General features: G+C 47.6%; 1 protein-coding gene and 1 pseudogene across 3 annotated transcripts; both read right to left on the bottom strand.

The window, feature by feature from the left end:
* Window positions 1–2,736: 2,736 nt before the first annotated feature.
* Window positions 2,737–7,170, bottom strand: LOC136309421 (proliferating cell nuclear antigen-like; annotated as a pseudogene).
* A 20,682-nt stretch (window positions 7,171–27,852) lies between these two features.
* Window positions 27,853–65,833, bottom strand: OVOL2 (ovo like zinc finger 2). Of its 3 annotated transcripts, XM_066237027.1 has the most exons (4): window positions 64,238–64,654; window positions 63,379–63,602; window positions 49,010–49,199; window positions 27,853–28,512 (listed from the first exon to the last, which is right to left on the bottom strand). In XM_066237027.1, exons 1-4 carry the CDS (start codon window positions 64,335–64,337, stop codon window positions 28,196–28,198), a joined length of 831 nt encoding a protein of 276 aa, XP_066093124.1. In that variant the 5' UTR covers window positions 64,338–64,654; the 3' UTR covers window positions 27,853–28,195. The 3 variants fall into 3 exon arrangements, with proteins under 3 accessions (XP_066093124.1, XP_066093127.1, XP_066093126.1); XM_066237030.1 differs by lacking the exons at window positions 63,379–63,602; window positions 64,238–64,654 and adding an exon at window positions 65,760–65,833; XM_066237029.1 differs by lacking the exon at window positions 63,379–63,602 and having other exon boundaries at window positions 64,238–64,656.
* Window positions 65,834–70,543: the final 4,710 nt, after the last annotated feature.

Genomic DNA, 70,543 nt, shown 5'->3' with positions numbered 1-70,543 from the left:
TAAATAAAATTAAAAAAAAAAAGAGATACAGGCATCAAAATTATTTAAAAAAAAAAAAAAAAAAAGGAAAGGAAGCAGCCTGAATAAGCGTAGGTCAGCTCTGATTAGACCCATCCACTCAGACTGATCCCAGCTGCCTCCCAACACAGGTTTATACCCATTTCTAAGCTCCTGTTTGTGATGATGCTTTCGTCTAAAATAATTTCCCTTCATCCCTTTGTTCAACTAAGTCTTCATTCTCTAAGTGCTTGGACCTGAACCCCAATCCTATCTGATGTCCAGTGCAGTCTCCCCACCCCTGCAGGAAAGAAGATGGTCTAAGACGTGCAGCAAGTAGGAGCCTCAGAATCAGGCAGACAAGGGTTCAAATCCCAGCCCTGCAGTGTAGATGGGTCACTTCGCTTCCCAGAGCCTACTTCCTCATCAGTAGCTTGGGGATAGTACTGACCTCAGTGCTGGCAGAGTAGGCACTGGGCAAATATTGGTTCCTTCCCCCCTTGGAACTGACTCCAGTCAGCACATGATGATTACATCCTTTGCTGAACTCCTAGGAGGCCATTATTTTTACCACTCATATAGATTCTTGAATTCTACCATTTTCTATCACTTAATGATTTCAGATGTTTGTACACCTCCCCAGTCACTGGGACACAATAACAGCACTAGACTGATGTGAGGCATTCTACACGGCTTGCTAAACAAACTGTCCTCCAGGTCAATGCTTCCTTTCCCATTACCATAATCAGCAGGTCCACATAAGGAGTGGGGTTTTTAAACCGAGACTTGGGCAATAACTACAGAACATGATACAGGGCAGGTAGTCCCCTGATGAGAGAACTGGGTGCATCTTTTTTGTTTTGAATGTCAGATTCATTAAGGTATAATTTACATACAATAAAGTACACTTGGATGAGGTTTAACAAATGCAGTCCTGGAACCATCACCAGTCTAGATAAAATATTTCCATCACCCCAGAAAGTTCCATTAGGGCCCTTTGCTGTCAATCTCTTTCCTCCCAGGCACACAGAAGGTAATGACTAGTTATCCACTGGATACGGTGAGTTCTGAAGTCTAATAACTAGAACTCAGTCCTGGTACAACAAGAAACCAGTCACTTAATCCACCAAACACAAACTGCAACAGGGAAAAGGGCTGTGACGGTGAGTTCTGAAGTCTAATAACTAGAACTCAGTCCTGGTACAACAAGAAACCAGTCACTTAATCCACCAAACACAAACTGCAACAGGGAAAAGGGCTGTGATAAAGCAATTCTCAGCATGTAGGATGCCAGTTTGCGACCTTTTAGCACAATCACTGGGTATGTTTAAACAGCCCTTGTTTCACAACTGCTGGGCCTTTTCCCTCTTGGTTTAATCCAGCATCCACAGGATTTAAGCCATCTTCATCTTTTAAGGGAGTTAAGTCCCAAATAAGGCTATTTATAGTGGCGAAATTTTTTGCACAAATATACTCCTTAGGCCCTATCATAGATTCGGTAAGACTTTTAAGATTCTTGTAAGTTTCCATAGGCTGAGGAAACACTGCCCTGTAACAATGCTAGTCTTGTGATGCCCACACATCTTGGAGCTGTTTGTTTCTGCTAACAAAAATGACAAAATAATGAAATATATAAAATCTCTTCTATTCTCCCCCTTCATTTCTTGAGCTCAAGTTAAAATAATACAAAAATAACTCTAGCCAGGTTGCTCCGTGGACATAGCCTCAGCCCAGTGCCCCGTCTTGGGTTTGATCCCTGGTTAGGGCATGCAGGAGAAGCAGTGAGTACACAACTAAATGGAATGGCGAGTTGATGCTTCTTCTACTCACCCCTCACCTTCCTTTCTCTCAAATCAATGGAAAAAAATGTAAAAATAACACAAAAATAAGTTTAGCAAATGAATCCCCCAAAATAACTTGTCACCTACTGCATTTGGAGTGCCTTTTCTGGCTGTTTCTAATGTATTTATATCTATATCTGGCTGCTCTAGACTGAAAAAAATAAAACACATTTACACAAAAAGGCACGTTAGCTATGAATTCCCTGGGACACTTGCAACAGTCATAATTTAAATGAAGGCACAGTCCTGTGATGTTTGAAATTCAAATAACTGATTTAAATTGAAAACATAGTTCTTAAAACTGCATTAACAGTCAAAAACCCTTTGTTATAAATATCCTAGAGTATTTCTAGATAAGGCAGAAATAGTTCTAGGTTAATAAGACCAAATTTGACTTGAGCCTTTAACCTTTATTTGTTTTTGTTTGTTTTTTAAGTGAGAGGAGAGGAGATAGACTTCTGCATTCTCCCCGACAAGGATCCACCCGGCACCCCCATCTGGAGCAGATATCAGAACTAGCTGAGCTATCCTCATCGCCTGGGGCTGATGCTCAAACCAATTGAGCCACTGGCTGTGAGAGGGGATAAGGAAGACATGGGGAAGAGGGTGAGGAAGAGAAGCAGATGGTCGCTTTTCATGTGTGCCTTGAGCAGGGGTCGAACCCAGGAGGTCCATATGCCTGGCCAACAATCAATCCACTGAGCAAACCGGCCAGGGTGAGATTTTATCCTGTAAATTGTAGAGAATGGGAAAACAAAATAGATTATTTATAGAAGACATTATCTACATATGTATTCAGGTGCAAATTTAGTGATAGAAGAGACTTTTAAGGGCATGCTGGGATCTCAGAAGCAGTTCTCAAAGAGCTTGGCTTACTTCTCTTGGATTTTAAAAATGCCTAAAATCCTTCTTCATTCTGCATCTTGGAAGCCAGATAGTACTTTAAGTGTCCCATATCAGCAATGCTATACTCCACAGCGAGGGCACATCTACAGACATACTGTTACCGTAGGAGAGAGTGGAGTAGCTTTTGTAAAGAAGTTCAGGAACCTCAGTGCAGAAGTTAGCTGAAATGGCTCATTCATCTCTATGGTAACAGCTTCCTCTTCTTTACCGACATGACTTGTTTGTGACAGCTTATTATTTCCATTTGCAAGTTCTTGCAGAAAATTTCATTCCGTCTTTTGCACAGGAAATTACAACAGCATCTCCAATATGACTGAGATCTCGGCATATACGTGCAAATTCACCAGAAGGCATCATTACTACACAGCTATACTCTTGTTCTGGAATTCCAAATTGGTTAACATCTAAATCCATTAATTTCATTTCATAGTCTGAAACCTTTCCTGATTTGGAGCTTCAAATACTGGTGCCACGGTGTCTGCATTATCTCCAGCCCTTCGGGTAATGATGCCTTCATTGTCAGCACAGTTTAGAATTTTGGGCATGCTGATGAGGCTCACACCCAAGGCCAGGTTGTGGCCGCAGCCGTACGTGGGGGAGCCCTCTGCACGCAGGTTAAGCTGTGCCTGAGAGACATGGGACAAGACCATGCTCTGCAGGTTCACTATGTCCCCGCAGGCCTCGCTGATGAGGTCTGTAAGCACCGCCAGCACCGCTGGGTCCAGGGATGCTGAGAACTGGGTGCATCTTGAATTAAAAATCAAGAAAGTGGCCCTGGCCGGTTGGCTCAGCGGTAGAGCGTCGGCCTAGCGTGCGGAGGACCCGAGTTCGATTCCCGGCCAGGGCACACAGGAGAAGCGCCCATTTGCTTCTCCACCCCTCCGCCACGCTTTCCTCTCTGTCTCTCTCTTCCCCTCCCGCAGCCAAGGCTCCATTGGAGCAAAGATGGCCCGGGCGCTGGGGATGGCTCTGTGGCCTCCGCCTCAGGCGCTGGAGTGGCTCTGGTCGCAACATGGCGACGCCCAGGGTGGGCAGAGCATCGCCCCCTGGTGGGCAGAGCGTCGCCCCTGGTGGGCGTGCCGGGTGGATCCCGGTCGGGCGCATGCGGGAGTCTGTCTGACTGTCTCTCCCTGTTTCCAGCTTCAGAAAAATGAAAAAAAAAAAAAAATCAAGAAAGTGAAATAAGCAGACAAAAGACACAACAATTTTAAGAGAGATAAATGAGAGGACAAACAACAAAGAGAATATGCCCTGCCCCAGAACAACAGAAAGAGTTGGGGTAACACTGACCCACAGAGGCCCAGTGGTTAGTTCTGGGCAGCCCTTTGCTAAGAGGCTGAGGGTTCCCTGAGCTCAGTGACTTGAAAGTAGGTGTGATGTGAGGAGGTTACAGTGGGGATAGATGATAGATAGATAGATAGATAGATAGATAGATAGATATTGATGGAGGGAGACTTGACTTGGGGTGCTAAACACACCCTCCAAATATACAGATGATGTATTATTGTAGAGCTGTGCACCTGAAACCTTATAATTTTTTTTTTTCATTTACGCCTGACCTGTGGTAGCACAGTAGATAAAGTGCTGACCTGGAACGCTGAGGTTGCCGGTTCGAAATGCTGGGCTTGCCCGGTCAAGGCACATACTAGAAGCAACTACTGCGAGTTGATGCTTCCTGCTCCTCCCTCCACCTTTCTTTCTCTCCTCTCTCTTTAAAATCAATTAATAAAATGATTTTATTGATTGATTTTAAAGAGAGAGGAGAGGGACGGGAGTGGAACAGAAGTATCAACTCATAGTTACTTCACTTTAGAAGCAACTTTCATTGACTCGCTTATTATCTGTGCCTTGACTGGGCAAGCCCAGGGTTTTAGTTTGTTTTTTTTTTTGTTTTTTTTTGTGTGTATGTTTTTTTTTTACAGGGACAGAGAGTCAGAGAGAGGGATAGATAGGGATAGATAGACAGGACCGGAGAGATATGAGAAGCATCAATCATCAGTTTTTTGTTGCGACACTTTAGTTGTTCATTCATTGCTTTCTCATATGTGCCTTGACCACGGGCCTTCAGCAGACCGAGTAACTCCTTGCTTGAGCCAGCGGCCTTGGGATCAAGCTGGTGAACTTTTTGCTCAAGCCAGATGAGCCCACACTCAAGCTGGCGACCTCGGGATCTCGAACCTGGGTCCTCCGCATCCCAGTTCGACGGTCTATCCACTGCACCACCTCCTGGTCAGGCAAGCCCAGGGTTTTAAACCAGCGACCTCATTATTCTAAGTTGATGCTTTATTCACTGTGTCACCACAGGTCAGGCAAAAACCTGTATAATTTTATTAACAAATGTCATCCCAATAAATTCAATAGAAATATTTTTTAAAAAGAAAAAAGAAAGTAAGTGCAGAACTAGAGGAGTCAGCTGGTGACCGAGAGCTGTAATGTGGACTTGTGCAGCGGCAGAGACAGACAGGGCGCCGAGAGCTGTACCGTGGACTTGTGCAGCGGCAGAGACAGACGGGGCGCCGAGAGCTGTACCGTGGACTTGTGCAGCGGCAGAGACAGACGGGGCGCCGAGAGCTGTACCGTGGACTTGTGCAGCGGCAGAGACAGACGGGGCGCCACAGAAAGCACAGGGCCGGAGTCAGAGGCTGATTCATCCCTTCATCCCACATAAACTGAGTTTCTGTTTTACGCCAGCTTGTGCAAGACACTGAGGATCAGCACAGACATGGAGTTTACTGTCTAGAGGGGCAGGCAATGGACCAGGAAAAAAGGAGTTAGAATTTTACAGATGGAGAGCCGTCACAGAGAAGCAGACTCACCGAGCCGGTGAGCGGAGGGCAGTTTTGGATCAGGTGGTCAGAGAGGCACCTCTGAAGAGTGACATGTAAGCTGAAACCTGAAAGATGAGAAACTGCCAATGTAAAGAGCCAGGTGATGTCAAACTCAACAGGCCATGAAAGGACGTTGGATCTATTCTGAGGAAGTTGGAAAGGCTGGATAAACAGGGGAATAGAGTCATCCCATCCCCCTTCAAAAAGATCGGTGTTGTTTGGAGAGCAGAAAACAGGGCCAAGAGTTGAGGCGAAGACCAGCTGGACAGCTATTGCAGTAGTCTTGCTCATGAGCCCATAGGCCAAGTCCGGCCTGCTGCCTATTTTTGTACAGTCTGTGTGCTAAGAATGGTTTTCACATGTCACATGGGATGACTAAGAGGCTCAAGCCCTCTTCTGGTATAGCTTTCTTTCTGAATGTCTGGGGATCACTCTCGTAGTTAGGGATTCTAGCTGTCCAATATCACAGATGGCAGTTACTACATGAATGCAGAGACTCTGACCTGTTAATGGCACATGTGTGACCCTCAACTTGTATCTGGCTTTCAAGAGTCAACTCGGGTACCCTGTTCTGTGAGCTTCCTGGTCTCTTCGGTGGTGATCTCCCTCCCAAAGCATCTGACATGAACCTCTGTGTTCATGTTTACACCTGCTTGCACATCCATCCCCCCACCAGACAGCGAGCAAGGAAACAGTTTTATTTTCCTCTGCACGCAGCGCTAGCGCGGAGCCTGACTTGTGGCAGACACCAGGCCGTGCTGGCTCATGCAGCAACAGTCTCACCCTGCCCATATCCCCTCGGCACTCGCTACTCCAAATGATGATGCGGTGAAGTTTGTTTCCCTCAAAACTCATAGGTTGAAGCCCCAATCCCAATGTGATGGCATTGGGAGGTGATTAGGTGAAGAGGTTGGAGCCCTTGGGAATGGGATTAGTGCCCTTATACAAAGAAGCCACAGGGCTACCTTGCTCTCTTTTCGCTGTATGAGGACACAACCAGAAGTCAGTGGCAGTCTGCACCCAGAAGAGGCCCTCACTAGAACCAGCCATGCTGGCTTTCTGACCTCAGACTTCCAGCCTGTGAGAATTTTCTAGTTTACAAGCTATCTAGTCGATGGTACTTGGTGACAGCATCCCAAGCTAAGACAGGTGGCTTCTTATAAAACCCTGAGAACTGCCTGAAGGTGTTGTCTGGCTGCAGGGCAGGCCAAAGTTCCACAGAGTTAATTCCCTTGGGGACAACCCTTGGCCAGTGAAACATAGGAGTTGGCGACTGAACAGCCCAGCTTTCTCCCCCCCACCCCCAGGTGGGACAACTCTGAGGCATGTTCTGTATGGCTGCTCGGAGCTCCTCGATGGCTGAGGCCCAGCAGTAACCACTCGTTAACATATCCTGTATTTTTAAAAACCTACGCTATATTGGCTTTCTTCTCTTCCGTTTCACTTCCCCACAACAGTCTCAGTAATAAACCACTGTCTCTGGCACACTTGGTGAGATGGTTAATTGGATGTATGAATGAGGATGCTTAGCAGGAAAGAATGAAATAGAAACCAGCTTGTCCAAATCCTGGCCGGATACCTGGGTTGGTAAAGAGCATTGTCCCGATATGTAGAGGTTGCTGGTTCAATCCCTAGGCAGGGCCCATACGGAACAGATTGATGTTTCTGTCTCTCTCTCAAATCAATAAATAAAAATGGAAAGAAACCAGTTTGTCTACTGTGCCCTAGCACATGCAACTGCTTCCCCAGTGTGTCTAGATGATGTTGGAGCATGTGCATTGCCAACAGCTCCAACACAGGAAAAAGCACTTCTCAGCTGTCCTCGCCACCCTGCTATTTGTCATCCCACCCATCTGCTGTCCCCACGAAACACTCGCCCACGTCAACTAAAATGGTGCACTGGGCTTGGAACTGGTTGAGAAAACGTCAGGCCATTAGGACAAGAGAGAACCCAAATAGCAACTGTGTGGACCGTGGTGGTGGTCACACAAATCTGCCCCTGGACATAGAAAGCAGGACTCCCGGAGCCCAGGAGGCCTGGCCAAGGGAATTACTAGGAAGCAGGGGTGCAGGGCAAGCCTGGGGGTCATGAGCAGCTGGGTCAGTATCCTCCAATTCCCTTGGGGACATCCCTTGGCCAGTGAAACAGGAGCTGGTGGCTGAACTCCTGGTACTCGATGCTCTCCACTCCGTCCCCAGCTGGCCAGGCACCACCTACGGCTGCTTGCCCTCTCTTTGGGAACACAGGCAGTTCTCCAAACACAGAACTGGATTTGTTTAAAGTTGCTGGTTGTTTTTAAATGTTTATCTGTTAGTTCTCCAATCAGTCTTCCATGTAGCAGGAGTTCAATAAAAATGTGTGGATTTTTTAAATTTTATTTTTATTAATTTTAATGCAGTGACATTGATAAATCAGGGTATATATGTTCCGAGAAAAAATCTCCAGATTATTTTGACCTTTGATTATGCTGCATACCCCTCACTCAAAGTCAAATCGTCTTCTGTCACCTTCTATCTGGTTTTCTTTGTGCCCCTCCCCTCCCCCATCCCTCTCCTTCCTCGCCCCCTCCCCACCCTTCCACCCCACTCCCTGTTACCATCACATTCTTGTCCATGTCTCTGAGTCTCAAAAACTGTGCGGATTTTGATGCCGAAGGTCGGTTGCAGGATGTTTCTTAGAGAACAATGTGGGTCCCTGAGAGCTTGGGGTTAGATGTTTATTCTCAAAGGGAAAAGTTCATTCTAAAACCAAGGCTATTTTGATCTTAGAAGAGTTGATACTTATGTATTCATTCACTGGACAAGTACTTATTTTTTTTTAATTTCTGGGGTTTTTTTAAAGATTTTATTTATTCATTTTAGAGAGAAGAATGACAGAGAGAGAAGGAGGGAGGAGGAGGAAGCATCAACTCTCATATGTGCCTCAACCAGGCAAGCCCAAGGTTTTGAACCGGCAACCTCAGTGTTCCAGGTTGATGCTTTACCCACTGCGCCACCACAGGTCAGACTGGACAAGTGCTTACTGAGTGTCTGTTAGGATCCAGGCACAGTCCTAAAGCTCAGGAATAAAGCAGTGAGCAGAATAAATAAAACTCCTCACCTCGTGGAGACTACAGTCCAGTGGGAGAGACGGACGGTAAACAAATGTATGGTGTCAGGAAAGTTTAAAGAGCTGTGAAGAAAAATAAAACAACGGAAAGGCAAGATATCCAGAGGCTGCAACCTGAGTTGGGGTGGTCAGGAAAAGTGTTCCGATCACCTACTGCTGCAGGACAAAACACTTCAAAACTGTCATTAGCACTGGCTGATAGTTCAGTGGGTTTGATGCCTGGTCAGGGCATTTACAAGAATCCACCTGTGAATGCATGGATGGGTGGGCCAGCAAATGGATATTTCTCTTTTTCTCTCCTCTCCTCCTTGCTCTTTCTCTAAAATCAATGACCAGGTGGTGGCGCAGTGGATGGGATGCGGAGGACCCAGGTTCAAGACCCTGAGGTCGCCAACTTGAGCACGGGCTCATCTGGTTTGAGCAAAGCTCACCAGCTTGGACCCAAGGTCGCTGGCTCGAGCAAGGGGTTACTCGGTCTGCTGAAGGCCTGTGGTCAAGGCACGTATGAGAAAGCAATCAATGAACAACTAAGGTGTTGCAAGGAAAAACTGATGATTGATGCTTCTCATCTCTCTCCATTCCTGTCTGTCTGTCCCTATCTATCCCTCTCTCTGACTCACTCTGTCTCTGTAAAATGAAATAAAAAAAAAAAACTAATTAACCCCCCCCGGGGTGATTAAAAACAATAATGATTTTATTATCTCTCAAATTCCGTGCACTGACTGGGCTCATCTAGGTGGTTCTACTGCTCTTCCTGGATTTTCGCTGGGCTGCAGGTCTGCAGCTGGATGGCGCTGGAAAGGCCAGGTGATGCGCCCGCATGTCTGCTGTCTCGGCAGGGAGGCGAGAAGGCTGGCCTCCTCTGGAACGTCAGGACAGCAGGGCTCCTCGCTCTATAGTCTCAGGGCCTTTCCCTCTCAGGAGACCGGTCCATGTGGCCTCTCACCGGGCCTGTCCAGCAGAGCACACAAGGCAGCTAGCTCAGCACACCCGACATTCAGAAGCAGAAGCAGCAGGCCATCTCAGGGCTCAGGCTTGGAGTTGGCTCAGCATCGCTTTTGACACGTTCTGTTCGTTAAGTTGAGTCACAAGACCAACACAGACATAGCACAGGAGGTGAGCACTGGGAGGCAGGTTTCACTGGGGGACAGCTCCCATAAAAGCCTAAATGGTTGTGATATTTGAGCAGAGACCAGAATAAAGTGAAGGAGTAAGGCATGCAAAAATAAGAGAGTGTGCAAAGGCCCTGAGACAGAAATGTTCCTCAGATGTGTGAGGTCAGCAGTATCCACTGTGGCTGGACCTGAGAAGTGGGTGATGAGGTTCGGAGGCAGCCAGGGCCAGACCTGCTCAGTACTGCTGGCCGTGGAAGGGGTTCGGGAGTTATTCATAAGTGTGAAGGGAAGCCCAGGAAGTGCCGGGATTCACAATAGCCCCTGCCCTGGACGCTGCTGGATCCGGAGCTCGCAGGTGGAGGCTCCCCCTCATCTTCTCATGAAGGCCCCCACGATCACCCTGCAGCAGCTGCAGTTTCCTCTCCCCCGAGCTCCCTATGCACCTCCTCTGCTGGATGACTTCCCACAGCTTTTGGTGTCACCTCCATTCTCAAATTCTACTCCCTTTCCTTATTGTCTACCTTCTCCCTCTACCAGGCAAACTCAAAAATCGCAGGGATCGGCCCTGGCCGGTTGGCTCAGCGGTGGAGCGTTGGCCTGGCGTGCAGAAGTCCCGGGTTTGATTCCCGGCCAGGGCACACAGGAGAAGCACCCATCTGCTTCTCCACCCCTCCCCCTCTTCTTCCTCTCTGTCTCTCTCTTCCCCTCCCACAGCTGAGGCTCCATTGGAGCAAAGATGGCCCGGGCGCTGGGGATGGCTCCTTTGCCTCTGCCCCGGGCGCTAGAGTGGCTCTGGTCACAACAGAGCGACACCCCGGAGGGGCAGAACAGCGGCCCCTGGTGGGCAGAGCGTCGCCCCTGGTGGGCGTGCCGGGTGGATCCCGGTCGGGTGCATGCAGGAGTCTGTCTGACTGTCTCTTCCCGTTTCCAGCTTCTAAAAAACAAACAAACAAAAAAATCGCAGGGATCTTTTTTTATTAATTTTTTTAAATGTATTGATTGCAAGAGAGAGAAAATCATCGATTTGTTGTTCCACTTATTTATGCACTCATTGGTTGATTCCTGTATGTGCCTTGATTGGGGATCGAACCTGCAACCATGGTACATCAGGACGATGCTCCAAACAGTTGAACTACCCAGCCAGAACTGTGGCAGGGATCTTTGTCTGTTTTGTCTGTAGGCCCACAACTAATATTTGTTGTATAAATGAATTCATCAGTCAGTTTCTAGAATTCCTGCTGGGTCTAACATAATGTTTGGGACACATGGGGAAGGTGTGCCTAGTAAATACTGAATGACTGATTAATTTGGCAACAAAATAACCATTGTAGTTCTATTCCTCTTATCCAAAATTATATTCCAGTAAGCAATTATGCAAGGGACAATGAAGAAGAAAGGAGGCCTTCGAAGCACCTTAAATAGTGAGTATGGCCTGACCAGGCGGTGGCGCAGTGGACACAGTGTTGGACTGGGATGCAGAGGACCCAGGTTCGACACCCAGAAGTTGCCAGCTTGAGCGCGGGCTCATCTGGTTTGAGCAAAGCTCACCAGTTTGGACCCAAGGTCGCTGGCTCGAGCAAGGGGTTACTCAGTCTGCTGTAGCCCCACGGTCAAGGCACGTATGAGAAAGCAGTCAATGAACAACTAAGGTGTCACAACGAAAAACTAATGATTGATGCTTCTCATCTCTCTCCGTTCCTGTCTGTCTGTCCCTGTCTATCCCTCTCTCTGACTATCTGTCTCTGTAAAAAAAAAAAAAAAAAAAGTGAGTATGGTCACAGGACAGCCCTCACTCACCTGTAGTTCTAGTATGCTCAACAAGCTGGTTACCAAACGGCCGCAGCCTGGAACACCCTGCATTAGAGGAGTGGCTGTGCTGAACTAGGAAGGAAAGTGACGGACACTCAAAGTGCAGACTGAGGGTACAGAACAGCCTGGGCTGCAGGGCACAGGGACAAGCAGGCCTAGGGCTGCAGCAGCTTAGAGAAGCCCTGCCTACAAAGCACTGTGACCACAGGCCGTATTTACAATGATAACTAAGTCACTTTTTAAAAATTTTTTATTGATTGATTTTAGAAGAGAAAGGAAGGGAAGGAGAGAGACAGACAGACAGAAACATCAATCTGTTCCTGTATGTGCCCTGATTGGTGATCGAACCCACAACCTTTGTGTATGGGGACAGTGCTCTAACTAACTGAGCTACCTGGCCAGGGCAATGGCTAAGCCACTTTTAATAGAAGGTGGGGTTTATTGTCCTCTTTAAGATGAGGAAGTACCCTTATCTAAGATTTTCTTCTTTTTTTTTTTGCTTTTACTTTTTTTTTGTTTTTTTTATTTTTTTTATTTTTATTATTATTTTTTTTTTGTATTTTTCCGAAGCTGGAAACGGGGAGAGACAGACAGACTCCCGCATGCGCCTGACCGGGATCCACCCGGCACGCCCACCAGGGGCGACGCTCTGCCCACCAGGGGGGGATGCTCTGCCCCTCTGGGGGGGTCGCTCTGCCGCGACCAGAGCCACTCTAGCGCCTGGGGCAGAGGCCAAGGAGCCATCCCCAGCGCCCAGGCCATCTTTGCTCCAATGGAGCCTTGGCTGCGGGAGGGGAAGAGAGAGACAGAGAGGAAGGAGGGGGGGGGGTGGAGAAGCAAATGGGCGCTTCTCCTATGTGCCCTGGCCAGGAATCAAACCCAGGTCCCCCGCACGCCAGGCCGACGCTCTACCGCTGAGCCAACCGGCCAGGGCCAAATAGTTTTTTTTTAGATAGAGGAAGGGAGAGAGACACACACTGAATCCCTTGGTTCATCTAATTACATGGATAGACCCGCAAACTTATCCCATCTAGGCCACACTGCAAGTTATCCTTGGCTTTTAGTTTTATTACTATTTATGTTAAATTTACTCCCGGGCCATAAGTTTTTGTTTCTTCAGTTTCTTCTGGGCTTTTTCTTCTGTGCAACTTTCTCTTCTGGTTTAGGAACAATCTGCTCCTTTTCAGTAAGGATCATCTCAATGTGGCCAGGAGAGCTCATGTAAGGGTTAATCCGCCCATGAGCTCTGTAAATTCCCCTTCGCATTTTGGGGGCCTTGTTCACCTGGATGTGCTCAATGACCAGAGAATCTACGTCTAACCCCTTAAGTTCAGCATTACTCTCTGCATTTTTAAGCATGTGGAGCATAAATTCAGCACTCTTTTTAGGCCAGCGACCCTGTGTCCAGCCCCACTGTTAGGCCTGGGCACACCTACCAACTCCACCATTGTAACAACGGAATGGCACACACTGCTTCTGTAAAGTGACATCCTTCAGGTACTTGGTGGCTTTTTGAATATGCATACCCTTGATGGCCTGGGCAGTTTCACGCGTGTTCTTAAAGTGAACTCGAAGGTTTGAGCCTTTTGACTTGCATGATTTTGTGGGGTTTTCTGGGTCAAGTGAGTAGCGAACCATTTTGAGAGGTCGCCTAGGCCTGTTTTCGGGAAGAGGAAGAGCGGAGGTTCCTGGGAGAATTCATGAGAATCTAAGATTTTCATTTAAAGCAAAGAGCAGGCACCAAGTGGGTGAGAGGAAACACCTCTCAAAAGAGACTAGCCCCCAGGGCTCCCCCCCCCCCCGCCTCCTTTCCTATGGCGGCTCTTCCTGTTCTTCAGGGTCGTTCTGTTCCGCTCCAGTCCAGCGCTACCCCGCTGTGCCAGGCTCTTCTCATCTGTGCCAGGCTCTTCTCCTCGCAGCAGTGATCGCCTCCAGCCTCAGGGCATCCTGCTTCCTGCGGTCCAGCAAGTGCTGGGCTGCACAGCTCCACCTCACACCCTGTCCCAGAGTGCCCACCTCCTCCTCAGCTGTCCTAGTGCTCTCCAGACACTTGGAAGTCTGTTCAACAACTGTGAAAAGACCCCACCCTTCCCCCGACCCAGCCCCTCAAACCCTGCCATTCTGCCAATAGCTCTGGCCAAAAGCTTTGGAGCCATTCTCAACTCCCCCCACTCATAACCAGGGTGACCACGTCATTCATTCCATAAACTGGAACTGCCCCAGACAAACAAGGATGTATGCTCTGTCCACAAACCCACAGCCAGTTCATCAACAAAGCCGGGTAGCGGTTTTTAAAAACATATCCAGCATCTGGCGGTTCTCACCACCTCTTTCACCGTCCCCTCGCCCAAGCACTCATGGTGTCCTGCCTTTATTTTCACAGTGACCTCCTAACTCGTCTTTCCACTTCCACCTGGGCCTCTCAGCTCCAAATCTGTTCTCAGAACAGCTGCAATAAACCCATTAAAACATAAGTGAGATCATGTTACTGCCCTGCTTAAAACTCTCAATGGTTTCCAAATGCATTCAGAAGAAACCCCACGTCTGTACAATAGCCTGCACTAGTGACCAAGCGACCAGCTGCCATGACCTCTGACCTCATTTACACCCTCTCCTTCTCTTCCACTCTACTAAAGCTATGCTGGTCCTCCTGCTCTTCCAACCAGTCGAATACTCCCTTGCTTCCTGGCCTTTGCCTTTGCTATTCCTTCTGCCTGAGACTTCCTCAGATAACCAGAAGGCTTATTCCCTCACTTCCCCCAGGCCAAACATCCCTGACCCCTATATAAATGCTAACAGTCTCCACTGACTTCACATAGCTATCCTTCCCAGCCCCCTCTTGCCTTATGTGAAAGATTCTATTTCCTAAAAATGGCCATAGCGGGTTGTCCATTCCCGCTATGCTTCTCATCAAAAGAGAGTCTGTGTCCCCTCCCCTCCAGGATGGATCAGCCTCAGGAATTCACCTTGAACAGATACAATGTGGCAGGAATGATGCTGCAGGAGCAGGCTTTTCACAGGTGACATAGTCTCCGTTGGTCTTGGAGCCCATCACAGCAGAGGAAGTCCAAACAGCCTGCACAGAGACACCATAAGGGGAGCCACACGGGGGGGAAGAATCTAGATTCAGCCAACAGCCAGCATCAACCACCAAATGCATGAGTGAATGAACCTTCAGATAGAAGGCTACAGCCTTCGATTCTTCTAGCTGAGGCCTGGACATCATAGAGCAGAGGAAAGTCATCCCCTATGCCTCTGTGCTGTGCAAATGCCTGACTCACAAAACCCGTAAGTGTTGGTACAACTTGTTACAGTCATAAGAACTAGAGCACCAATGTGATTTTTCTGTCACAGCTAATATTGACTTGCTTATTTCTTGTCTGTCTCTCTCCCAAGAGAGCAAGAGGGACTGGTGTCTACTTTTTCCTAGTCTTGTTATCTGGAAAAGTACCTGGCACACAGTAAGCACTCAGCGAATTTTCATTGGACAAATAAACCTTTGCTAATTAAAGAAAACTGCTCCTTACTATAATTCGCAACACCTGCTGAGGCACACGACCTTTTTTCCTGAAGAAAGCATTCTCTGGTGTGTTTTGGACCAGCTCCCTGTTAAAATATCTCTCTTGGTAGCCATCTAGAAAATGACAAAGTTGGACCCATACCTCCCACTATAAACCAGGAAGCAGTCCAAATGGATCAAAGATTTATACATGGTAAAACGAAACGGTAAAAGCCCTAGAAAGAAGGCATGACAGAATTCTGATATAACGTTGGAGTGGGTGGCCTTTCTGACCGCAGCCTAATCTCCTACAGCCATAAAGGAGAACGATGAATCAACCCAAACTTCAAAAAATTTACAAGACTTCTGTTTGGCCAAGGAAAACCAACATGAGCAAAATTGAAAGATAAATGATATTCTGGGAGAAAAACTGGTAACTTTCATCAAAAAGAGCTAAACTTCCTAATACATTTAATCAAATAAATAAAAAATCTCCTAGACGTTGGGCAGAAAAAAATAAAAGACCAACAACCCAGTAGACACGTGTTCATTCAGGCAGATCTCAGAACAGGGAACTACAAATGATCCTTGATCATAGTGGAAGACAGCCAGCCTCTCTCACACACACAAAATAAAAGTATAATAAAACTACCTCAGAAACAATTCCCCTATCAGATTGGTCCAAATCCCAAACCATGAAAGTACAACGCTGGCAGAGTTGAGCGCAGAGGGGCACTCTCACATGCGGCCAGTGGGTCTGCAAAGTGGGGCCAGGAAACTGAGCCAAATCTATCAACACTGTTGTGGGCACACCCATAGCCCTCCCAATGGCACTTCTGGGAATTGACCCCACAGATATGCTGGCATATATGTGAAAAGACATGTATATAGTTACTCACTGTAGCATTCTTCATAGGAGCAAAACATTGGAAATAACTTAAACACCCATCAGTAGAAGACAGATAACCTCAATTATAGCATATCCATTCAACACAATACCAGACAGCTGTAAAGAAGAATGAGAACACTTTTATATTATTATGGAAAGAATTACTAGATATATTATTAAAAGAAAAATGCAAGGCTCCAAACAATATGCATGATGCCATGTGCTAATTAAAAAGAAACAGTAGAGAACAAGAACACATATGTTCATATTTGCCCACATATGATAAAGAAAACAAAGAAGTGTCACAAGAAGCTGACAGTAGCTGACTACTACATGGAGGAGGGACTTGGTAGATGAACAAATTTGAAGGGAAGACATTTTAATATATATATATTTTTTAATATAATATATATAATTTGGAGGGAAGACATTTTAATATATATATATATTTTTTTTTACAGAGACAGGGAGAGAGAGTCAGACAGGGACAGACAGACAGAAACGGAGATCATTAGTTTTTCGTTGCACATTGCGACACCTTAGTTGTTCATTGATTGCTTTCTCATATGTGCCTTGACCGCGGGCCTTCAGCAGACTGAGTAACCCCTTGCTCGAGCCAGCAACCTTGGGTCCAAGCTGGTGAGCTTTTGCTCAAACCAGATGAGCCTGCACTTAAGCTGGTGATCTCGGGGTCTCGAACCTGGGTCCTTGGCATCCAGTCCGACGCTCTATCCACTGCGCCACTGCCTGGTCAGGCATAATATATTTTTTTATTTCTCCCCCAAATACTGCATAATTTGCAATAAATGATTCACACCTTTAGCTTCAAAAGAGGTCCTCTATCAAAATGTGAATATTCCATGGAGAAGTTGTCAGAGCCTACGGACTTCAATCTTTTTTACCCTTAAGAATCTGCTCATGAGGCCCTGGCCGGTTGGCTCGGCGGTGGAGTGTCGGCCTGGCGTGCGGGGGACCCGGGTTCGATTCCCAGCCAGGGCACATGGGAGAGGCGCCCATTTGCTTCTCCGTCCTCCCCTTCTTCTCTGTCTCTCTCTTCCCCTCCCGCAGCCGGGGCTCCATTGGAGCAAAGATGGCCTGGGCGCTGGGGATGGCTCCTTGGCCTCTGCCCCAGGCGCTAGAGTGGCTCTGGTCACGGCAGAGTGACGCCCCGGATGGGCAGAGCATCGTCTCCTGGTGGGCAGAGCGTCGCCCCTGGTGGGCATGCCAGGTGGATCCTGGTCGGGCGCATGCGGGAGTCTGTCTGACTGTCTCTCCCCGTTTCCAGCTTCGGGGAAATATTAAAAAAAAGGAAAAAAAAAAAAAAAGAATCTGCTCATGAGGCCTGACCTGTGGTGGCACAGTGGATAAAGCATCGACCTGGAATGCTGAGGTCGCCGGTTTGAAACCCCAGGCTTGCCTGGTCAAGGCACATATGGGAGTTGATGCCTCCTGTTCCTCCCCCCTCCTTTCTCTCTCTACTCTCTCTAAAATGAATAAATAAAACCTAAAAAAAAAAAAAAAAAATCTGCTCATGAGCCTGTGTGGTGGCGCAGTGGATAAAACATTGACCTGGAATGCTGAGGTCACCAGTTCAAAACCCTGGGCTTGCCCGGGTCAAGGCATATATGGGAGTTGATGCTTCCTGCTCCTCCCCCTTTCTCTCTATCTCTGTCTCTCTTCTCTAAAATACATAAAAAATTAAAAAAAAAAAAAAAGAATCTGCTCATGTGATTTCTCTTCCTCACCTTGAAAATCTCCAAGTGAACTAGCCCCCAGTTGCTTAAAGCATTGGTTGGTAAACAGCTTGGTGGTCATGCCTTTTCCCCTCCTTCCCAGGAGTGCCCACAGCTGATGACTAGCTCCTGGGTCAAGGTAAGACAGTACCAGTGGTACCATTCACACCACAGAGCTTTCCCTAAGGTCCGGCTGGGCTAGATCCCAACTGAACCCACATCTTTGCCTAGTTTCTTCCTCTGTTGTACCTTGATCCTCTTACCTCCTTATTGGTTTATCCCTAGAGCCTCTCCCCAATAGATCACTTACCTCAGAATCTGTCTAAGGCTCTGCTTGTAAGAACTCAACCTAAGACATCAACCAAGACTTACGGTCAAGATGGCAGTATAGGTAAACATACTTGCCTCCTCCCACAACCACATCAAAATCACAACTAAACTACAGGACAACCATCATTCAGAACTGTCTGAAATGTAGTTGAAGTCCTGCAACTAGGGAATTAAAGAAGAAGCCACATCAAGGTGGGGTTGGAGATGTAGAACTGGCTGGTCCCACACCCACATGAGGCAGATAACAATTGGGAAGGATATCTCAGCTGCAGAAGTCTTCCCTGAGGAGCAAGGGGTCCCAGTGCCACACCAGGACCCCCAGCCCAGGGTGCCAGAGCCAAGAAGTGAAGTCCCTGTAACTTCTGGCTGTAGGAACCAGCGGGTATTGAGGCTGAGGGAGATGGAGGGCTGCTGGAGTCCCAGGCAGCTCCTCTTAAAGGGTCCCCCCCACACCCTCTCAGACTCACTCCCTCTGAGCCCCAGCACTGGGACAACAGCACAAAATGCCCCAGGGTCATACAGGGAGGACCTGAAATGTCTGGCATTAGAGCAAGAGCTGGGGGCAGCTTTCTCCTAGACACAAATGCTGCAGAGGTCATTGTTCTATTACTGGCAGAAATGGGGTTCTTTCATGGAGTCACAAGGAAATCATTCCGGGGACCCACATATGGGAAGATGAGATGCAGTAATAAGATTTACTGTAAAGCAAAATCAGAGGACTGTCCTGGGTTCAGGTCCATCCTGTTCTGAGAGAAGTTCAGTCTAGTCTTCATCAGGCCCAGAAGTAGCACTAGTATGCAGACGTTTGTGGCACTGGTTCAGTCCGTGTCTTGGTCGCCAGAGAGCTAGCTTAGCTTCTGTTCCCAGCTGTGCTCTGGTTGGCACTGTATCCAGGCTAGTGCTTGGAGACTGCATTGGAAGTCCATGCAGCTGTCCACTGTGCAGCTACTGGGCCTGCATGGCTGTTATGGAAAGAGAATGTGTGACTGAATGGAGCAAGCACATGTTACCATTGAGAAAGAGAGACAGAGAGAGCAAGAGAACTTTGTCTTTGTTAGGCTGATTAGAATATCTCAGGCTTGGGAAGAACTAGCTGCCTCTTCAAACTAACCAATCAGTTTCCCAATCTTTTGTGAACTGGTGTTGGATCTTTCGCCTAACCAATCCATTTCCTAGACCTTCGGGGGCTCTGTGTTCCTTATCCAACCTGATCCTTTTCCCAGACTAGGCTTTTCCACTTATGGTCAACATCTTAGCTCCTACTGTACATGTGCTTACTCCCCCCACCACTACCACCATGCCCATCTTGACTTCTACTGGTGGTATGTGCCCAGCCAAGGACTTTCTCCTGCTGCTTTTTTTTTCTTCTTCTATTCCAAGTGTCTCCTGCTGTTTTTATTCCTCCCTGTTATGACTAGTAAAGATTCTGCTATTTAAGGTATAAAGTCCCAAGGGTGGAGGATGAAGGGATCCCCTGGGGATCCTATGAATGCTGCCACTTCCTAGCAAAGCAGGCTGAGTATCTGGAAATGCTTCTTCTTCTTTTTTTTTTTTCTTTCTGAAGTTGGAAACGGGGAGGCAGTCAGACAAACTCCCGCATGCGCCCGACCGGGATCCACCCGGCATGCCCAGCAGGGGGCGATGCTCTGCCCATCTGGGGCGTTGCTCTGTTGCAACCAGAGCCATTCTAGTGCCTGAGGCAGAGGCCATAGAGCCATCCTCAGCGCCTGGGCCAACTTTTGCTCCAATGGAGCCTTGGCTGCTGGAGGGGAAGAGAGAGACAGAGAGGAAGGAGAGGGGGAGGGGTGGAGAAGCAGATGGGCGCTTCTCCTGTATGCCCTGGCCAGGAATCGAACCCAGGACGCCTGCACGCCAGGCCAATGCTCTACCACTGAGCCAACCGGCCAGGGCTAGAAATGCTTCTCTTTTGATTAGGCTTCTTAATGTCTGATTCCCTTTACTCCCTTTCTTTATTAATATGGCTACCCATGCTAACAGTTCCTTTGGCATACCCTCCCGCTACAGAGCCAGCAGGCAGGCACCACGTCTGAGACTCCATGGGCGTGGGTCACACTGTTTTCCCTTCCCTGGTGATTGCCTGAGACCCTACCCTACTCAATGTGTAGTCACATCCAAGCCATTTCCAGTAGCTTTTCCATACAAATGGCCTCTTTTGCCTCATGCTTCAGACTTTCCTAAAATCTCTCAAACAAGCATCCTCTGGCCTCAGCATGCCCCATACCTCTTACTAGATGGCCCTTGTCCTGGCACTAGTGGCAGCCAGCCTTGGTTCACAGCTTGGCCTTGCCTGGGTACCTGCAAGCCCAGCATAAGTAGCAACCATCTGCAGATCACTTTGTAGCTCATGCCAGGTGGCCCTGGGCAGAACACAGGTGGTGGTTGACCTTGGCCTGCATCTCCTGGGAGACCCCAGAGCTAAAGCAACCAGTGAATAGCTTCAGACCAGGTTGAAGTACCAGCACCCAACCACCTCCACAGCCAACATACTCAAGGAGCAGACTGGTGGGCACCAGAGCCCTGGTGAAGTAAGTCCTGCTCTGTGGGGCGGGCCCTGCACAGCTGATCCTCCACGGTGGTCGGTAGTTACAGCTAGTCCTTGCAGTTGATCAGCCGAGAGGACAGACAATCCTTCCCACTGACATGCCAACAGCAATCAAGGCACAACTACAAGAGGAGGGTGTACATAACCCACACGGGGGACGCACCTTAAGTGCACAGCTGCTGGATCAGGGAGGTTAAGCCACTGGACCCTACAGAATACTTACTAGACTAGGTCACTCTACCAAGCCTGGGAGATGTAGCAGTTCTACCTAATACATAGAGACAAACACAGGGAGGCTGCCAAAATGAGACAAAGAAGCATGTCCCAAATGAAACTCCAGAAAAAGAACTAAACAAAATGGAGACAAGTAATTTACCAAATACAGAGTTCAAAACACTGGTTATTCAATGAACTTAGAACTTCATCAGCATAAAAAAAGATCAGTCAGAAATGAAGAATACATTTTTTTTGTGTGTGTGGCAGAGACAGAGAGAGTCAGAGAGAGAGAGAGAGAGATAGGGACAGACAGACAGGAAGGGAGCGAGATGAGAAAAATCAATTCTTCGTTGCAGCTCCTTAGTTGTTCATTGATTGATTTCTCATATGTACCTTGACCGGGGGGCTACAGCAGACCAAGTGACCCCTTGCTTGAGCCAGAGACCTTGGACTCAAGCTGGAGAGCCTTGCTCAAACCAAATGAGCCCACGCTCAAGCTGGCGACCTTGGGGTCTCAAACCTGGGTCCTCCACATCCTAGTCCAACGCTGTATCCACTGCGCCACTGCCTGGTCGGCAAGAATACACTAACTTAAATGAAGAATAATTTACAGGGACTCAACAGTAAAGAAGATGATGCTGAGAACCAAATTAGCAATTTGGAATATAAGGAAGTAAAAAACCGCCAATCAGAACAGCAAAAATAAATAAATAAATAAACAAACAAATAAATGAGGCTAGAGTAAGGAGCCTCTAAGTCAACTTCAAGTGTACTAACATTTGCATCATGGGGGGGGGGGTGGCAAAGGGAGAAGAGAGCGAGCAAGAAATTGAAAACTTATTTGAAAAATAAAATGACAGAAAACTTCCCTAACTTGATGAAGGAAATAGACATACAAGTACAGGAAGTGCCGAGAGTCCCAAACAAGATGAACTCAGGGGGGCTCACACCAGGATACATCATAATTAAAATGCAACAGATTAAAGACAAAGAGAGAGTCTTAAAAGCTGGAAGAGAAAAGCAGTTAGTTACCTACAAGGGAGCTCCCATAAGACTGTCAGCTTATTTCTCAACAGAAACTTTGCAGTCCAGAAGGGAGTGGCAAGTGATGAAAATTAAGGACCTACAGTCAAGATTACTGTACCCAGCAAAGCTATCATTTAGAATTGAAGGACAGATAAAGAGCTTCCCAGACAAGAAAAAGCTAAAGGAGTTCATCACCACCAAACTATTATAGTATTTTTATAGTATTATATGAAACATTAAAGAGTTTTCTTTAAGAAGAAAAAAAAATGATAAAAAAAAATGTGAACAATAAAATGGCAATAGCTTGGCCTGTGGTGGCAGAGTGGATAAGGTGTCGACCTGGAATGCTGAGGTCATCAGTTTGAACCCCTGGGCTTGCCCAGTCAAGGCATGTAGGACAAGCAATCAATGAACAACTAAAGTGAAGAAGCTATGAGTTGATACTTCTCACTGCCCTGCCCCTCTCTCTCCACTCTCTATAAAATCAAATAAAATCTTCAGCCTGACCAGGCAGTGGCACAGTAGATAGAGCGTTAGACTGAGACACAGAGGACCCAGGTTCACAACCACGAGGTCACTAGCTTGAGTGAGGGTTCACCAGCTTAAGCACGGGGTCGCTGGCTTGAGCCCAAGGACACTGGCTTGAGCAAGAGGTCAATCGCTCTGCTGTAGCCCCCTGGTCAAGGCACATACGAGAAAGCAATCAGTGAATAACTAAGGTGTTGAAACAAAGACTTGATGCTTCTCATCTCTCTCCCTTCCCGTCTGTCCCTATTTGTCCCTCTCTCTGTCTCTGTCACACACAAAAAAAGTCTTTTAAAAAATGGCAATGAGTACAAATCTGTCAACAATTGAATCTAAAAAACAAAATAAACGAACAAGCAGAACAGAAACAGACTCATAGATACAGAGAACATTTTAATCATTGCCAGATGGGAGAGAGGTTGGGGGATGAGTAAAAATAAGAAATACAAATTGATTACTAAAGAATAGTCATTGGGATGTAAAATACAGCATAGGGAATGTAGTGAATAATATTCTAATAACAAAGCCTGACCAGATGGTGGCACAGTGGATACAGTGTTCATCCAGGACACTGAGGACCCTGAGGTCATTGCCTTGATCACAAACACACCAGCTTGAGCATGGGGTCACCAGCTTGAGTGTGGGATCATAGACATGACCCCATGGTCACTGTCTTGAGCCCAAAGATCACTGGCTTGAAGCCCAAGGTTGCTAGCTTGAGTAAGGTGTCCCTGGCTCACCTGGAGCCCCTTGGTCAAAGCATGTATTATATGAGAAAGTAGTCAGTGAACAACTAAAGTGCCGCAGCTATAAGTTGATGCTTCTCATCTCTCTCCCTTCCTGTATGTATGTCTTTCTCTTGCTAAAATAATAATAATAAACATTCTAATAACTATTTCTGGTGTCAGATAGGTGTGAGATTTAGGAGGAAGATCGCTTAATAAGTTATGTAATGTGTAATCACTAGGGTGTACACCTGAAACTAATATAATAATATATGTCACTGTGCTTGACAAATTAAAAAGTGATTTAAAAAAGAAGACATCAAAACCACACTGATGCCTGACCAGGCAGTGGCGCAGTGGATAGAGCGTTGGACTAGGATGTGGAAGGACACATTTTCAAGATCCCAAGGTCGCCAGCTTCAGCGCAGGCTCATCTGGTTTGAGCAAGGCTCACCAGCTTGAGCCCAAGTCGCTGGCTCAAGCAAGGGGTTACTCGGTCTGCTGAAGGCCCGCGGTCAAGACACATATGAGAAAGCAATCAATGAACAACTAAGGTGTCGCAACGCGCAACGAAAAACTAATGATTGATGCTTCTCATCTCTCCGTTCCTGTCTGTCTGTCCCTGTCTATCCCTCTCTCTGACTCTCTCTCTCTATGTCTCTGTAAAAAACAAAACAACAACAAAAAACCATTACACTGATTGATAATAGAACCCTCTCTCCTAAATGAATCATCAGTAGGCATTCTGACAAACATGAGCACTGGTTTCCACACTATGCTGACCTAATACCTGCCAAATCAAAGATACTGCTAGGTGAACTCGGTACAGGTTAATAAGTGTTTTTTAATGAGGGATATAAATATCGACAAGAATTCATCCATTGAAAGTCCCACCACCTATGGACCTAAGGTTTCAGGGCTACCAGCCTGAGACCCAGTGCCCTAAGTCATGACCCTGTACACGCTAGTTGAATCTTCTGACAACTGACTGAGAGCAGGACAAGCAAACAGGTTGGTGGAAAGGCAGTCAAACTGGGGTGGACACCATTGGTTTGGCCTGCAATGGCAGACTGTGAATTGTCCATCACAGTCCACTCCCTCATCCTGGCATAAAAGAGCATCATGGCTGAGAAGGCTGCATAGTCCCACACTGCCCCCCACCCCACCTCTCCCTCAGGTAATGTGGCACAATCCTTGCCCTGGAATGCGAGTGGAAGGGCCATGTGCCAAGTCCAGGCCAGCAGCTTCAGAGTGAGTGAGCTCTCCACACGTGTAACAGACCTGGTAACACCCCCGCCCCAAGGTCCCCTCAGCATTCGGTTCTATGTGCTGAAGATGGCTTATGGCCAACCATCCCTCTGTCCTAGGGCTTTTCCCGGCACAAGAGCATGCTTGGCCAGCGTACAAGGCAAGTTAGAAGGGCCCAGAAATGAATGTCCCCAATGCTGGCACCTCTACTAAATCCCCAGGGATGGGGAGGTAGTGAACAAATGGTTTCTTATGCCCCTCAAATGGGGTAACTCAGGCACATCTGTACTGTCTCCCAGAGACCCCTGCAGTGGTCAAGCTCCAGTCGTCTTCCTTGATTATATTCCCTCTGTTGACTGTCTTCCCTTCCCTGTCACCCCACCCACCCACACACACACACACAAATGCTTCCTCGGATCACCCTCTAAAGCGATTGACTTGAACTTGAACCCTTGCCTCAGAATCTGCTTCTGGAGGAACTCAAACCAAGACAACTCTACAAGCTGAAACCCAGAGACCCGGTTTCAACTATGCATATGTTGACAATGCCCTAGGGCATGGCAGAGTAAAAAAAGGAGGAAGTCTGGGTCCCTGAATGATGGCATGAAGGAGTGCCACCCACCAACCCAGAAATGCTGGGTGAAAAAGAAATACCCTCTCTCTTCTTTAAGCACCTCTGGGGACTCTTACTGCAGCTGCACCTTGTCTTAGCTAGAATACCTGCCCAACACTCATTTCCTGTCTGGTCACAGCACCCTGCTTTTCTGCTGGGAAACAATTTTTCCACCACTCCCAGGCCAGAGGTGTTGCTAACCTGCGCTCTCTAGCCCTGCTCTGGGAAGCAACAGCAGATGGCTCAGGCCTGGGTGAAGAGAGCCCGTGTCTGCTAGAGCAGGGTGCCTGGCTCAGGTGCAGGCCCAAATCAGGCCAATCGGAGACAAGAACCATCAGCCCCAAATATTTGGCTAAAGGGCAAAGCCTGCCTTTGCTGGGCTGCTGCATTGTGGGATAGAAGTCCAAAGTGGGTGGTCATCCAGCTTCCATCTGAGCCTACCTGAGGAAGCCACCTGGCGGGGAAACCGGTTAAGAGAGAAAAAGGTGAAGGGTGATGTGATTTAAGCACTTATATTCAGCCGCCCTCAAAGTGGAACAACCCCAGACTTATCAGCTAAATAACATTAGCTTTTCTGTTAAAGACATTTTAAACTGAATTCCCATCACTTGCAATCAAAAGAGTTCTGTCTAATAAAAGTCTGACCCTAGCTCGGCCAGATACCTTGGTTAGTTGGAGCATTGTCCTGAAGCGCAGAGGTTGCCAGTTCAATGCCCATTAGGGCGCATACAGGAACAGATTGTTGTTCCTGTCTCTCCCTTTCTCTCTCACTAAAATCAATAAATAAAAATAAATAAAAAAATCTTACCCTAAAGAGAACATCACATCAGCAAGTTCACAATTCCCTGTGTAAAACAGGTCACAGGCCAGCTGCCCCAGCCAGAGTAACTCAGACATTCCCTTATAGGAACGGTTATTTTTTTTTTTTTTTTTTTTTTTTTTATTTTTTTCATTTTTCTGAAGCTGGAAACGGGGAGAGACAGTCAGACAGACTCCCGCATGCGCCCGACCGGGATCCACCCGGCACGCCCACCAGGGGTGACGCTCTGCCCACCAGGGGGCGATGCTCTGCCCCTCCGGGGGCGTCGCCATGTTGCGACCAGAGCCACTCTAGCGCCTGAGGCAGAGGCCACAGAGCCATCCCCAGCGCCCGGGCCATCTTTGCTCCAATGGAGCCTTGGCTGCGGGAGGGGAAGAGAGAGACAGAGAGGAAAGCGCGGCGGAGGGGTGGAGAAGCAAATGGGTGCTTCTCCTGTGTGCCCTGGCCGGGAATCGAACCCGGGTCCTCCGCACGCTAGGCCGACGCTCTACCGCTGAGCCAACCGGCCAGGGCCAGGAACGGTTATTTTTATTGTCTAAATGAACAAGACAACTGAGGAAAGCAAATCAACCACCTTCTGGCCCCCGGCCCCTCTGTATCAAGTGTTAGAAACACAACACGATGCCAGCAACTTGCCTCTGGGAGCCAGGGGTGAGCCCTCAGCGTGGTCTCTGCCCTTGGAGGCTGCACTTCATGCTGCTGTGGGTCCCTTCCTCTGGCCACCAGCTGCTGGCCTCTACTGTCACCTCAGCTGCTCACTGGCACAGAGAGCAGCCCCCAATCCCCACAGGGCTCTGAGGATGGCTCCTGAGACATGTGCAGTGCCCCACAGGTCACAGGTGCCCTGCAAAAGGGTAGGTTTCTTTCCTTCAGAAAGAAAAGTGCTGATTCGGAAGAGACGTGATTCGGATATGATACTTAACTGTCCATATGGTGGCATACTGCCTGGGCCACACGTGGGAGAGAAGGGGAGGGAGGGTGGGAGGAGAGGAGGGAGAGGAAGCAAAGGCATGAGGGGAGGAAGGGGAAGATGGAGGAGGGAGGAAGGAAGAAAGCGGCCTCATCATCCAAATGTTTCCCTAGACCAAAGAGCATCCTGCTTCTCCTGGTTCCAAAGCAAGATTTTCTTTCTTTTCCAAGTGAATTGATGGGCGTGACACTAGTTAACATAACTACACAGTTTTCCAGTGCCCAATTCTATGACACATCTCTGTACACCGTATTGTGTTTTCACCCCCAAACAGGATTTTCTTGCTTTTCCAGGGTGGAAATGGACCCGAGGCACTCAGCCAGGCAGCGTCCAGGGGACCAGGGACAGGGCATCATGGCACAGCCGACTGGCACTTCACTCAGTTCGGGGGACTGGTGTAAACACCTCTCTGGGCCACTGTGGTTTCCGGAGGGTTCTGGGCCCTCCTGCTACCCCATCCAGACAGGGCAGTACCCTGCAATTTCTCACCACCCCCTCCCATGGCCCTATCATGGTCTCAGGTTGGTTTACTGTTGTTAACCTTCCAGGACTCCTAGGTGAGGAGGGGCAGGTAGCTAAAGGTCATTGCACTCAGGAATCACATGCTGCTGCTGCTGCTGTCCCTCCAAGTGCATGGTGTGCCAGTGAGCATTCCTCACACTCCAACATGTTTGCCACACAATGTCCCCGGTGCTGGACTCAAGGAAGGGAGAAGTGCCTCCAGCCAGCAAGTCCCAGCTCCAGACAGCCAGAGGCACCTCTGCAGTGACCAGACAGCCACTAAAAGTATCCAAAATGTTCATAAGTCACCTACTGATTTGACCCCAGGCACCCCTGCCTGGCGGAGAGGGACTCAGTTGTTCAGTGCAATCTTTTCAGCAGCCGCCTGTGCTCTACCCACGCTTAGCATTTGCCTCTCCAACCCCAACGACTGATACAAAATAACCAACCCCCGAAGAACCTGAAGTTGCATGTCACACAAGAAGCCTGTAACAGGGGGCTTTGTAGTTCAACACTCTCCTGTTCTGTTATTATTCAAATAATTTCTATAAACTCTTTTGGAATAAAATTAGTTTTCCTTGCATAAGTAGATTTTCAAGTGGAAGTACTTTTATTTCAAGGCACCATAATATGATGGTCTCTCTAAGATCACCTCTGTCTCCATGTGTGAAAGTCCTAAAAAAAAAAAAAAAAAAAAAAGTCTTGTGCGCTGATCACAGCCGCCCATTATCTTTGATTAATATGATTGTATTCAATCGGACACGGGTTACAGGGGACCCAACGCCACTTTACAACTGACAGCCTTAAAACAGGTCCCCTTTGCTTAGGCCCCAAAAAGAGAGAGATGAACCAAACAAATTAGAAAGAGCCAAAAATCCCAAATCAAAAATCGGTGTGACGTGTCAGCGTCGGCGCCTCTCCCTCCCCCCTCCTCATTTCTCCTCCTCCTCCTCGCTCAGGTTGGCATTCTCCTGGAGTGTGGATGTCAGTTTGTTTTGCAAAAGGGCTGCCAGTTTTTTGGATGTCTTTTTGAGAAACGCGCTGCCCGGGTGGGCACTGTTCACGTGCAGGTACAAGTCCTCCTGGGTGGGGCCTGTGTAGCCACAGTCCTCGCAGACATAGAGCTTGTCCCGGCGCTGTTTGTAGGCATACTGCTGCTGCACCCCGTGGATTTTCTTCAGGTGGGACTCCAAGGAGCAGCGCTGGGTGAAGGCTTTGTTGCAGACGTCACATTTGTAGGGGCGGATGCCTGCAAGAGCGAGGGGCAGACACACCATTGGTTGGTCACAGCCAAGCCAGAGCCTTCCAACTAGGAAGCCATCAGAAATCATCATGCACAACCCAACAGCAAAATAAAAAAACCAAACTACCTAGTTCAGAATCAGGCAGAGGAACCGAACAAACATTTTTCCAAAGACATATAAAGGGCCAACAGGTACATGAAAAGGTGCTTGTCAGTCACTCATCATCAGGGAAATGCAAAGCGCAACCACAGTGAGATATCACCTCACACCCATTAGAATGGCTATGATCAAAAAGACAATGGATAAGAAGTGCTGGCAAGAATCTGGAGAAAAGGGCACCCTTGTAGCACTGTTTATGGGAATGCAAATTGGTGCAGCCATTGTGGAAAACAGTATGAAGGTTCCTCAAAAAATTAAAAATAGAACTACCATATATCCAACAATTTCACTTCTAAGATATATAACCAAGAAAAACAAAAACAGGATCTCAGAGATCTCTGCCTTCCCACATTCATGATGGGATTATTCACAAGAGCCAAGATGTGGAAACAACCTAAGTGTCCCTGAATGAATAAATGAATGAATGTATGGATACAAAAGATGTCATATATTTATACAGTATAATATATATATTTCAGCTGCAGGAAAGAAGGAATCCTGCTATCTGCAGCAATATGGATGCCCTTGAGGGCACTGTGCTAAGTGACATAAGCCAGACAAAGACAAATACTGCATTGGTACCACTTACATGTGGAAAAGTTAAACTTACAGAAACAGAGTAGGAAAAATGATTGCTAGGAGCTATAGGTGGGGGAAATAGGGAGAAAAAAAATCATCATGACCAAGGATTCAAAAGGAGGAAAATGTTTAGAGCAGGATTCAAAACCTGTCCACAAAAGTTTACAACATCCACATGAGCACACGTAGTAAACATGGATGTAAACAGAGCAGAAACACACTACCTGGCTTGGGGAAGAGGAGTTTCACTCTTCCCGCTTGTACTCCTTAATGTTCTGTGGGGTTTTTTGTATTTTTCTGAAGTTGGAAACGGGGAAGCAGTCAGACTGACTCCCGCATGTGCCCGACCAAGATCCACCCGGCATACCCACCAGGGGGTGATGCTCTGCCCATCTGGGGCGTCGCTCTGTTGCAACCAGAGCCATTCTAGCACCTGAGGCAGAGGCCATGGAGCCATCCTCAGCACCCGGGGCCAACCTTGCTCCAGTGGAGCCTCGCTGTGGGAGGGGAAGAGAGAGACAGAGAGGAAGGAGAGGGGGAGGGGTGGAGAAGCAGATGGGCGCTTCTTCTGTGTGTGCCAGGCCGACACTCTACCATTGAGCCAACAGGCCAGGGTCCCTCCTTAATGTTTTGATGTTACAGTGGGCAAAGTGAACCTTGTTGTTGTCTTAGTTTGGGTTTCCTAGGAAACATGCCCAGTGACAAGGGTTCCTGTACAAGTTATCTGGGAGGTGACTCCAGGAAGCACCTGCAGGGAGTGAAGAACTGAGATAGGGATACAGGAAGAAGTCCTCCAAGATGGGGTCATTGAGCTGCTCATTGCTGTGGGCAACCAGAGTCCAGTGAGCTGGTCAGGTTGGGAAACCGCGTTGAACACTCACCTCTGAGTCACCTGCCCCTGGGAGCTAGGTCTTTGCACACGAGCACCAGCTGCACTGTTGAGGCCTGCCCTTGGGTGGTACTGATGTTTCCTCCCTGGCACTACTGGCCTGCTTCATGTAGGTAGAGTGGGCTCCAGCAAGAACACAAGAATAGGGGTGCAGGTGTGGGCAACTTCTGTGTAGATGAGTAAACCCAGAAATGGCGGGCGCTGGGAACAAGGACAGGGCACTGGTGGCAGCTGCTACACTTATGAAAGCATTTCCAAACTAGATCTCGCGCTGGCATTAGAACTGGGCTAATATTAGTGGGGCTTGCCATCTGGATAGAGAGTTCACATGTGCCACATACACCAGAGAGCTCAGCCTTCTTAAATCACAGTCACTCCTATTTCCACCATCAGTACTCAACCTGACTGTGGGAAGTCAAATGTCAGATAAAGAGACTTCAGTAAGGTCTAACTTAGGCTCTAAAGCTGGGGATCCTCGCTGTAAAGGAAGCACAGTGCCACCTAAGCATGAAGCCCTGGATAGGGTATCATGCCTGGAGTACGTGGCAGAGAGGGGGAGCTGCCACCACAGTCAGACAATCTCAGAGCCCAAACGCCACAAGGGTCACTGCCGAGAGGAATTCCCAAAGTCTCAAGCATAAAATTTAAGGGTACCTCCCAAAGTCATCAATCAAACAAATATTTTTAAATCAACAAAATAATCCATAATAAACAAGTTATCAAAATTTTAAATAAGGGCCTGACTAGGCGGTGGCACAGTGGATAGAGCATTGGACTGGGATGCCGAGGACCCAGGTTCGAGACCCCGAGGTTGCCAGCTTGAGCACGGGCTCATCTGGTTTGAGCAAAGCTCACCAGCTTGGACCCAAGGTCGCTGGCTCGAGCAAGGGGTCACTCGGTCTGCTGAAGGCCCATGGTCAAGGCAATATGAGAAAGCAATCAATGAACAACTAAGATGTCGCAAAGAAAAACTGTTGACTGATGCTTCTCATCTCTCTCCATTCCTGTCTGTTCCTATCTATCCCTCTCTCTGACTCTCTCTCTGTCAAAAAAATAAATAAAAATTTAAGGATAGAATCCAGCCTGACCAGTGGTGGTGCAGTGGATAGAACGTTGACCTAGGATACTGAGGTCCCAGGTTTGAAACCCCGAGACCACTGGCTTGAGCGCGGGGTTGCCGGCTTGAGCAAGGGGTCACCGGCTTGGCTGGAGCCCCCCCAGTCAAGGCACAGATGAGAAACAATTAATGAACAACTAAAGTGCTGCAACTATGAGTTGATGTTTCTCATCTCTCTCCATTACTGTCTCTCATTCTCTCTCCAATAAATAAATAAATAAATAAATAATAATAATAATAATAATAATAAAGAAGAGGATCCAACAGTGCTATTTGGAGCCACACTAGAGCTTGACGTAAAAGGAAAAATATGCAACCCTATGCTGATGTTTTCTATATACACACACTTATTAAACTAAATGTATTGCAGTAACATTGATTAATAACAGTATATAACTTCTAGGTGTACAAGATTGTAATTCGATTATCTGTGCACTTTCGTGCTCATCACCAAAAGTCTAGTTTCCTTTCTGCACCATATATTCGACCCCTTTCCCCTCTGCTAACTACTACTCTGTTGTTGTGTCTATGAGTTTGTTTTGTTAGTTTCATTCTTTTGTTATATACTCCACATGAGTAAAATCATCCAGTCTTACATATTTTTAAGTTGTTTCTACCCCAGAATATTCAAGTTGTTGAAAAAATATTGAAAAATTGAAAATAGATGTATTAGATGAAAATGAAAACACGACCCCAAATCTATGGAGCACAGCGAAAGGAGTCCTTACTCACAGCACTGCAGGCCCACATCAAGAAACAAGGACCGTCGCAAATGAACAATCTAACGTCACACTTAAAGGAACTAGGAAAAAGAACAGAAACAAAGCCCAAAGTGAGTAGAAGAAAGGAAGTAATAAAGATCAGAGCAGAAATAAGTGAAATAGAGTCTAAAAAAAGAGAAAGATCAATGAAATCATGGTTCTTTGAAAAGATAAGGTTAATAATTTTCTTTTCTTAGTGAGAGAGAGAGAGACAGGAAGGGAGAAAGATGAGGAGAATCGACTCGTAGTTGTGGCATCTTAGTTGTTTACTGATTGCTTCTCATACATGCCTTCACGGGGTGGTGGGGGCAGTCCAGCCAAGCCAGTGACCCTTTGCTCAAGCCAGCGACCATGGGATCATGTCAGTGTTCTCATGCTCAAGCTGATGAGCCTGCACTCAATCTAGTGAGCCCGTGCTCAAGCCAAATGAGCCTGCACTCAAGCTGGCGACCTCAGGGTTTTAAACCTGGGACCTCAGCATCCCAGTCCAACACTCTATTTACTGAGCCACCACGGGTCAAGCTATTGATTAATTTTTAATTTTATTATTTTTTTTTATTATTTATTCATTTTTGGAGAGGAGAGAGAGAGGGAGAGAGAGAGAGAGAGAGAGAGAGAGAGAGAGAGAGGAAGGAGAGCGAGACAGAGAGAGAGAAGGGGAGGAGGAGCTGGAAGCATCAACTCCCATATGTGCCTTGACCAGGCAAGCCCAGGGTTTTGAACCGGCGACCTCAGCATTTCCAGGTCAACGCTTTATCCACTGCGCCACCACCGGTCAGGCTTGATTAATTTTTAAAGAGAGAAAAAGAAAAACACCAATTTGTTGTTCTACTTATTTATGTTTCATTAGATGATTTTTGTATGTGCTCTGACTGGGGATCAAACCTGCAACCTTGGCTTACTGGGACAACATTCTAACCAACTGCCAGAGCTGATAACCCTTTAACCAGACTCATCAAGAAAAGAAGAGAAAAAACTGACAACTGACACCACAGAAATACAAGGATAGTAAAAAAAAATACTATGAACATTTATATGCTAACAAATTGGACAATCTGGAATAAATGGATAAATTCTTAAAAACATACAGTTTTAGGCCCTGGCCGGTTGGCTCAATGGTAGAGCGTCGGCCTGGCGTGCAGGAGTCCCGGGTTCGATTCCTGGCCAGGGCACACAGGAGAAGCGCCCATCTGCTTCTCCACCCCTCCCCCTCTCCTTCCTCTCTGTCTCTCTGTTCCCCTCCCGCAGCCAAGGCTCCATTGGAGCAAAGATGGCCCAGGCACTGAGGATGGCTCTGTGGCCTCTGCCTCAGGCCCTAGAATGGCTTTGGTTGCAACACAGCGATGCCCCAGATGGGCAGAGCATCGCCCCCTGGTGGGCATGCTGGGTGGATCCTGGTCAGGCGCATGCAGGAGTCTGTCTGACTGCCTCCCTGTTTCCAACTTCAGGAAAAAAAAAATACAGTCTTCTTTGATGAATTCAAGAAGAAACAGGAAATCTGAACAGATTGATTACTACCAACAGAATCGAATTAGGAATCAAAAGTTTCCAACAAGCAAAAGTCCTAGGCCAGATGGCTTCACAGGTGAATTTTACCAAACCTTCAAAGAATTAACACCTATCCTTCTTGCCTGACCAGGCGGTGGCGCAGTGGATAGAGCATCGGACTGGGATGTGGAGGACCCAAGTTCGAGACCCCGAAGTCGCCAGCTTGAGCGTGGGCTCATCTGGATTGAGCAAGGCTCACCAGCTTGAGCCCAAGATCGCTGGCTCGAGCAAGGGGTCACTCGGTCTGCTGTAGCCCCTCCCCCAGTCAAGGCACATGTGAGAAAACAATCAATGAACAACAAAGGAACTGCAACAAAGAATTGATGTTTCTCATCTCTCTCCCTTCCTGACTGTCTGTCCCTATCTGTCCCGCTCTCTGATTCTCCCTGTCTCTGCCACAAACAAACAAACAAAACCACCTATCCTTCTCAAACTATTACAAAAAACATCAAGAGGAGGGAAAGCTCCCAAGCTCATATTACTCAAAGCAATCTATAGAGTCAATGTAATCCTCATCAGAATATCAATGGCATTTCTCACAGACTAGAACAAGTAATCTTCAAATTTATATGGAATGACAAAAGACTCTAAATAGCCACAGCAATCCTGAGAAAGAAGAAGGTATTAAGCTACCTGATATCAAACTATACTACAAAACATCATGTGCTGGCATAAAATAGACATATAGATCAATAGAACAAAACAGAGTGCCCAGAAATAAACCCATGCCTATATGGTCAATTAATCTATAAAAAGGAGGTAAGAATGACAATGGGATAAAGACATTCTATTTAATAAATGGTGTTGGGGAAATTGGACAGATACCTGCAAAAAACAAAAAACAAATGAAACTGCCACTTTCTTACACAATATATAAGAATAAACTCAAAATGAATTAAAGATTTAAATATAAGACCTGAAACCATAAAGCTCCTTGAAGAAAACATAGATGGTAAACTCTCTGACAGTACTCTTAGTAATATCTTTTCTGAAATCTTTTCTCAGGCAAGGAAAACAAATGAAAAAAAATAAACAAATGGGACTACATCAAACTAAAAAGATTTTGCACAGCAAAGAACACCATCAATAAAACGAAAAGACAACCTACTGAATGGGAGAACGTATTCAGCAATGATACATCCAATAAGGGGTTAATATCCAAAATTTGTAAAGAACTCACACAGCTCAACACCAGAAAAACAAACAAACAAACCAATTAAAAAGTGGGCACAGACTTGAACAGACACTTCTCCAAAGAGGACATATAAAAAGTTGCTCAACATCACTAATTGTCAGAGAAATTCAAATCAAAACCATAGTGAGACAACACCTCACACCTGTCAAAATGGCTATCATCAATAAATCAAGAAAAGCGTTGGCAAGGATGTGGAGAAAAGGAAACACTCGTGCACTACTAGTGGGAATGCAGACTGGTGCAGCCACTATAGAAAACAGTATGAAGAGTACTGTACTCAAAAAATTAAAAATTTAACTACCTTATGACTCAGTATTTCTACTTCTGATTATTTATTTGAAAAAATCCAAAACAGTAATTAAAAAAGATATATGCACAAGGCCCTGGCTGGTGCTTAGTGGATGGAGCCTCGGCCTGACCTATGGACATCCCAGGTTCGACTCCTGGTCAAGGCACACAGAAAAAGCTAACGATCTGCTTCTCCTCCACTCCCGTCCTCCTTCTTTCTCTCTCTTCTCCTGTAGCCAGTGGCTCAATTAGTTTGAGCATGGCCCTGGGTGCTAAAGATAGATCCATTGGAGAACATCAGCTTTGGGTGCTAAAAATAGCTTGGTATGCTACAGCCCCTGATAGGGTTGCCGGGTGGATCCTAGTTGGGGTGCGTGTGAGAGTCTGTCTCTCTATCTCCTTTTCTCTCACCTTAAAAAAAAAAAAGAGATATATGTACCACCTAGGTTCATTGCAGCATTATTTACAATCTAAGATATGAAATCAACCTAAGTGTCCATTGATAGATGATTGGATAAAGAAATGGTACAGCCTGACCAGGCAATGGCACAGTGGATAGAGTATCAGACTGGGACACAGAGGACTCAGGTTTGAAACCTCGAGGTCACTGGCTTGAGCTCAGGCTTATCCGGCTTGAGCATGGGCTCAGCTTGAGTGTGGGATCATAGACATGACCCATAGTTGCTGGCTTGAGCCCAAGGTCATTGGCTTGAGCAAGAGCTCACTCACTTTGCTGTAGCCCCCCCAGTCAAGGCATATATAAGAAAGCAATCAATGAACAACTAAGGTACCATAATGAAGAACTTATGCTTGCATTTCATTTCCTTCCTGTCCATCTGTCCCTATCTGTCCCTTTCTCTGACTCTCTCTGCCTCTGTCAAAAAAAAAAAAAAAAAAGTGGTATAATTCCTAACCAGTGGTGGCACAGTGGCTAGAGCATTGTCCGGGATTGCTGGCTTGAGTGTGGGATCATCAACATAATCCTATGGTTGCTGGCTTGAGCAAGGGGTCACTGGCTTGGCTGGAGCCCCACCCACCAGTCAAGGCACATATGAGAAAGTAATCAATGACAACTAAGGTGCCGCAACTATGAGTTGATGCTTTTCATCTCTCTTTTCCTGCCTGTCTCTTTTTCTTACTCTCTCACTGAAAAAATAAAGAAAGATTAATGCCATATGATTTTACTTCTATGTGGAATCTAAAGAACAAAATAAACGAATACACAAAACAAGCAGACTCACAGATAGAGAGAACAAACTGATGGTTACCAGATGGGAGGAGGACTGGGGGAGTGGGTGAAAAAGGTGACGGGATTAAGAACAAACTGGTTGTTACAAAATGGAGATGAGAAGTACAGCATAGGGAATACAGTCAATAATATTGTAGTAACTATATATGGTGCCAGGTGAGTCCTGGACTTACCAGGAAAACCACTTTGTAAATTATATAAGTGTCTAACCACTATGCAGTACATCTGAACTAATATAAAACAACATTAAATGTCAACTGTCGTTTAAAATAAAACAAATTTAATTTTTAAAAAGTATGAGGCTGGACTGACCAGGCGGTGGTGCAATGGATAGAGCATCGGACTGAGATGCAAAGGACCCAGGTTCGAGACCCCGAGGTCGCCAGCTTGAGCGCGGGCTTATCTGGTTTGAGCAAAGCTCACCAGCTTGAGCCCAAGGTCACTAGCTCAAGCAAGGGATCACTTGGTCTGCTGTAGCCTCCTCCCCATCAAGGTACATATGAGAAAGCAATCAATGAACAACTAAGGAGCTGCAATGAAGAACTGATGTTTCTCATTTCATTTCCTTGCTGTCCATCTGTCCCTATCTGTTCCTTTCTCTGACTCTTTCTCCCTTTCTGTCTGTCTTTCCCTATCTGTCCCTCTGTCTGACTGTCTCTGTCACCCCACACACAAAAAAACTACTAGGCTGTTTTTTTTTTTTTTTTTTACTTTTTTTTTTGTATTTTTTCTGAAGCTGGAAACGGGGAAAGACAGTCAGACTCCCGCATGCGCCCGACCGGGATCCACCCGGCACGCCCACCAGGGGCGATGCTCTGCCCCTCTGGGGCGTCGCTCTGTCGCGACCAGAGCCACTCTAGCGCCTGGGGCAGAGGCCAAGGAGCCATCCCCAGCGCCCGGGCCATCTTTGCTCCCATGGAGCCTTGGCTGCAGGAGGGGAAGAGAGAGACAGAGAGGAAGGAGGAGGGTGGGGTGGAGAAGCAAATGGGCGCCTCTCCTATGTGCCCTGGCTGGGAATCGAACCCGGGTCCCCCGCACGCCAGGCCGACGCTCTACCACTGAGCCAACTGGCCAGGGCTAGGCTGGTTTTAATGGAAGCAAATCTTTTTTTTTTTTTTGTATTTTTCCAAAGTTAAAAGCAGAGAGTCAGTCAGACAGACTCCTGCATGCGCCCAACCGGGATCCACCTGGCATGCCCACCAGGGGGTGATGTACTGCCCATCTGAGGCATTTCTCTGTTGCTGCCGGAGCCATTCTAGCACCTGAGGTGGAGGCTATGGAGCCATCCTCAGTGCTCGGGCCAACTTTGCTGCAGTGGAGCCTTGGCTGCAGGAGGAGAAGAGAGAGAAAGAGAGGAAGGAGAGAGGGAACGGTGGAGAAGCAGATGGGCACCTCTCCTGTGTGCCCTGACCGGAAATTGAACCTAGGACTTCTACACGGCGGGCCGACGCTCTACCTCTGAGCCAACCAGCCAGAGCCAATGAAAGCAAATTTATCACAAAATATTTTTCTTTTTTTTTAAAAAAATATTTTATTTATTCATTTTAGAGAGGGGAGAGAGAAAGAAAGAAAGAAAGGAGGGAGGAGCAGAAAACATCAACTCCCATATGTGCCTTGACCAGGCAAACCCAGGGTTTCAAACTAGCGACCTCAATGTTCCAGGTTGATGCTTTATCCACTGTGCCACTATGAGTCAGGCATAAAAAATTTTCAAAAAAATCTAGCCTGACCTGTGGTGGTGCAGTGGATAAAGCATCGACCTGGAAATGCTGAGGTCGCCGGTTCAAAACCCTGGGCTTGCCTGGTCAAGGCACATATGGGAGTTGATGCTTCCAGCTCCTCCCCCCTGTCTCTCTCTCTCTCTCTCTCTCTCTCTCTCTCTCTCTCTGTCTCTCTCTCCTCTCTAAAATGAATAAATAAAATAAAAATTAAAAAAAAAGTTTAAAAAAAATCTAAATCTACTTTTTTCTCTTAACACTATTCCTGGAGTTTCTTCCACATTGGTGCTTAAAGCTCAACTTCCATTCCTGTTTAACAGTGCCATGGCATTCTGTTGTGTTCACATCCCATCTTTTAGAAAACTAGAGAGATGGAGGAAGCAGTGCCCCAGCCCGCACTCTCAGGTCATGCCGTACTGCCTCGTACACCCTGGGTCTAAGGTAGTCCATGGATCAAGGGTCAAATTGTATCACCTGTGAGCACACTGGAAATGCAGACTTTCAGGCCCCACCCCAGACCTTCTGACTCAAATGTAACAGCTGTGGTTCCACAAACCAGGAGGCTTGTCAAAACACAAGTCCCAAGCCCCAACCCTGGTTCTGGGATAGGCCGAGACTGCCTTTCTAACACGTTCCCAGGAAATCAATGCTGAAGATGCCTGTGCGAGCACTTGAAAGTCACAGGTGTAAACAATGGCAAATTAAGCACAAGGCCGTCATGCCACCCCCTCTCTTCAAGGAGAGCCATTTCTGCCCGTAAAGATTTTTTAAGTATACAAAGGAGGAAGGAAGTCAAAATGGAAAAAAAAATATTCCCCCTACCTCTGTACAACCACCTGAACAAATCAAGTCACTCATTTTTCTTCCCGTCCACATCATTTCTTTTAACACTCTGATAAAAACTGTGCTGGATCAGGGTTATGGTGAGATATTACTCCAGCCTGCTCAAGCAGAAGGCAGACCCAGATTATATTTCACACATTCTAGAAAAACTGCACAGAGTTAAAGACTCCTTTACAAACCTCAGCACACTGCACATAGTAGGTGCTCAGTAAATACTTTTTAAATGAATGAATGAACGTGGCATTTTGAAAAAGATGAATGAATGAAAGGTCCCTACCACACAACCAAAGGGCACCATGATTGTTGGCCCACCATGAAAGCTGGTAGGGACCAAGTTGACCAGCACTGCAAAAGTGGGCGGTTTTTATAAAAAGTTTGACGAGCCCTGCAAAGGCTATGAGACTCTTCTGAAGGAATATGCCTACATGGCAGCTGCTCCCCTACCTCTGGCAGACCAAGCAGCAAACCTGAGTTCAGGCCCTGGCCGGTTGGCTCAGCGGTAGAGCGTCGGCCTGGCGTGCGGGGGACCCGGGTCCGATTCCCGGCCAGGGCACACAGGAGAAGCGCCCATTTGCTTCTCCACCCCCGCACCCCCCTTCCTCTCTGTCTCTCTCTTCCCCTCCCGCAGCCAAGGCTCCATTGGAGCAAGGATGGCCCGGGCGCTGGGGATGGCTCCTTGGCCTCTGCCCCAGGCGCTAGAGTGGCTCTGGTAGCGGCAGAGCTACGCCCCAGAGGGGCAGAGCATCGCCCCCTGGTGGGCAGAGCATCGCCCCTGGTGGGCGTGCCGGGTGGATCCCGGTCGGGCGCATGCGAGAGTCTGTCTGACTGTCTCTCCCCGTTTCCAGCTTCAGAAAAATACAAAAAACAAACAAACAAAAAAAAACCTGAGTTCAAACCCACAGCCCATCAGAACAGAAATTCACCCAGAGACCAGCTGCTCCTTTCAATAGTTAATGGAAAAAAGCTGTTTAAAAATATCTAGCCTGACCAGGCGGTGGCGCAGAGGATAGAGCGTCGGACTGGGATGCGAAGGACCCAGGTTCGAGACCCCGAGGTCGCCAGCTTGAGCGCAGGCTCATCTGGTTTGAGCAAAGCTCACCAGCTTGGACCCAAGGTCACTGGCTTGAGCAACGGGTTACTCGGTCTGCTGAATGTCCACAGTCAGGGCACATATGAGAAAGCAATCAATGAACTAAGGTGTTGCAACAAAAAACTAATGATTGATGCTTCTCATCTTTCTCCATTCCCGGCTGTCTGTCCCTATCTATCCTTCTCTCTGACTCTTTGTCTTTGTAAAAAAAAAAAAAAAAAAAAAAAAAAATATAAACTAAACATGCGGGGAAACCAGCACACTTACATGAGGCTTTAACTTGGATGCAACAAACTCTGGATTCCTGAAAACGGATGCTTTCAAACCTAATCATGGGGACCTGAAAAGGTGATCTGGAAGTGACTGCACTACTTTGCCTGACCCATAGCCCCTGGGAGAGGCCAGTTGGGGTGAGACCAGAGTCACACCTCATTCCTCCCTCCGTTCAGGTCAGCCAGCACCTGCTATGGGCAGAGCACCCATCAGGCCTGCACAGGAAAGGCTAGAAGGTTTCACAGCCCGGTCTCCGGCCTTGTCAGGGCAATGAAGAGAATGGGGGTGACTGAGCACAGGGTTTTTGTTATTTTTTTTTGAGGGAGGGGTGGGAATGAGCCTGGCTTGGAGGAGGGGTGACTCACAGACACAGAGATGGAAAGGAAACAGTAGGCCCTAAGAACTCTAGTTATGGCAATTCTGACCTTTATAAATCTGCTTACCCTCCGCTCTCTGTAAATAGTACATTCACACCTCACTCACTGGTGTAGGCAGACACTGTCATGCAGCAGCCCCCTTGGTCACCCTTTCTGGAGTTGGGAACAACTTCTGAATCTCCATCCCCCATGAATTCAGGCGTGGGAGATAAAGATGGCCAGACAGGAGCCCTGGACGAGGGGGGCTGATACCACGGCTTCCCTGGCAATGGGGCCTCACCCACCCTAGCGCTCTCGGCAAAAGCCAATCCTGTCCACACCCGGAGCGGGACACCGAAAACAGCATTCCTGCTCCGGACACCATTAACCTACTGACACCTTATTAGATGATAACAGAGTCCAAGGCCACTGAAAACCCAGGCACCACACAGCTGCTACTCATTAACTGAGTCCACGGTCAGAGTGCTGAACTCCCAAAGCCTCAGTTTTATTCACTGTAAAATAGGGACAATATTCATACCCTCCGCCCCCCTCCTCTGTAGGGCTGCTCTGAAGATTAATGAGACATGACATGCAAAGAGCCAGTGCATACTAAGTACTGAGCGGGACACAGCTGCAAGAGCTTCTAATCCAGCTCAATATAACACACATACACTACACATTCATAAGCTAGCTGGTGGCGAGGTGACTGCTTACTATTTGTCTTTAAATTGTACCTATATGTATGCTGTTTGTATTTGTATAAACCTTTGGTGGATGTATTATTTATTTCCCAGTTAAAAAATAAAAAGGGGCCCTGGCCAGTTGGCTCAGCGGTAGAGCGTCGGCCTGGCGTGCAGGGGACCCGGGTTCGATTCCCGGCCAGGGCACATAGGAGAAGCGCCCATTTGCTTCTCCACACACCCCCCCCCTCCATCCTCTCTGTCTCTCTCTTCCCCTCCCGCAGCCAAGGCTCCATTGGAGCAAAGACGGCCTGGGTGCTGGGGATGGCTCCTTGGCCTCTGCCCCAGGCGCTAGAGTGGCTCTGGTCGAGGTAGAGCATCGCCCCCTGGTGGGCGTGCCGGGTGGATTCCGGTCGGGTGCATGCGGGAGTCTGTCTGTCTCTCCCCGTTTCTAGCTTCAGAAAAATATAAATAAATAAATAAACAAATAAATAAAATAAAAAGGATGAATGGTGGTCATTAGGTGGAGAGAAGGGAAAGGAAGACTTCCTTCACTGTCTGTTCTAGAATGTTGTGCCGTGGTCCTGTGTTGCCTACCGCCTAGTGTTTTGGGTTACCAAAGAGGGCTTCTCCTTTTCAAACTTGCTATTCCTACTGCCAAAATCAGGCTTCAAATTACCAAAGAAAATGCTTTGTTATGGGTGCTCTCTGCTTGTTGTAGCTAAGTGCTCCTTTACTAAACTTGGTGCAAACACAAAACTCAGTGAGAAACTTTTCACTGTCCTCCTTGTGGGCATGGATACTTAGGGCAACCTCCTGGAAGGTAATGTGACAATGCTGATGAAAAAATGGTCATGTCTACCCTTTGGCCCACTTCAGGGACATTATCTATAGAAAAACACGCACAGGGAGGTGAAGGATATACAAGAATAGTCATGGTAGTATTGTCTGAAATTAAAAATAAATAAATAAAATGAAAAATGCTGAAATTGGAAATAAATGTCATCAGTTGGGGCAAGGGAAAACGACGGTGCCTCCATATCTGAAATTATGTCATAGGCACATATTTAAGAAATGCTCTGACAATCATTAAAAGGAGTGAGCTGCGGTGGCACAGTGAAGAAAGAGTCGACCTAGAATGCTGAGGTTGCGGGTTTGAAACCCTGGATTTGCCTGGTGTTGGGCAAACAAGTGTGTCAGGCTTGCTCGCTTATACTTTGCTTGATTGGTGCGTGAGCACAGGGCAGCACCGTGTATAGTCTATGTGAGGCTGTTAGGTGCTAGCCCTCAGGGCAGCAGATTATAGATTGCTGATTGCCTGCCACCAGTGGGCGGGGCTATTGTCCCCCATACCCACCTCTGCCCCTGTTTGCTCCTCAGGCCAAAGAGAGAGAGGGAAGCAGTTTGCCCTGTCTGCTTGCTCGTCCACAGCTCCTTTACCAAGTCTGCAATGGCCACGGCCACTGGCCTTACACCTGGTCAAGGCACATATGAAAGCAACTACGAATTGATGCTTCCTGCTCTTCCCCACCCCCTTCTCTCTCTAAAACAAGTCAATAAAATCTTTAAAGAACAAAAAGAGTGAGGTGCGTCTACCTGTGCAGATGTGAAATGATCTCCAAGATACACAGTACATTAAAAAAGCAGTGTGCAGCCTGACCAGTCGTGGTGCAGTAGATAGAGCGTCCACCTGGGACACTGAGGCCCCAGGTTTGAAACCCTGAGGTCATTGGCTTGAGCATGGGGTCACTGGCTTGGCTGGAGCTTCCCCCCTCTCTCCCCACCCCCGTCAAGGCATGTGTGAGAAGCAATCAATGAACAACTAGTGATGCAACTATGAGTTCATGCTTCTCATCTCTCTCTCCCTTCCAGTCTCTGCTCTCTCTCTCTCTCTCTCTCTTTTAGAAAAAAACCAGCGATGTGTACTTAAAACTTCTGCAAAATTTTTTTCTTAATTAAGTGATGGTTTTCTTTCAGGAGTGGGCATAAAGAGGGAGGAGGCTTAATTGTTTTCTGTCATTTTATTTCCCTTTCATACTACATTTTAGCTGAAAAGGAAGTCAAAATCGAGCAGAGAGCGTGATGAGCGAAGGAGGCAATCCCACCAGATAGCATTCACCTGCTGGAGGTAGAGGATACTTGATTCCTCCTCCTCCATCTGCCCCACTCCAAACTTCTCCTAATCTCATCAATCTTCCCTTTAGGCTCCAAACAAAGACATCATTGTTTCCTCTTCTTCAATCAAAATGGGATTTGTTTGCCTGTCCCTCACAACAGTGGCTGATGGAAGATAAGGCAGAAGTCATCCCAGAGGGCGGGGCAAATACTTCCTTTGGCCAATGCTCCCCCCACCCCACCCCCCACCGCTCTAACCTCCAATCTGAATTCCTCAGCTTCTCTAACAAACTCAGAAGCTTCCCCAGGAAGGGCAGGCGTCTTGAAATGACTGCTCTATTAATGTCAGGGTTATAAAGTTATAACCAATATGGGTTATGTCCCCTGGCACCCTGCCCCCTAAAGACTCAGCCAGTGATCCTACAGATGTGTGTGTCCTTTTCACCCATTGACAGTGTCTTATACTTTCTTCTCTATAGCTTTTATAATGGCTGAAGTCTTTTACAGAATAAGTAGTCATTTTACAAAGAAGAAAAATAAAATACTTTCAATAAAAGCTGTACTTGTCTGATAAACCTGGCACATCTGGTCATATCAGGGGGCACCGCCCAGACCACGCCTGACATGTGGCCCCCAGTCAATGAGATTCTGCAGTTCCAACACGCTCCCGGCTGCTGCTGGTGCCACTGGTGCATGGACTGCAGACACTGGGAGCAGGACTACAGACATGAGGGTGCAGACAGGGTGCAGTCTGGCACAAGCAAGTGTTAGCAGTATTTTTTATTCAAATACGGATCTCCCCCCACCAAAAAAGCAAACCATTCCTTCAACCGATGGATGTTCTGAGAATGAATCCCAGATGGCTCAACCTAAATACTTAAACAAATCCAAAAGAATATCCTCTAAAAACAGGCCCATGATGTTTTTCACCGGCTGTGAACTGGATACAGGTTGGTTGCTTTAAAGCTCAGGCAGCTCTCCCTGCCCCCATGTCCATTCTGACCTTAAGTGGATAAACAGCCATAATTTTCCACGTTGGCCTCAGCGATCCTGTCCACGTAAATAGAGCAAGGCCCTCTACTGTGGGTGTGATGGAGGCTGCTGGGCCCAGTCCAGACCCCCATTCCCAGTCAGTGCACAGGGCCCCAGCTGTCCTGTGTTTGGTGAGCTAACAGCACCTGGCCGCCCCGTTCTCCTAGGAATGGGCACTGAATAACCGACCTCTCTGCCCAGGGAAGATGCAGCCCACAGCCAACACCTGACTGATATGGTGTGTTAATGCTCCCACTAGCAGCTAGTGACTAGCTTATAGACAGGACAAGGCTGTGGGGCCACCCACACTCCGGAACCCCACGGGGAGGAGGCCGGGGCTGGACTCCAGCCGAGTCCGAGGGCACAGTCCTGCTCAGCTCCACCCTCTATCCTGCCCCACTCACTCCTCCCTTAGAGGTTTCTGCTGGGCGTTCCCCCTCCAATCATTTTATAAGAATCACCATCGCACAATCTGCTCCTCGGGAACCCAACCCAAGACCATTTGGATTGAAAATAGCCATTTGTTTGCTGAAATGTTTTTACAAACTGTTGTGGCGCTTTTTATGCTCTAGTTTCTCTCTTCCAATCTTGAACCAGATGTCATTTGGCTAACATCCTCGCTCCCTATCTCAAACACACCCCTCTGATTTGCTCTCTTCTTGGAGAAGTCATATCCAAAAAAGATGTCTTAATCTTTTCTTTCATCTGCTTGAATATTAAGGTCAGACACTTTCAGGCTCTGGTTTCCCTGGACCATTTCCAAGATATTTCCTTGTGTTTTGAATCTTTTCTTAGATGCCCTGTCCTCTAGCAGTTGCAGGAGACAGAAGGGATGGGGGAGGGGGGAATAATCCTGATTCTCTATCCTGCTGTCTCCAATATTGTCGCTACAATCTCAGAAGGGTCCTGGCATCCCAGAGAAGTCTGAATCCGTTGTGGCCTGGCTAACTGGACTATGAACAAACATACCTTCACTCAGCTGTCTACTGTATTTGTGTTATCAGTGTTGCTAGTGTTGCTTCTTGGCTAACTACAACCTTCGCTTAGCAGTCAATAGCAAAATTCCAATATTCACGTCTCAATCAAAGGCAAGACTGAACTCACAGAATTCTGGTGAGAACTTTTAGAAACAGGGATGTTGTTCAATGAAGTAAAAAAAAAATGTCTGAAACCCCAAATTTTTGCTCTCTCTACTGAAGATAAGATGGCAGGCATGTCTCTCACACCAGAGGCTCCGGGCACTGCAGCACCCCAGCTAACTGGTCAGTAAGCCCCTGGCTCATCTTTCTGGTCCGCTATCACTGGACGGCACATCTCCATCAGAAGAAAATAAACCAGGGCAGGGAAAACAGGTTGAAGACATTTTCATTATTTTATTTGTTGATCATTTTAAGAGTCAAAATTATGATTAAACTTTTTAAAAATAGTTATGTATAGATTTCAATGATTTTAGTGCTGTCCACTAGAAATTAGAATTCAAGCTGTGTTACCCTCCGCAAGGTCTCCATTCTGAGCCAGGCCAGTCCCCTCACTTGCTAACTCTTCTACTTCTGGGACAGACACTCTCAACACCCCATCCAAACCCCTCAGGCTCCGCTAGCTCCTCTCAGGGAGTTCCTGGAAGGACAGAGGTTTCTGGCATCCCTGACTGGGGATTCCCCAGGAAACATGAGAGGCCTAGGAGGGGACAGGGTAGAGGGCTGCCTAGGAGTTGAGGGTCCCAGAATGAACCACAGCAAGGAGGGACGGGAGTTGATAGATCAATACCCTAGCTTCCTCGTCCCTGGAGCAGCTCTGGGCTGCATTCTATACATTTCTTCAGAGGAACCCCAGTGGGATTGAGCGCCAGCTGCCCGGAGTGGTAACCTGCTCATTAACTCCTCTTACTGGCTGTCTTCTCACTGTGCTTCCTGGGAGCATCTCCCAAACAAACTGCTCACACAGTCGGCTAACTCAGATCCGGAGTTCTAAAGTACTACACCGCTGACTCAACTTGCAAACTCTTCCCCAAGAAGCAGTCAGTCCCTAACAGTTTCTGGTTAAGTCTCTGGCAGTGGCCTCCATAAGGCGCTCGCTCCATCAGCTGTTCACTCCACGTGAAGGTGCCAGCAGCCAGCGATGCTCCCTGATTTTGTCTTAAAAGACAGGAAGGAGGAAGTAACCACAGAGCCTACCAGGAGAAGAAATCGGCCACACCCTCAAGGACATCCTCAGACAGAGATGGAAAGCTGAGACACTCTCCAGGACAATCCATGACAAATGACTGCACAAGTGGTCCCCAAGTTCCTCCAGCCCTTTGGTCAGTCGTCTATGAGACTAGATTTGCGGTCACTTGATGGGTCCATTGATACCTCTGGGACCCTCCCCCACCTTCAGGACTATCCACCCACCTCATGGGACCCTCCCCAACCTGACACCCCCTAACATTCTCCCTGTACCAACCTAAAGTACCAGCCTGGCCACACAGAGGTCAATCTTTTACTGATTCACTGGTACTAATAACTAAAAAGAAGCCTTGTACCCAGACCCAAGAGTACACGCTATAGGGTTCCATATCTGTCACACCCAAACCCAGGCAACAGCAATTTGTCCTGTTAGAAGTCACAATATCAGGGCCCCCTGGAAGGAAGCAGACAGTGATCTGAAGGGGCACCAGGGAGGGCAGTACACTCCAGGGTCTGGAAACATCCCATTTCTTGGTCTGGGCGCTAGTTATACGGTTGTGCTTGCTTTGTAAAAATTCCTAAATTTGTTGAATTTTGCACTTATGATTTGTGCACTTTTCTGGATGTATGTTACATTTAAATTAAAAATGCCTTTCAGAAAACCGTTTTAAAAAGAAACCTTTTAGTATGCTAGCCTAACCTCTAAGGTGGGGCACACCACCCCAGGCCAGGGAGGCAACTTGTGGTGAGTACTCAAAGAACAAAGAAGCTAAGGTCCACAAAAGAAATCTGAATGAGAGGATCTGAGAAGGACCTTGTAGGGTGTGGAGGGGCTGGAAACCCCTCAGGGAGGGAGTAGTAGACACTCCACCACCCGCACTGAAATGTCAGGAGAAACCTGAGCTCCGAAAGAGCCTCAGGGACCGGGGCACTGTCTACAGCAGGGGTCCCCAAACTTTTTACACAGGGGGCCAGTTCACTGTCCCTCAGACTGTTGGAGGGCCGGACTATAGAAAAAACTATGAACAAATCCCTATGCACACTGCACATGTCTTATTTTAAAGTAAAAAAAAAACAAAATGGGAATATAGTATTTAAAATAAAGAACAAGTAAATTTAAATCAACAAACTGACCAGTATTTCAATGGGAACTATGCTCCTCTCACTGACCACCAATTAAAGAGGTGCCTCTTCCGGAAGTGCGGCGGGGGCCGGATAAATGGCCTCAGGGGGGAAGCATGTGGCCTGCGGGCCATAGTTTGGGGACCCCTGGTCTACAGTAAATTCCATGAGGCTGTAGGGAGAGTAGGTAGCAACCAGTATGAGGCTGAATGGGTTAGGATGGGATACGTTTATAGAATGGGTTAGGATGGAATACATTTATAGAATGGGTTAGGATGGGATACGTTTATAGAATGGGTTAGGATGGGATACGTTTATAGAATGGGTTAGGATGGGATACGTTTATAGAATGGGTTAGGATGGGATACGTTTATAGAATGGGTTAGGATGGGATACGTTTATAGAATGGGTTAGGATGGGATACATGTAGGAAATGGATGGGATGGGCTGGAAAAGGATGGGGATTTGAAGATGGGCCCCAGATTTTGAGGGGCTTTGCAGCAAGCCCATCAAGAGGAGGACTTTGGGTTTCCTCCTGACCTGAGTTGGGAACTGTCTTAGCAGGGAAGTGGCATCCTTGGAATTCTCCTCAAGGGATCACTCTGGCAAAGGTGTGGACCATGGAGCTCAAGGAGAAGCTTAGAGGCCAGATGTATTTCAGATAAATCTAATGAGGCTGTCACCAATCAGAAGAGCTAGGAGAAAGGCCCATGAGCACCCTCAGGATCCTCTGTGTAATGATCTGGGAAAGACCCAGATTCGCCTTCATGAGAAGGGAAACTGAGGAAGGCCCAAGGGGAGGAAGACAAGGGCCTGCCAGCCTCAAGTAGGAGGAAAAGTCAGCTCTCAGTGAGCAAGCATTTTCTTCTCTGAGTTCTCAGGACCATGCTGCTATCTGGAGACAGGCTTACTTCCCGAGAAAGGTACATGAAATGGCACCAGTGGGACCACAGGAACCACAGCCCTGCATTAGGAGGGAGCGAGGGGGCCAGAGCATTGTGTCAGGCATCCTGATTCCCAGAACATCGCTGGCCAGTGATTCATCCTGAGCTACGCTAAAACTTGTATCATTATCCCCATCTCACAGGGGTGAAAACAGGCTAAGAGAGGGGGCTTGCCCAGCCCAAGGTGACACAGCTGGAAGGTGTGACACAGCCAGGAGGTAAACCCAGATGGCCTGGCCCCAACTGCACCATCCTGTGATCTTCCCAGAAATACAACATTGTGTCATGCCATCAACCTGGTTTTGGTGGGAAAGAAAGAGGAGGAACTCTCATCCAGAAAAACAGAACTAAAATGAAGCACACGCTCCTTCCTCACCTGTATGTGTGCGGACATGCCTCTTTAGGTCGAAGGTGTCATTGAAGCCCTTGCCGCAGAAGGTGCACAAGTGCCTCTTCACCTGGCTGTGGCACTTGAGGTGCCGGTTGAGCATACGCTGTAGGCGGAAGCCCTTGCCACACAGGTCACAGCTGTGAACTGCCGAGTCGCTGCATGTGCCTGTGGTGAACTGGGACAGAGAGAGAGGCCATGAGGACCACAGTGTGGGTGGGCACACCCTGGAGCTTACTCCAGGGGCTCACTTCCTTATGTCTCTGAGCTTGGCTTGGCTTCTGCCTCTTAAAAATTTTAAGCAGGTTTTGGCTTCAGGGAAGATGAAACAACCGGCAGCTCCTCCCAACATTCATTCTCCCCTTCTTCCTTAGGACAGACCTCTGATTTCTAGCACACTCTGCCCCCAGCTAAACATCAGCATTTCCCAACAAGTCATGGCTCTATGACTACCTGGCTGATGAAATATACTCTATCCAAGGGGGGAGGGTATTACCCTCTCTCTCCTTTACTCCTTCCTTGTACCACAAGGGGAAAGCCAGTTCTGAGGATGGAAGAGCAGAAAGGAGGAGTCTAGGTCCTAATGACATGGAACCTGTGGTAAAAAGTCCCACAGCCACAGTCAATCCCTTTCTCTCTGTGCCTGCATGCTGCTGCATCCATCAAGAGATGGAGACTGGGCCCTGGCCGGTTGGCACAGCGGTGGAGCGTCGGCCTGGCGTGCGGGGGACCCGGGTTCGATTCCCGGCCAGGCCACATAGGAGAGGCGCCCATTTGCTTCTCCACCCCCCCCCCCTCCTTCCTCTCTGTCTCTCTCTTCCCCTCCCGCAGCCAAGGCTCCATTGGAGCAAGGATGGTCTGGGCGCTGGGGATGGCTCCTTGGCCTCTGCCCCAGGCGCTAGAGTGGCTCTGGTTGCGGCAGAGCGACGCGCCGGAGGGGCAGAGCATCGCCCCCTGGTGGGAAGAGCGTGGCCCCTGGTGGGCGTGCTGGGTGGATCCCAGTCAGGTGCATGCGGGAGTCTATCTGACTGTCTCTCCCCGTTTCCAGCTTCAGAAAAAGAAAAAAAAAAGGAGATGGAGACTGTTTCTTGTCCCCTTGGACCAACAGGATGCAGAGATAATGTGTCAGTTCCAGTCTTCACACACCATGTGGCATCTACATCCTCCCTCTAGGAAGTCAGCTGCCATGTTAGAAATTTACAACCACCACGTTGTGAGGAAGCCCAAGCAGCCAAGTGGAGAGCAAAAGGCCACCTGGAGGAGCACAGAGGTGCCAGGTATGAAGAAAGCCTCACTGGACCTTCCAGCCCAGCTGTGGCTTCCACTAGCTGAGTGAGTGACCTTAACCAATGCTGCCTGGAATAGAATTGTCTAACTGAGCCATGCCCCAGTTCCTAACACACAAAATCATGAACAAATAAAATGATCATTTTGGGAAGTGACTTGTTCAGGATCCCACAGCTTCACTACCAGCAAACCCACAACCAAATTGCAGGCTCTGGGCTCCTACTCCAGTGTTCTCTCAACTGTGTTTGCCATCTCTAAGGAAGAAAACTGAATCTATAATGACCTGGTGAAAAACACTATATCTAATACATTCATCAAAGGTTTCCTAGTTACCAAATCAGATCCTTTGGAAGAATAATCTAATTGCTCTGCCAAAATTCTACTTGTAAAAGAGCCTAAAAAATGTATTTTCAGACTAACATCCTTAGCAGGAAGAGTTGGACCTTTTCTGGTCCCTCTTCCTTGTACCCACCCTGGGTTTGCTGTCTGCTGAGATCCAGTTCAACTGGTCCCTCCCTGAGGCAGCTCCTCTGACTACTGCAGCCCCTGCCTGCACTGTTCTCTCCCACCAGCAAGACCCATGACTCTCAAATGCAGAGTGCACACGAACACCTGGTGGGTCTTCTAAAACGCAAGTTTTAATTCAGGAGGTCTGGTGGGGTCTACACACAGCATTTCTAACCAGCTCCATACTTAAGACATGACTCGCCCTGGCCGGTTGGCTCAGTGGTAGAGCATAAGCCTGGCGTGCAGGAGTCCCGGGTTCGATTCCTGGCCAGGGCACACAGGAGAAGCACCCATCTGCTTCTCCACCCCTCCCTTCCTCTCTGTCTCTCTCTTCCCTTCCTGCAGCCAGGGCTCCACTGGAGCAAAGTCCGGCCAGGCGCCGAGGATGGCTCTGTGGCCTCTGCCTCAGGCGCTAGAATGGCTCTGGTTGCAACAGAGCAATGCCCCAGATGGGCAGAGCATCGCCCCCTGGTGGGCATGCCAGGTGGATCCCGGTTGGGCACATGCGGGAGTCTGTCTGACTGCCTCCCCGTTTCCACCTTCAGAAAAAAATAAAAAAATAACAAATTAAAAAAAATATATAAAACAAGACATGAGGTGGGAGCCCTGGCCCTCTCACAGTTCAGGACTGTATTCCATCTCATGCACAAATGTTTCCTCAGAGACAAGTGCCTTGTGTCAGCAAGTCTTTATGCACATGTTCCCCATACTTCGAGCCCACACTTGGGTCAATGCGTGTTCAGAAAGTGTCGACAGGTAGTGGGTTCCCAGGTGGCAAGATCCAAAGGGTTCAAAGAGACCTGAAGGAAGCACAAGACTCCAGACAGGGTTTTCTAGTCTGTCTCCTTGGTTCTCATCTGCTCAGCGCATCATTTATCTCAGCCCACTGACTAGTGCCTGACCTGTAAGAGGCCCGTGCTCAGAGCTGGAGGGAGTAGTCACCATGGAGGGAGTAGTCACCAGGATGGCTTGTCTCCAAGAAGCTGCCAGTCCAGGGGGAGAGGAGACCAGTCTACCTGAGCACCTCAGCCAGGCAGAGATGAGGAGAAGAAATGCAAAGAACATTCCAGGAGACGGCGCAGGGAAACAGGGGGACCGTGTGTGTGTTTCCACACCGTTAGCCTGAGCCCCAGGAAAGAGTTAATAAAGAGTGCCGTGGGGGCAGAGAAGGGCAGGCCCCCCTTAGGGCTCTCCCTTGGGGGGAGGTGAACTTGACTCTGTTCAAAGGGGGGTGGGTTGGGGCATTGAGAGAGAAAGGGGGACAACTGAAGGAGTTGAGTGATGACTCAGAGGGCTGGCCATCCCAGACCCCCAGCTGCCTCACACCCCCCTCTACCATGTTCCCAGAGGGGTAGGACCCCGCACTCAGCCTGAAGGAGACCCAGCTGGGCCCAAGGCTTTCACATTCCTGTTGCCAGGAGAGCCCATGGTCTCCTCCTTGTCTGGGAGTCCCCATTCTGGTCTTGCCTCCCTTGAAGAGACGTAAAAAGGTTAAATATGGCCCACGGCTTGGCAAACTGAGTCCTTTGAGCTTCTCAAGGCCAAAGCTACACCAGATAAAAGTCACTTGAGAGGTGCCAATAAATAAATAGAACATAGATAAATGACCTTGGTAATTCGGACAAAAAACAGGTAGAAAACTAGAACTGTCTTTGGAAAGCTCTGCAGAGTGTGCCTGAGGGCTCACCAACTACAGGCCAAACCTGACCTCTGTTAACTTGAACCTTTTTGGTAAATGCCTATTATTAAAATGCTCAGCATGTAATATAGACACCTTTTAATACAGTCCAGGATGAAAAAAAACCTCAAATCACTGGCATTACTTTGTTTGAAAAGAATAAAACCTCAAAGGCAAGAAGGAAGGGAGACTGGCGACAATGTAAAGGAGTGCAGGGCTTGCCCGACCAGGTGGTGGCACAATGGACAGAGAGTCCATCTGGGACGCTGAGGACCCAGATTAGAAACCCCAAGGTTGCCTGCTTGAGCGTGGGCTCACTAGCTTGTACGTGGGATCACAGACATGACCCCAAGGTTGCTGGCTTGAACAAAGAGTCACTAACTCAGCTGGAGCTCCCCAGTCAAGGCAGGTATGAGAAGCAATCAATGAACAACTAAGTGATGCAACTAAGAGTTGATGCTTCTCATCTCTCTCGTTTCCTGTCCCTCTCTCCCTGACTCTCCTTCTCAAACAAACAAACAAACAAACAAACAAGAACAACCCTCAGAAGAGTCCAGCTCCCAGCTGTCATCTGACATTCGACTGCCATAGCAAGAGAAGCCTGCAGGCAGGCCTGCCCAGCAGAGAAGACTTATTCCACAGAACTAGAAGACATAATAGTAAGTATTTTACGGTAAATTATTCGGGGTTATTTGTGAAGCAGCAATACAATTAAGTAGAACAGTAACAGACACATCACATCCTCTCCAGAACACCAGATCTGCCACAGTTCTGAATGTTCTGTCCTGGGGTGGGCTGCGTAAGATAAAAGACTCATCAGATCCCTGGAACGACATCCTGGGAGCCACAGGACCAGCAACCCCTCCCAGGGCATGTCTCCTCACTAGGCCATCTTTACTACATTTACACAGGTTGATACCTAACACTCTACCTCCTAAAGTTTCAAAATAGCGTCAACCCATTTCACCCTGTTCCTCTACTCTGCAAGTAGTAGACCAAAACTAGTTACACTTTAGTCATCTTAGTTACACAATGAGAGTGGAATGTTGAGACAGAAATGCTGAGGAGCAAATAAAAATCTAGACCTAGGTCCTGGCTGAGTAGCTCAGTTACTTAGAGCATCACCCTGACACGCTAAGGTTGTAGGTTTGATCCCGGCCAGGGCACATAAAAGAATCAACCAATGAATGCATAAGTAACAACAAATTGATGTTTCTCTATCTCTTTCTTTCTGTCTCTCAAATTAACTTTAAAAAACAAAAAACCTAGACCTGACTAGTTGTACGGTGTCACATAATATCCCTGGGCCATAATTTCCCACATGTAAAAATAATAAAATGCTATTAGATGCGCTCTTCAGCAGAATGAGAAGCTAAGAGCAAAGTCTGTTTTCCAATTTCTTAAGTTCAAATCCAGTTCCACTACTTGCAGACTGTGGGGTGTAGGTAAGCTACTCAACCTCTCTGAGCTTTAATTTCATCACCTGTAAAATGTAGCTAATAATGATATTTGCCTGTTGGGATTATTAAGGAATTAAATTTAAAAAGCTACTTTAAAAGAACCTGGTGCTAGCTAAGTCCTAACTCTTAGACAACAAAAGTCTGTGTTCCTAACTAAAAGTCAACTGGTCAAAATCCCTTATTTATCCATTCAGCTTTTGAATTGTTCCCTTTCTGATGAAAGACAAAGGGGGTTAACCTGTGGTGTGAGCCACAAGTCCCTAGTTCGTCATCCGAATCTATGAAATCCAAAAAGCTCTGAAAACTGACATTCTCTCTCATCTCCCTTGGCAATAGAAACAGACCTGAGCGAACATGAAGCTGCACACAGACTTCATCCCATTTGGTGTCAATATCCATGTGTTTTGATACAGAAATTATGAATGTGTTTAATTACAGGGTACCACTCCAGACCTGCCAGGGATGGTGTTTATACCATGCTACTTTCTGAGAAGCTTGGTAGTCTCACCCATAATCCAAAATTAACACTTTGCAAAATGCTTATTAATGAAGCGAGGAAGCTACCATGGAGGGTGGGAGATGACATCAGCCTGGAAATTAATTCAGGGCAAGAAAAATGAAGACAGAGCAAGCGATTCTTCAACACCATGGTTTGGCACTATCTTGCTTGCTGTCCTGTTTTCTGCAGGATCTCGGCTTTCATTTTAAAAAACACACAAAGTTCCCCTCTAGTTTTTCTACAAAACAGGCCTCTGCAGCAGGAACAAACCGATCATTGTATCAATGCTGCTGAAAACTTCAGGAACGTCTGGGGGGGGGGGCAGGAAATCCAACTGGCCCTCTGACCGAGTGCAAAGCTGGCTAAGGTCACTTACCTGTCAAACTTCTAAAGTAAAAATTTCTTTCTTTTTTTTTTTAATAAATTTTTTCTGAAGCTGGAAACTGGGAGAGATAGACAGACTCCCGCATGCACCCGACGGGGATCCACCCGGCACGCCCACCAGGGGCGATGCTCTGCCCACCAGGGGGTGATGCTCTGCCCCTCCGGGGCGTAGCTCTGCCACAACCAGAGCCACTCTAGCACCTGGGGCAGAGGCCAAGGAGCCATCCCCAGCGCCTGGGCCATCTTTGCTCCAATGGAGCCTCGCTGCGGGAGGGGAAGAGAGAGACAGAGAGGAAGGGGGGGGGCGGGGGTGGAGAAGCAAATGGGCGCTTCTCCTATGTGCCCTGGCCGGGAATCGAACCCGGGTCCCCTGCACGCCAGGCCGATGCTCTACCGCTGAGCCAACTGGCCAGGGCCTAAAGTAAAAATTTCTTAATCTTTTATTTTCTGTTGATGCTCCCACCAGACAACTTCATTAAATTAATGGTCCTGTCTCCCGTGGGAGAGTACGTACTATGAGTCCGGACTACCACCTTCTGATGGCCAAACGGACAAGATTTCCACTGATACATTTGCTATGTATACTCAAGTGCTCAAAAAATGTTAATCATACTTCCCCAATTCCTTTGAGATAAAAATTCTCCTCCTGACCTCATGTACCATTTCCTTAGGCTTCACCAGTCCACTCTATGGCAGGGGAGAACCTTCTCAAATGCAGAGATGATGAAGGGAATATGAAAATATATATATATATATATATATATATATATATATATATATATTTTTTTTTTTTTTTTTTTTTTTACAGAGACAGAGAGAGTCAGAGAGAGGGATAGATAGGGACAGACAGACAGGAACGGAGAGAGATGAGAAGCATCAATCATTAGTTTTTCGTTGTGCGTTGCGACTTCTTAGTTGTTCATTGATTGCTTTCTCATACGTGCCTTGACCGTGGGCCTTCAGCAGACCGAGTAACCCCTTGCTGGAGCCAGCGACCTCAGGTCCAAGCCAGTGAGCTTTTTGCTCAAACCAGATGAGCCCACGCTCAAGCTGGCGACCTTGAGGTCTCACCTGGATCCTTCCGCATCCCAGTCCGATGCTCTATCTACTGCGCCACCGCCTGGTCAGGCAATCATCAGTTTTTTGTTGCGACATCTTAATTGTTCATTGATTGCTTTCTCATATGTGCCTTGACCATGGGCCTTCAGCAGACCGAGTGACCTCTTGCTCAAGCCAGTGACCTTGTGTCCAAGCTGGTGAGCTTTGCTCAAACTAAATAAGCCTGCACTCAAGCTGGCGACCTCAGGGTTTCGAACCTGGGTCCTCTGCATCCTAGTCCTATGCTCTATCCACTGCGCCACTGCCTGGTCAGACGAAGGGAATATATTCTTATAATCCAGAAAAAAACTGGGGCTCAAAGAGCTGTAAACCTCCCATGATCATATGACTTATAGGTGCCCACACTGAGATTTTGAATGTGGCTTGTCTGCCAAACTCGTGCCTACAGTTAAACTGTAAGGGAGATGAGGGAGAGGAGAGACTGTTTGTCTCATATGGTGAGAAACAGCTTCAAATTCCTTTATGTCAGACTGTCAATGTTAATGACTAAAGTGTTAAAGATAGTTCCACAGTGCAATACAACAACGTTAGCTCAGTAGGATCCGGCCTGACCGGTGGTGGAGCAGAGCTAAGGCGTCAACCTGGAATGCTGAGGTCGCTGGTTTGAAACCCCAGCCTTGTCTGGTCAAGGCATATACAAGAAGCAATTACTGCCTGACCTGTGGTGGCGCAGTGGATAAAGCGTCGACCTGGAAATGCTGAGGTCGCCAGTTCGAAACCCTGGGCTTGCCTGGTCAAAGCACATGTGGGAGTTGATGCTTCCAGCTCCTCCCCCTTTCTCTCTCTCTCTGTCTCTCTCTCCTCTCTCTGTCCTCTCTAAAAATATATATATATAATAATAATAATAAAAAAATAATATATATATAAAAAAAGAAGCAATTACTATGAGTTGATGCTTCCTGCTCCTTTCCCCACTCCCCTTTCTTGCTCTTTCCTCTCTCTAAAAAAAAAAATAGTAACTAAAAGTAAAAAGAATAAGGATCCTGGCTGGGTGGCTCAGTGGATAAAGCATCATCTCAGCACCCCGAAGACTGTGGGTTCAATCCCCAGTCAGAGCATGTATGAGAAGCAATCAAAGAGAGCACAATTAAATAGAACTAAATGGAACAACAAGTTGATGCTTCTTTTCCTTCGTCTCTCTCTCTCTCAAATCAATGGGGGAATAAAAGGCTCTGGCCAGATAGCTCAGTTGGTTAGAGCATTGTCCCAACATACCAAGGTTGTGGGTTTGATACCTAGTCAGGGCACACAGGAATAGATTGATGTTTTTGTCTGTTTTTCTCCCTTTCTCTCTCTCTCTGAAATCAATAAATAATTAAAAAAAAAAAGAATAAGGATCCTTGGTTTGTGCTTTGCCACTAAGGACTGTAAGGAATTCAATAAAACCTCTCTGGTTTTTACCTTTCTCCCTTTCAAAATGAGGATACTGTACCACATAAGCTTTAAAGGTCACTGGTAAGAAACCCCATAGGAGTGGATCCTATGGATACACTCTCAGTTTCTACTCGTACTCCTCTGGTGAACTATTCTGTACCGCAGAGGCCAGAAGCTAGAAGCTACATTTCTCAGACTCCCTTGCAGCTAAGGTTTTTAAATGAAGCCCAGTAGAAACTTGGGTTCTACCAATTACACGAACTATCAGAAGATTTGAATTTGGACCTGGGTTAACTGAACAGAGGCAGGCATGTGGCAACTGCTTTACCCTCTGCATTACCAAAAGCATGATGATGCATGAGCAGGCAGCCATAACGGCAGCAGCTGCAGTTCCCTAGGTTGCCCAGTTCTGTGATGTGGCTCTCAGAGGAGTCTTTCCTGTGAGCTCAGCCCGGTCTTTCTTTAGTCCGTTTAGTACCCTATAATTAACCATTCTCTTCTTGAGTTAGCTATAGTGGATTCTGTTTTCTGTAACAAAACCCATTCAGATCTTTCCAACAACAAAAACTCACTTCACCTACCGTATTTCCCCATGTATAAGATGCTCCCATGTATAAGACACACCTTAATTTTGGGGCCCGAAATTTGAAAAAAAAAGTATTATTACATAAAGTTATTGAACTCAAGTTTTACTCATCATAAAATTCATCCTCATTATTGTCAAAACTCCCATCCATTAGCCTGTCCTCATCTGTGTCTGATGACAAATCACTGTCTTCATATATTGCCTCGTCTTCAGTTCTATCTATGGCATTTGAAATGCCACAACCACTGTATAAGATGCAACCAGTTTTTAGACCTCAAAGTTTTTGAAAAAAGGTGCATCTTATATATGAGGAAATACAGTATATTCAAATTAAAATCTTGCCTGACTTGTAGTGGTGCAGTGGATAAAGTGTTGACTTGGAGTGCTAAGGTCACCAGTTCGGAACCCCAGGCTTGCCCAGTCAAGGCACATATTGGAAGCAACTACTACGAGTTTATGCTTTCTGTTTCTCGCCAGACCCCCCCTCCCCAACATCTAAAAATCAATAAATAAAAAAGAAAAGAAAAAAAAAAAAGAGGCCCTGGCGGATTGGCTCAGTGGTAGAGCGTCGGCCTAGCATGCAGGAGTCCGGGGTTTGATTCCCGGCCAGGGCACACAGGAGAAGCGCCCATCTGCTTCTCCACCCCTCCCCCTCTCCTTCCTTTCTGTCTCTCTCTTCCCTTCCCGCAGCCAAGGCTCCATTGGAGCAAAGTTTGCCGAGGCACTGAGGATGGCTCTATGGCCTCTGCCTCAGGTGCTAGAATGGCTCTGGATGCAACAGAGCAACGCCTCAGATGGGCAGAGCATCGCCCCCTGGTGGGCATGCTGGGTGGATCCCAGTCAGGCGCATGCGGGAGTCTGTCTGACTGCCTCCCCATTTCCAACTTCAGGAAAATACAAAAAAAAAAAAAAAAAAAAAAAAAAAAAAAATAAAAATTCAATCTGATGCCATTAACACATATTGTTCTCCTATTCCTCCTTTTCCCCCTTTAAATTAATTTAAACTTTCTCGAGCAACCATTCTAATAAGCATTTCCCCAGACCTCCCTTTTCTTCTTACTTCCTGTTTTCCTCCAAATGCTATCACATATCTGGGGACTGTTGACTCCTTCTTCCCTGCGTGTATTTCTGTTATGTGTTGATTTATGTCCTCCTATGAGTCAGGCATTGCTGTACCAGGTGCTGAAGACATAAGCCCTGTAGGGATTTGCTTCCTGCTTTTGGTGTCAAGATCAAGAGGAATCTGGTCAGCCAAATGTACACTCAAGATGACCACTGAGTTACTGTGGGGGCAGGAAGAGGGGCATCCAATTCTGTCATCCCGATATGCAAAGGTTGCAAGGTCAATACCCAGTCAGGGCAAATACAAGAATCAACCAATGAATGCATAAATAAGTAGATGACAAATCTGTTTCTTTCTCCCTTCTCTCTAAAATTAATATTTTTAAAAAGTTTAAGAATTAAAAATATAAAATGTGGGGGTAGATGGGGAATGATGGGTAGGACTGGCCATGGCTTCATTGTTAGAGCCAGGTGACAGGCACTCTGCCTTTGCAGATCTCTAAAATAAAAAATGATAGAAAAAGAAAAGAAACTACCCCACATTCACACATACATCACTGCTGGATGACTCGGTCTACAGAGCCAGGTAAAAGGCCAAGAATACTTTTGAAGGAATTCTAAACTCAATTTCCCTGAAGAATCTTTTGGAGAAACCAAAGGAAGAGAGAAAAGAAAGGGATGGGGTAGGAAGACATTCATTACTAAGTCCACACTTGCATGGGGCGGGGGTGTCTCACCAGCCACTCTGATTCAGGAATGAATAACATCAGTCACCTAACTAATGTAACTTCAGGTACTTTGTTTCTGATACACCTTAAAATGACAGTGGTGTCTGGGGTTAGAGGGATTTGTCTCTACCCCACAGCTGAAGACCTGCAAATGGATCCAGCCCAAAAAGGACTTATAGTGACCTTAACCTCTGGCATGAACACTTTCCCAATGGTACATCATCTCCCCACCCCAATCTGTTTTTGCAAATTACAGCATCTTCAGTAGTAAAGAAACAATTTCATAACCTCCCCTAAAGCACACAGTCCAAAGACTGCTAGCCTGGGGAAAAGAACACTTTTCCTAACAGGCACTCACAACTCCTCTCCAGAGCAAGCAGGTTAGCAAATCCCTTATCCTTACTGGAGGCAGTAAAATACTGCTATAAGTAATTGTTAGCTAACTTCCTATTGGGCAGTTTATACATGCACAAAAAATGCTAACCATTTCACATCCTTTATCTCATTTGATCTACGCAACACTTCCGAGAGGCTGATTCTTTCCGTTATGTCTTCGTTTTACACATCAGGGGACTGAGGCTCAGAACAGGTTACATATCCCCAACCACAGCTGGTAAGATAGACCCAGTTTAGGTTTTCCTTCTCAAAAACCCTCCAGAGCCCCTCCCCCACCCAAGGGAACTTCACACTTCTTGGCTTAGCCTCTACAATCCCACCCTGTACTAGCTACATTTCCAGCTCTTCACCTACAACTTTCTCTAACCCCAGCAGTTTCCCATTCTACAGCTGCCATAGCTCTGAGTCCTTTCCTTGCTTAAGTTTTGGGCTGAGCCCACACACCCTAAAGCCTGCTTCTTTCTTCCTTTGTCCCTAGTCCTAAAATCCACAGTATGAGAACTTCCCCTGTTCAGAATTGACCACATCTTTGCTTGTGCTTCTGGGTTAGCATTCACATTCCTGTAGTAGAGTTCATATTTGAGTCTCCCCACCAACCCAGATAATTTTAGCTAGAGTTACTGGACACCTACACCTTCTATTCTTAACTCGTTTATTCCGCGCAACTCTGTAAGCATCATTATTCCCATTTTAAAGACAAGAAAACTGAGGCCCAGAGAGATTAGCAATCTGTCCAAGGTCATCTAGCTAAGAAGTGCCAAAGTCAGAGCCTAGTGGCTTAACCATCACTGTCAACAATTCTGGAAAACAAGGGTGGGAGCATTTTCATCTCTGGCTTGAGATGAGATGCTGCTTCTCCATACTCTTAGATGAGATGCTGCTGCTCTGTAGGTCACACTTGCCCTTCCTTTGGTCCTAATCATCAACTGTCAAGTGTCTTCAAGGCATTCAAACTAAGTCATTAAAACAATGCATCATGGAATAAAAAACAAAAAACAACAATGCATCATGTATGGGCCTCAACCTTGAAAGGCTTTTCACTTCTTCTAGTTAGAAAACTAATTTTTAGAGAGTTCAGCGTGATTTCCACAGAACTCTAGCCTTACACATCATGCTAAATCATGAGCAATCTAGCTAGTCCATTGAAAATGGCCAATATCATGACTAATAATTCTGGAGGCTCAAAACATCTTAATGCCTAGATGTCTGCGGATCGTGGGTGGAAGCTGAGAGGGAGAAGGAACCTCCCTCAATACCTGCCTCCTCAGTAAACAAACACTCCTCCGGAAACTATGTTAACAGTTGAGGGGCAAACTCTAGGCCCCACCCCCACCCCTGAGACAGCACGTAGGCAGCAACCATGGAAATAAAATTGGTTTATTCATTCCCTTACACCAGGGCTCCAGTGGCGCTGTTTGCCTGGGGCAGCAAAGAGAGATCTCCTGAAATGTCGGTTAAGGGATGAATATTTTTCCTCTGCCACTTTCTATCAAGGGTAATCTGGGCATCCAGGAGCAACAGTCTACAATCCATTCCAAAACAACGTTGCAATTGTCCTTCCACTCTGGTGATAAAATATGCAAGTGGGACACTTTATAGAATTTCCTGGAGGGCAGAGCTACCAGCCTCAGGCAAACTGAGCCCTCCCATTTAACCCCATCTGGCCCACAAAGCCTCAGGCTAGCTGACGTTGAACCTCAGCAGAACCGTAAACACTAAGCAGCAGGCTCTCGTTCGCAGCATTCTTTAAGGATGTCTTTCCTAAGGATTCTAGCCCAGGCCTCTAGCTTCAATTCATAACCAAATGCACCCTAGGCCACCTCCAGCCAAGCCCTAGGTGCTAGGAATCAGAAATATGCTCAGCGGGCGCTCTCCCTCTCTGAGGCAGGCCCACGCATTCCCCTACCCTCTCTTCTCTTCCCAGTGCCCCTCCCCCCCCCCTCCACCTTACCGTTGCATTTACCTCTCCTAAACTCCAAGGGTCATTTTGCTTCTATAACTTGTTTCCTAAGCCTACGCGAGCCTGCTGGCTCACTTCTACTACCTCTGTAACTTTCTAAATGAACTTTCTCTTATAGTTTGAAAAAAAAAAGAAAAAGAAAAACATTTTCTTTTGAGGAGGGTGGGCTCTCCCAGGAAAAGTAACGGAGACGTTCCTAATCCATAGCAAACGTTAGGGATATTCTTCCCCAGCTCCCCACCCCCTAGCCAAGCCCCCTGGAGCCAGGTGTCTGCATAGGGAAGAGATACCCTCTCCCAGGAAAAATAACGGAAGCTTTCCCAATCCACAGCAAACCCTAGAGTTCCGCCCCCCCCATCCTCCCCACCCCCTCCTAAGCAGCGGGACTGAGGGAACGCCCAGGAATTGTCACCTACAAGGAGGGCCTGGAGCCTGCAAAGGGTCACATTCTGGCCCATCCGGCTAAGAACTGGGTTCATGTGGTTCCTCAACACCACTCCCTGACTCCAGCTGGCTGTGAGTCGGTAGAATAGGATTCCCTAATCTAAGGGGTAGCGGATACCTTTGAGCAGGCAATCATGAAAGCGCAGATGGGCATCTGGATAAAACGTCGCTTACAATTCTAGAGACTGGGGCGGGTGGGAAGGGGAGGCTGAAGCGCTATGGTGGAGGGGAACACTCTATAACGCACTGGGGACGCGGCACTGAGGCAATCTGCAGTTGATCTCATTTATTCATCATTTTAATTCAGGCAAATGTGACAGGACAAATTTAAAGTGCCCAGCACAGACCTCGTGTCTAACGGGCCGTCCATAATTGGCACTAGGAATCGCTGTTATTGTGAGAGGACCACTGTGTACCATGCTGTCGCCACTGTCTCCAAAACGCAAGGGTGTGAAATTCAGAATTCGCATAGCGCTAAAAACTGCGCCTCGGAGGGTGGAGTTCTGCTGCCTGGGTCTCCCCTTTCCGACTGGAACCCCGACGGCCTGGTTATACTTTGGGCCTTGCGCACTGAATGGGAAGGAGGAAGCTATGCCCGAGCCTTTCAGGTACTTCCAGAGACCGCCGGGCGGACTGTGCCCGCTCGGGGATCTGGCCTTCAGGGCGCAGCGACGCAGGCGGCTCGGTCTCCAGCCTGCGAGCGGATGCGCCGAGGCGTCCTGGCCGCGGCCCAGGGGCAGGTGCAGGGGCGGCGCGGCGGGCGCGCAGTGCACTCGGTTGCGCGGGCGTGCGCTGCAGGGAGGGGCGCGGGTCCCCGGAGCCCGACGCCAGGGCGTGGTGCAGGTGGCGGCGGGGGCAGAGTCGACACTGTACCTTGATTTTCGACCTGGCGACCGGGCGCTGCTTCGCCGCCAGGTGTCCACCAGAGCCCTCAGCGTCTCCAGGCTCCAGGGCTTCGCGCTCCGGTGCGCGCGGGGACGAATTGCTCTCGGTGCCTCCAGGCTCCCCAGCGCTGCTGCTGCTGCCTCCACCGCTGCTGCTGCCGCCGTCGCTGCGGCAGTCCTCGGGAGGGTCGCAGAGCAGACGGCCCAGGCCCACTGGGAAGGGAGGAGCCGAGCCGGGACACAGACACGCGGCGTCAGGGCTGGGCGCCCGCGGTAGTTTGACCTGCGGGCGGTGCCGCCGCTGCCCCGCCCCGGACCTGGGCATCTCGCCAAGTGGGCAACGCCGAGAGAGTGGGCGAGCGAACTCCCGGCGCGGCTTCCTAAGAGAGCTGGGGTTCTGGTCCCCGCTCCCAATTGGAACTGAGAAACCCCGCGCGCCAAGTTTCCTCTCCCTGGGATGAGGGTGGAGGGGGTCTAACATCTACCCACCCAGGCCCAGAGAGGGTCACGGAAACTTCTGCAACCCCGGGAAGATGTAGGTCTGGAAAGAGCCCTCTCCTGGCCTTCAGCCCCACCCCCATCCTGGGCCACTTCGGCCCCAGCAGCAGCCAACGGTCCCGCCGCCGGGCAATTAGAGGCGCCCACTAGGGAGTAGGGGGAGCACGATGCCGTGGATTTCCCAGCCTCTCTCTCGGTCTTCCCGCGCCTCAGAGACCTCCTACTCACCCCTGCAAGAGGAAGCAGGGGGTGGAGAGTCCAGCCCCAGCCGAGGCGCTCAGGGGACCTGGTCACCCCTGCCCCCACCCCAGGAGCCCCGCGCTCAGGCCCGGCCCCCGCGCCGTGCTCACCTGGGATGTATGTGTCTGCCCTTTCCTCGTCCGGGAGCTCATCCCAGCTGCGGACCGAGACCCCCGGGCTCCTTCTCTTTACTAGGAAGACTTTGGGCATGGTGGGGCTCTTTCCCCGGACTGCGACTCCCTCTCCCCGGCTGGCCCCCGCTAGGGGCGGCGGCAATGGCTGGGTCCCCCGGCTTCTGGCGGCCAGAGCCCACCTTCCCGCCTAGCCGGCCTTTTCCCTCCGCCCCTGGCCCCAGCGCGGCCCCAGTTTCTCTCCCACACTTCTGGTGACTCCCAGCCTCGTGGCTGGGCGATACCTATTCCTTAAATCGCGGGTGAGACCACGCCGAGGAAAAAGTTTCATAAGGTGGAATAGAAAAGGCACCAGGAAACTTGGGAGTGAGCATGCGCCCTGCAACATAACGGTGTCAACAAGCTCGCTACCTGTCCGACCGGTTCCGGCGGCCGGGGCTGCCTGTTCCAGCCCTTCCTTAGGCATGAATGTTTGCAAAAGAATTTAACGTCTGATTCTTCCCCCTCCCCTTTTTAAAAAGGGAAGGACGTGTTTCTGTTTTTGTTTTTTTTTTATCAACCCCTAATGCCATTCCCCATCACAGGCACCTCGGGGGCGAACTCTGAGGTAAACCTCAGGTCCTCTTCCCAGCGCATCCCTCCCTAGAGTTGGGGCCTCCTGGGAATTGTCCCCCACTTCACCGTTCGCCGAGTTTTTGTCTCCGACAAGCAAGCCAGAAAATGGCTCAGTAACTCTGGACCTTGTGGATCGTTCCCTGAGCTGTTGAAATCTTGGCGGGCAGAAGGGGGAGGCTGTGGGGAGACTCCCCAGGACCGTGATCTGGTAAAGGGGGGATCTTGGGGGTTTAAGCTCCCATGACTACAACAGTCCCCCCAAATAAACACAGTAATAATAAATTTAAAAATTCAGCATCTTTAGAACACATTATTATTTCGCGCCATACAATACAAGATAAGAAGCCCGGCTTGTTTCACCAACGCTGCTTCCACCCCAAGACCTTGCACCCCAAGTTCATCACCACAAACTATAACACAATGGAAAGAAAAGCCAAGTGCATATTATGCAAACGCAGCTTCGCCCGCTCCCATTATTGCTCCCCCTAACCTCCTGCTCCTCAAATTCTGAGTCTGGGAAATAACCTTTTTCAGGAAGCCACTAAAAATGGCTACAATCCCTTTCTGCTCCAGCGGGGAAAGTGGTTGGAGCGCTTGTATACATTTTTGGTTTGGGTTTTTCCTATCTACCTTTATACCTGGAGTAGGGAGGAAGAGAAAGATACCAAGTTTCTCTGAGCAGTCAGTCCCGCCCGCGTAGGGGGATATGCTACCCTCCCGTGGCCCCCGCTCCGCTGCGCCCCGGGAAGCACAGCACTGCCTCCAGCGCTGCGCTCGGCGCACCCCTCCAGGGGGTGGTCGGAAGTGTGTCAGCTCCAGGGGCAGCAGGGGCGCGTCTGGCCAGGGGTTCCCTGGCACCTTCAGCTCGCCCATCCGCCAGACTCACCTGTCTGTAACCTGAGCCGCTGCTCGCCCAGCCCACAGTCCTGGGGAATGTACACAGCGGTTTCCCTGTCCTCTTCCGCCCTGGAATGGCCCTTAGGGACACAGCCGCCTGGTAACGGATTTCTTGGCTCCGCTGGCGTGCTCCGCGGGAACGTAGAGGGGGCGCAGCTCTCTCCCGACTGCGGAGGCGAAAGACGCGCGATGCCTTGGGGTCTGCCCTCAAGGGGCCGCCCTCTCTGGGCTCAATTTTATCTGGATTCCAGATTTTCTCTGAGAACAACCATGAAAAAAAAGACGTTAATACGAGTAGCCGGGACGGGGGGCGGTAGGGTGGAGGAGGAAGACATTTATACCTCACTATAGGGAAACGAGGCTTCCTTCCAATCTACGAGGCTGGTGGCGCAGCTTCTGGAAGACTCGATGCTTGTATTTTTATCGGCAGCAAACTGGAGATTTGTTAGAAAGGAGTTTGGTTGAATGGAAGTAAAAATAAAGCAACTTTACACAGTAATAATTATCCTTCATCTCATGAAAATCAAAACTTGCCACTAGCCGGTCAGCTCGGTGGATTAGAGCGTCATGCCAAAACACCAAGGTTTCAGGTTCTATCCCTGGTCAGGGCACAAACGAAAAGTGACCAATGAAGGCACAACTAAGTGGAATAATGAGTGAATGCTCCCCCCTCCTAAAATAAATCAATTTTAAAAATTATTTTTAACCTTTAAAATTTCACTTTGTTCAAAATTCCTAATTTTACAAAAACGTCAACTCCATTAACAGAGCTTTCTTGCTTTTATTGGATTTCAAAGTAATGAGTGACTGGATCACTTTGTCCAATATGAAAAGACTATAGACTAATGAGATATAAAGCTAGACACCTCAGAAATGCAACATTTATGGAATTGGGGATGAAAAATAATACAGATAACTAACTACACTTTTATTCAATAAATGTTGGATGCATACCTACTATAATATTTTCTGGGTGTTTCTGAGCAAAAGGAATTCCAATGTATTATTTTTCCTGTTTCTTAATCAGACTTGAAAGGAGTTTGTCAATATTATTAACATTTTCAAAGAACAAGTTTTGCCTTTGTTGACTTTTCTCTATTTGTGAAGTTAGTTTTCTAAGTATATGGAAGGAGCTCATAGAGCACCCCCTAAAAGTGAGATAAGAAATAAATTCGATTCTTTTTTTTTTTTTTTGTATTTTTCTGAAGCTGGAAACGGGGAGAGACAGACTCCCGCATGCGCCCCACCGGGATCCACCCGGCACGCCCACCAGGGAGCGATGCTCTGCCCCTCCGGGGCTTCGCTCTGCTGCGACCAGAGCCACTCTAGTGCCTGGGGCAGAGGCCAAGGAGCCATCCCCAGCGCCCGGGCCATCTTTGCTCCAATGGAGCCTCGCTGGGGGAGGGGAAGAGAGAGACAGAGAGGAAGGAGAGGGGGAGGGGTGGAGAAGCAGATGGGCGCTTCTCCTGTGTGCCCTGGCCGGGAATCAAACCCAGGACTTCTGCACGCCAGGCCGACGCTCTACCACTGAGCCAACCGGCCAGGGCCTAAATTCTATTCTTTAAAAATCATAAAACTTGGAACTGGAAGAGACAGGAGACATGATATGGTCCAAACCCCACCCACTACTGGGAGGAGAAGATGGCCCTGCATAGTATCCTTGGTAGGTTGCTTCCAGTCCTGCTAGAATACTCCAGTGCTGGGCAGCACACTTTTTCAAAAAGCAGACTATTCTCTGACCATGCTGTTAGAAAGCTTTTCCTTCTGCTTTATGGAGATCTGTTTCCCTGCATTTTCATCTCCCCTCCCCATTTTGTCCTCAGGGACTGCTAAAACTACACCTGGGCCCCCTTTCTCTAGTAGTTCTTCAAATACATGAAAGCATCCATTGGTGTTCTCACTTAGGATTAGTTTTCTCCAGTAATGTACCGTCAGGTTGAAAATAGGTACAAACCTGCTCAGTGGCATCCTTAGAGAATACAGTTATAAGAAAAGGTTAGGACCTGACCAGGTGGTGGCACAGTGGATAGAGCATTGGTCTACTATGCAGAAGACCCAGGTTCGAAACCCTTGAGCATGGGGTCACTGACTTGAGCATGGGATCATAGACACTGGCTTGTGCCCAAAGGTTGCTAGCTTGAAGGCCAAGGTTGCTGGCTTGAGCAAGGGGTCACTGGCTTGGCTGCAGCCCCCCCCCCATAAAGGCACATATGAGAAAGCAATCAATAAACAAAGTGCTGGAACAAAGAATTGATGCTTCTCATCTCTCTTTCTTCCTGTCTGTCCCTCTCTCTGTCTCTCTCTAAAAAAAAAGAAAAAAAAAGAAAAGAAAAGAAAAATAGAAGAGGAACCTGCATAAAAAGGAAGTTAAAACCCCCAAATTCATCTATAAATTTAATACAACTCTTAAAAATACTTGAAAAGAGATATTTTTGTAGGACCTGATAAACTTGTTTTAAAGTTTATATGAAAAACAACCAACCATTCCTGAAGAACAACGGAGTATGGAGACTAGGTCTGTCGGCTATCAGTAGTGTCCCAGTAGAGCCCAAGCTCTACGGCGATCAAGGGGTCCCTGATGCAACTTTCCTGTGCAGTGGGACACTCCTGCTTATCAGCAGGGCTGGCAGCCTCTTTGAGATTACTCTTGAAGCGGCTAAGAGGATGCTACTGATAAGTGCCGACACTAACTGCCACCGGACGAAAAACACAACCGACACACAAGTTAGTTGCAAGAATCACACAGGCAATTAATTATTCACAAATCCTTTTGGTGTGTCTGGGTACAGCTTAAGGGGGTCCTGTCGGCGTGCTCCTCTCAGCTGTCTTTGGTCAGAGCTCAGAGCAGCATGGAGACAGTCCACCTTCACACTGGAGTCTGGGCGACTACCTCAGGAGGGGGCCCCTCAGCTTTAGTACCTTTTCTGGCCAACACCTTCTAACAGGTGTCAGTCTACAGGATTATCACCTCAAACCACCTTTTTGGGAGTTCCTTGCAGGGAACCCCTTTTATGTGAATCTACTGAAATGTTACATCAAACCACTTTTTAAGATGTTCCTAGGGAAGCTTCTTATTTATGTTAACTTACAAAGTTATGACATCAAGCCACTTCTTATTTGTGTATAACTTCACACACACACACTAGCTGAGCCCTCCTGCAAAGTCAGAGTCAGTTTATCACATCTGCACACACTATATTAATTCCTATTCAGATGGCATAACTTTATTTAATTTCCTTAATTAATTTTAATATTATATCTTAATTACTTTTATATATCTTCCATATTTTTTATATTTCTATATATTTAATTACTATAACATTATATTACTACCACAAGTAGTAATTAAAATAGTGTGCCATCGGTGCACAGCTAAACCACCAGCACAGAACAGAGAGCCCAGAAGCAGACCCACACATGTGTGGACATTGGATTTATGAAAGAGGGCACCGCAGAGCAGTGGGGAGAGAGGTGCTACTCAGCAATGTGAATATGGGACAGGAACGCTTGATTATCCATTGGAGAAGGGAAATGCACATACATATCAATTTCTGGCGGATTAAACATTTAAATGTGTGTGTTGAAAGAAAGAAGGAAAGAGGGAAAAAAGAAAGAGAAAATTTAGAATATCTTTATGAACATAGGATAGAGGAGAATTTCTTAAGACATAAAAATCAAACCATGCCTGACCTGTGGTGGCGCAGTGGATAAAGCGTCGACCTGGAAATGCTGAGGTCGCTGGTTCGAAACCCTGGGCTTTCCTGGTCAAGGCACATATGGGAGTTGATGCTTCCAGCTCCTCCCCCCTTCTCTCTCTCTCTGTCTCTCCTCTCTCACTCTCTCTCTGTCTCTCTGTCTCTCCCTCTCCTCTCTAAAATGAATTTAAAAAAATCAATAAATAAAAAAAATTTAAAAAAAATCAAACCATAAAAATTTTGATAAGTATGCCTGACCTGAGGTGGCTCACTGGGTAAAGCATTGACCTGGAATGCTGAGGTTGCTGGTTCGAAACCCCGGGCTTGCCTGGTCAAGGCACATATGGGAGTTGATGCTTCCTGCTCCTCCCTCTGTTCTCTCTATCTCTTTCCTCTCTCTCTCTCTCTCTCTCTCTCATAAAAATGAATAAATTAAATTTTTTTTTGATAAGTATGACTGCAGAAAGATTTTAAATGACTATTAAAAGATACAATAAAGCAAATAAGCTAAACAGCAAACTGAGGGAACTTGTTTCATTCATCTTATAAAGGATTAAAATCCAGGATATTGGTCCTGGCCAGTGGCTCAGTGGATAAAGCATTAACCTGGCATGTGGATGTCCAGGATTTGAGTCCTGGTCAGAGCACACAGAAGAAGCGACCATCTGCTTCTCTTTCCCTCCCTCTTCCCCTCTTGTATCCAGTGGCTCTATTGGTTTGAGTATGGCCCCATTAAAATTAATATAAAAAAACAAATAAAAGTAAGCAATATCTTGTTTATGAATATAAACCCATATACCAAAACCATTAGGCAATGAGCAAGAACTTGGAGGAACATCTAGAGAGCTCTGCTGAGTAAAAAGAAGCAATCCTAAAGGTTACATATTATATGATTCCTTTTAAAAAACATTCTTGAAATGACAACATTATAAAAATGGGGCAAAGACTGGTGGCTGTCAGGAGTTAAGAATTATAGGAGGGAAACATGAAGCATCCTTGTGGTGATGGAGCCATTCAGTATCTGTGGTAGATGATACATGAACCTATACATGTCATACAATTATATAGAACTAAATAC

Source organism: Saccopteryx bilineata, chromosome 6, assembly GCF_036850765.1.
Source record: "Saccopteryx bilineata isolate mSacBil1 chromosome 6, mSacBil1_pri_phased_curated, whole genome shotgun sequence".
Lineage (NCBI taxonomy): Eukaryota > Metazoa > Chordata > Mammalia > Chiroptera > Emballonuridae > Saccopteryx > Saccopteryx bilineata.
Note: the sequence above shows the minus strand (reverse complement) of the source record. Positions and strands in the feature narration are given on the sequence as shown.

What these genes read in the sequence shown, in the direction of transcription:
- OVOL2 (XM_066237027.1), bottom strand. Translation starts at nt 64,337, where the DNA reads ATGCCCAAAGTCTTCCTAGTAAAGAGAAGGAGCCCGGGGGTCTCGGTC. An exon ending in TCGCCAGGTCGAAAATCAAG is followed by an intron (nt 49,200 to 63,378) that starts GTACAGTGTCGA and finishes TCTCTGTCCCAG; the next exon opens with TTCACCACAGGCACATGCAG. An exon ending in GCATGTCCGCACACATACAG is followed by an intron (nt 28,513 to 49,009) that starts GTGAGGAAGGAG and finishes TCGCTCTTGCAG; the next exon opens with GCATCCGCCCCTACAAATGT.